The following is a 72,089-nucleotide window of genomic DNA, read 5'->3' on the forward strand; positions in this document are numbered from 1 at the left end:
GAAGACAAACCTCAAACAAACCGATATAACGAGGTTCGGAGATAAACTCCTACTCCTCGGCGTGTCCGTAAGGTGGACGAAGCCTATCAATCCGTCGGTGGATGAGTCCCCGGAGAACCGGCTAATAGATGCTCCTTGTGGGTGGAGAAACCTCGCCACAATACTTGTAACAACAAGAAAGAGTACAAGAAATACAAGTAGAAAGACAAGAACAATGTACAAATACTAACTCGCCTTCTCGTCGACTGCCTGTGAAGCAACAACTTCTCGGACAACAGCACTGGGGAGAGCTCAAACAAAGCTCAGATCGCAAGCAGCAGCAAGCTAGAAGAAGGAGAGGAAGAAGAGAGTCTCAGCCCTGTAGCCCTCGACCTCTTTATATTACCTGTGCCTGCGAAGAACCTGCAACGAAGACAGAAGACGCATAACCTAGCCGTTGTTACTCACAACGGCTAGTTCTGGACCGATCAGGCTCGGTCGAAGATCGGTCCGGGACCGATCAGGCCCAATCGATCGGTCCGGACCGATCCCACCTTCTTCTGAGAGGTGGTGATCTCTGATCGGTCGTGAGGCCGATCGGACTCGATCGGTCTCGGACCGATCGGTTCCTCCTGAAGGTTGGCTCAACTCCTCCGATCGGTCTCCGGATCATTCGGATGGCTTACGAACCCTTCATTTGTTATCGATCGGTCACTGACCGATCGGATACTCAGCATCGTGGATCGGTCACGACCGATCCGAGTTTAAACTCGACCCTAAACCCTAAATGGTCCTGAGAACGAGCTACCGAGCCCTCTCCGACTTCGTCCGGTCCAGAGAACGAGCTACCGAACCCTTTCTGACCACAGTTTGGAGAACGCGCTACCGAGCCCTCTCCGACTTTCCGTGCCAAGTCTCCAACTTGGTCTTCTCCGTGCCAAGTCTCCATACTTGGACTTTTCCCGTGCCAAGCTCCCTGCTTGGACTTTTCACCAGATGTCTGGTCAACCTTGACCCATCTGGATTTCCCTTGCCTGGCTTCACTCACCAGGACTTCCAAACTGCCTAGCTTCACTCACTAGGTCTTTTCCTTGCCTGGCTTCACTCACCAGGACTTCCCAACTGCCTGGCTTCACTCACCAGGACTTTTACCTGGCTTCACTCACCAGGGTTTTCCCTTTCACCTAGCTTCACTCACTAGGATTTTCACCTGGCTTCACTCACCAGGATTTCCCGATTGCCTGGCTTCACTCACCAGGACTTTCCAAACTGCCTGGTTTCACTCACCAGGACTTTCCGAACTGCCAGGCTTCACTCACCAGGACTTTCAACCTGCCTGGCTTCACTCACCAAGACTTTCCCGAATGCCTGGCTTCACTCACCAGGACTTCCACTTTCACCTAGCTTCACTCACTAGGATTTTCACCTGGCTTCACTCACCAGGATTTCCCGACTGCCTGGCTTCACTCACCAGGACTTCTCCGACTGCCTGGCTTCACTCACCAGGACTTTTCCCCGTGCCAAACTCCCTGTTTGGACTTTCCCCGTGCCAAGTCTCCATACTTGGACTTTCCGCGTGCCAAGCTCCCTGCTTGGACTTTTCCCGAATCAGGTCAACCTTGACCTAAGGTTGCACCAACAGTTAGAAGAGGAATACGGTAGAAGATCAAGAGGTCTTTCTAAAAGGTATAACTAGTAATTTTTCTTTCCGCATCATACTAGTTATTTTTGGAAATAATACCAAATACAAGAGGCATGCGATTCTAGTATTTCGAATATGTTTTTCAATGTTGTGTTCTTTTATTTTTTTTCCTTGTGATTTGATTGTTCTTTTCGGTTAACCTAAAGTAATTTTAGGAAATTAAATATTAGCTTTTCATAAAAGGTTTTGTCTAGTCGGTGGTGGTTGATCCCATATTCAAGAAGGTCATGTGCCTCGCCACGTCAGTACTGGGAACCAATTATGGAAATTAATATTTAATGGAATTAATAACTTAAGGTGATTTGGGTCGAACGTGTTAAGTTCCGCAGGAGACCCAAGTCAAAACCTAAAAGAACGAATAGATTAAGTTTTGGATCAAACGTGTTAAGTTCCGCAGGCGATCCAAAATTTAATTTAAAAGAACACATGGTAGCTAGGAAAAGGTTCAGACCTTTGTACAAAATTTTTGTACAGTGGAAGCTCTAATTTTTCCGAATAGCAACCAACATTATCCACATGTTAAAAGAAAGATTTTAATTTATAAAATTTCTTTTTTATTAACCAATCATGAAGGGAAAAATTATTGAAGAAATTTTTTATAAATTTCCGGAAGCAAATAAGGAAGTTTTAATTTGTGTTTAAAATTTTATTTGCTTGGAAATTTTATGGTATGACCGACCATTGTAAATTGAAAAGAAAAATTATTTTTAATTAAATAAATTTTCCTTTTCAATGGCAAAAGAATTAAGGAAGTTTTTATTAAATTTTCCTTATTTGCCAAGACCAAGGATTATAAAAGAGGGGGTAGAGAAAGTTTCATGGCGAATAACTCTATTCTATTTTCTCCCTCTTTTCTTCCTTGGTGTGGCCGACCATCCTCTCCTCCTCTCTTCTCTTTGATGGTCGAACCTCATCCTTCTTGTGGAGATTCATATGGTGGCCGGATCAAGTTTAGAGAAGAAGAAAAAGAAGGAGAGAAAGAAAGTTTTGTTTCTAGCATCCCTTGAAGCATGGTGGTGGTGGCCGAACCTCTTCATCCTAGGAGAAGTTTTGATGGTCGAAACTTGTAAGGAAGAAGAAGGTGTTTGGTGGTTCTCATCTCGGAAGATCGTTGCCCACACAACGTCCCAGGTTAGAAGAGAAATACGGTAGAAGATCAAGAGGTCTTTCTAAAAGGTATAACTAGTATTTTTCCTTTCCGCATCATACTAGTTATTTTTGGAAATAATACCAAATACAAGAGGCATGCGATTCTAGTATTTCGAATTTGTTTTCGATGTTGTGTTCTTTTGTTTTTTTTTTCTTGTGATTTGATTGTTTTTTTCGGTTGACCTAAAGTTATTTAAGGTAATTAAATATTAACTTTCCTTAAAAGGCTTTGTCTAGTCGGTGGTGGTTGTTCCCATATCCAAGAAGGTCATGTGCCTCGCCACGTTAGTATTGGAAGCCAATTTTGGAAATTAATATTTAATGAAATTAATAACCTATGTGATTTGGATCGAACGTGTTAAGTTCCGCAGGAGATCTGAGTCTAAACCTAAAAGAACAAATAGATTAAACTTTGGATCAAACGTGTTAAGTTCCGCAGGCGATCCAAGTTTAATTTAAAAGAACACATGGTAGCTAGGAAAAGGTTCAGACCTTTGTACAAAATTTTTGTACAGTGGAACCATTTGGTTTTCCGAGTAGCAACCAACAAGCAGCTCGTTAAGCTAAACAAACAAGCTTAAACACATATGTGTTCAGCTCGTTAACGTTCGTGAACAACGTTCGTGAACAATGTTCGTGAACAACGTTCATGAACAATGTTCGTGAACAATGTTCACGAACAATATTTATTAATAAAATTCTTTTCAATATGCTAAATAAACAATAAAATAAAATAAAATAAATAAATAAATTTAAATTATCAATCTTAATAACCAATCAAATAATTAAAAGTTTCAAACAATCAAACAAGCTTGAGTTGAGAGCTTGATAACATCTAAACGAACCAAGCTCAAGCCAAGCTCGAACCAAGCTCAAGCCAAGCTTGAATTGAGAGCTTGATAATATCTAAACGAACCAAGCTCAAGCCAAGCTTCAAACAAGCTCAAGCTCATAAAAAATAAACCAAGCCAAGCTTGAACACTCATTTCAAAAGCTTGGTTCATTTTAAGCTCGGCTCGGTTATCTTATCAAACAAGCTTGAATATCCCAAAACTCGGCTCGGCTCTGCTTATTTACAGCCCTACTTATGTTATTGGTTTAATTTAGAATGGTTAGAAATGAAAAAGAATTAATCGACCTTGATAATATAGCATTTAAATTGATTGAAATGATAGTATGCTAAAGAAATTTTATTCTAGATTGAATTATATGTGTTCTACTAGGTGCATTAAGATTTAATGGATCTAGTTGAAGTTATCCCAGTCAAAATGTGTTAATTAAATCAAAATTTAATATTAGATTCTTTGGATGGATCATTTTTGGAAAATTTTATCTAAGCACATGCTTTCTGTAATAATGTTTTTTGTGACTCACTATAACCTGAAAATTTACCCTATAAATTCTTTATTGATGAAAACAAAATTGAGTTTGAATCTCAAATAATATTTTTCAATATGCTTAATAATTCAAACCAATTTAATTAATTAATTTTAATTGAAATAATAATTAATTAATAACAAATAATTAATAGTTTTAATCAAAATGATAATCAACTTTAATTAAAATAAGTAATAATTAATCTAATAATTATATTAATTAAATTTGAATCTAATGTTTAATTTTAATTAATTAATTAAATTTAAATTTAAATCTGAATAATAATTAATTAAAATAATATTATTAATAATTTAATTTGAAATTAATAATTAATTAATCATAAATTAAAAATTAATAAGCTAATCAATTAATTAATCAATTCAATTAATATTTCAAATCTGGATACATCATTATTAATTCAAAAATAACTAATGTGAATTTAATTCTAATTCAATTAAGTTTAATAAATAATTAAAAAATTAAAAAATCAATTCAAAATTAATTAACTTTAATTAACCTAAAATTAATTCTAAATTAATTTAACGTTAATAAGTTGATCAATTATTAATTTAATTTGAAACAATTAATTCTTATTAATATTAAATTAATTAGAAATTAATTAATTATTAAGTTTAATTTAATCCAAATAATTAGCTTGATTTAAATAATTAAATTAAAAATCAATTTAAATTAATTCTTAATTAATTAATTAACTTTAACTATTAACCTTAATAAGTCTAAATTAATTAATCTTAAATTAAATTTAAATTAACTTAATCCAAAATAAATCAGAAACTAAAAAAATCAATAAACAATTTTAATCTCAACCCTAATTTAATATATACAAATAATAATTAAATTATTAATTTAACTTAATTTAGTCAATTTATCTTCACAAATCTAATTAACCTGAAATTCAAATTTAATTATCAACTTAACTAATTCAAAATTATTTAATTTAATATGAAATTAATTAATTAAAGATAACTTAATTCAAGTTAAAATTAACTTAATAATTTCATCTAACCTAATTTAACCCAAAATTAAGATAAACTCAATTAATAAATTTAATCTAAAATTATCTTTAACTTAATTAATCCAAAATTAAGTTTAATTTTAGCTTAACCTAATTAATTAAGTTTAACTTAAATTAATTCAAATTAATCCATAATTAATTAATAAAATTTTACTTAATTAAAATTTTATTTAATTGATTAAATTCAAATTAATCTAAAATTTTTAATTAAATAAATTATCTCATGTAACTATAGGATTATCCTTTTTAAAAATATAAAATAGGTGAGATGCTAGAAAAATTAAATTGAAAATGTTTTTAATGTCTTTTAAGATTTATACATGATTGTTGACCAACACCTAAACTTTTAGATCCTTTTGTCAGTATGAATTCCTAAACTCTTAGACACATATATATGTCTTCCTTGTGGGTAATAATAATGTCCTAAGGAGTCTCAAGTTAAAGAGGATATCCTGTTGAATGACATATTTTGAAAAAAAAAAATTAAAATAAAATATTTTTAGAAATTTATCTTCTTAAAAAGTTTGAAATTTTACTTTTAAATATTCTCTTTTCCAAACATAGTTTCAACATAACTTCTTTTCAAATGTTTTTTAAAAATATCCAAATCATGCTTTAAAAAATATTTTTACATGTTTTCAATAAGGAAACTTTTTTAAAAATATCTAGAAAGTTATTCAAATTTTTTTGAATTTTTTTTAAAAAAATTATTGTTTTAAATTATTCTTTGAAAATCACTTTGCTAGTCCTTTGAAAAATAAATTTTTAAATAGTGTTGAAAATGTTTTGTAAATATTGGTGAATATTCTTTAAAAAATATTTTTGAAAATATCTTCGGAAATATTTCTTTTGAAAATATGTTTAAAAGACTTTAAAAAATATTTAAAAATATTTTTTAATTCATAAAAATTATTTAGAAGCATGATTGATTTTAAAATATGAGTTTTGCAAAATATTTTAAATATCTATAAGCCTTGGTAATATTTTAAAAAAAAAATTTGAAAATATATTTGAAACTAGTTTTATAAACTTGTGAAAGTTCCTTGAAAATAATTTTGAAAAGATCTTTTCCAAAATGTATATGAAATTATTTAATCTTTTAAAAATATTTTCAAATATGTGGTCTCTCAAGTAGAGTAAAAGTGATATTTTTATTAAGGAAAGTTTTATTATTGTTGGTGCAACACTAAAGAAGTCCTTAGAATTTAAGGAGTTGAAAAGTAGTTAGAATTCTTATTGATATATGTTAAAGGGCAGAAGTAGGGTTTAAGTTAGAAATTATAATTCTTTCAAAACTTGAAAAGTTGAGTTAAGTAATTATCCTAACTTAAACATATTGTTAAATATTAAAAAAAAAAAAGAGATTCTTGGTGCGATCGACCTCCAGAATTTTGATATTTGTTTGACAATATGTTTAATGGAGTATAGTCATGTCAAAGTTGACCGACTAATTAGCAAAAGGAAAAGTCCAAGTGGTTATGGTTGTTGGGACCTTCAAACCTAACACATTGATTTAATGTGGTTCGGAGATAAAGCTCCTACTCCACAGCTGTCCGTAAGGTGGACAATCTCGATCCGTCGGTGGATGATTCCCCAGAGAACTTTCGACTAACTCGCATAACTCCTTGTGGGTGGAGAAATATCGCCACAATCTCGTACAAGCATGCTATATCACTTGGGCACCTGGAGACTCTAATTAGGGTTACCCATCACTAATTTCGTCAACCTTGGCCAAACACCTCGAGCTCTATTAAATAGAGCTCAGGAGGAAAACACCTACTGTTTTTCCCGCCACCAATCGACTGGTACAACCACAAGTAGATTAGTCCTAAATGAAATTTGACTGTTACAAGCCAACGGTCGGCTACCAGTCGACTGATGAAAATACCAGTCGACTTATACAGTAGTGCTACAGTAACGCTACAGTACTGCTGCAGTAACACTATATTAATGTTGCAGTGACGTTACAGTACTGTTACCCTAGCATATTCCTTCTGATTGGTCTTAGATGACTTTCCCTTGTCCTTGGTCACTCCTCCCTTACCAATGTCATGTGTCACCTTAGCACTGACCTCCTTTTGGTCTTGGAGGGACCCAATTTGACATTTTTTTTATCTTTGACTATCCAAATATATGTCAAGTCCTTTATGTCCAATAATGAACATCTCTATGACTTTCTCCATTTCCTCAAGTTACAGTAATGCTACAATAACGCTATAGTGAAACCCTAATCTTAGGATTTAATCCCCGAGTACATGCACTCAACACTCGTTGTCGCCCGACCAACCTAGACCTAGCCTTCTAGTCTCCTCCATCAGCCTTGCGTCCCTTGGATGACTCCCCATCCTTCATGTCTTGCCTTTTGGAGCTTCCATCGGCCTTGTCATTGTTGTCGTGTCTTCCTTTGCCAAGAGGTTACGCCTTCGGGACTTCATCCATTGCCAAGTCACACTTGGACTTGCGTTGCCAAGACTACATGCTTGGACTTACACCGCCAAGACTCATCCTTGGACTTTTCTCCTTTGCCAAGATCACACTTGGACTTTCCTTGTTGTACATGTATCCTACGCATTCACAATGCATATCAAATACAATAATAAACCTAACTTAAACCTTTGCCCAAACATCAAAACCTAGGGTCACTAGATTGTTCCAACAATCTCCTCCTTTTTGATGTTTAGCAACCTGTTTAAGTTAGGGAAACAATATAGCAATAATAATACAAATAAATATGCAATCTACACATGCATAAATCATGGAACATAATCTTAGGCTCCTCCTTCACCTAAGCTCTCCCGCAAAAGGCAAACTTCTCCCCCTTTGCAAATAAATGAGCAATCGTTCCCCCTTCACCTAAGCTCCTCCTTGAGTTAGGATTTTTTTGCAAAAGTATGTAGGTTTCCTATTTAAACCTAAACTTCTCCCCCTTTATCATACATCAAAAAGAGCTCCAACAATATCTCAATTATTGGACTTTTTGACCTTTAATGACCATAAACATCATGTATTAATCCCCCATAAGATTATATATATGTTCACCACTCTTTTGGTCATTTTCTAATGTTGGAAAAATATTTTCAGATTATATCAGTCAACTGCCATAAGTTTCAGTCGATTGACATCATCAAAACGAGCTTACAGAGACATTCTATACTCATGAACAGTGTACCAGTCGACTAATATAAATCTCAATCGACTGCCCTCGTCAAAATAAGGTCACAGAGACCTTTTGTGCTCAAAAACACTATTACCAATCGACTGGTAACTGTACCAGTCGACTGGTACACTATTTCAGTAAAAATCAACTTTTTCACCCAACTTCATAAATGCACCAGAAATTCCATAGATCTCCAAAAATTCTCAAATTTTAATGAGAGGTCTGTTTTACCAATGTCTAATTGGGAAAAATATATACAAAAATATATTTATCATGGATTCTAATATTGACACAAAATCCAAGACTATCTAAATAGCTCAATTGAATCTTGACCTAAAGTCTTAGTTTTGACTTCCTCTTAATATATTTGTCATAATAAACCACAATGCATCCCTAGCATTGGTTTTATATGCCACATATATCCAAAACTAATTTTCATGCAATATGAAATCTTTTTCGTATTTCATGAATGATACTCAACCCAATTATGTCAATTTCTTGGATTTGAGACTCAAGTCTGTCTCTAAACCATTTTGACACATTTGATGACCCATTTTGAGTCCCAAGCATGGTTCGCTTGAGATTCATTTACCATATATCTCAAAGACTCTTTGAACTCCCCCTAGAGCTCTTAGTCTTAGCCACCTCTCTAGGTGACTCATCCACTATGGCTAGGTCACTTCAGTGCACCTCGAGTGACACTTGTCCTACAAAACTCACCTTCTTAACTTTAGACACCTTGTTTTTGGTTAATTTCTTGTTGTCTTTAACCTTGGACACCTCATCCTTGCCGTAATTATATGTCACTCTAGCATATTCCTTCTTATTTGCCTTGGATGACTTTCCCTTGTCCTTGGTCACTCCTCCCTTATCAATGTCATGTGTCATCTTAGCACTTGACCTCCTTTTGGTCTTAGAGGGATCCAATTTGATATTTTTGGATCTTTGACCACCCAAATATATGTCAAGTCCTTTAGGTCCAATAATGAATCTCTCTAGGACTTTCTCCATTTCCTCAAGTTTTGCCTTCAAGGCTTGATTTTTCAATTCTAGGGTTCTAACCCTAGAATCAATATGTTCATCATGGACATTCCTAGATCTACCCTTCCTAGTCATGTGTCTCCCTTTCTTGGGATTAATGCCTAGGTTTTCAACCACCTTCTTCTCCTTAGGCAAGATAGGTTGTTTCCTTTTAGATCTATCATTTGAAAAGGATTTCCTATGGTTATTACCTACATTAACCATATTCCTATCATTATATCTAAAACCATAAATATGCATGGGCAAATAATTCATATTATTTCTAACATGAATGGAGGAATTTGAATTTGAACTTGAATTCAAGTTAGGATTTACCTCCCTTACCCTTGAAGCTCTCTTCTTCTCCCACTTCTTTAAGTGCGCCAATTTCTTGAGCTCTCCTATTCTTGGGCACTTTGTGTGGTAGTGACCCCACTCACCACATGTGAAGCATCAAATATGTTTCTTTTCCTTGACTCCATCCCTACAACTCACATTAGTTCTTAAACTTTACTAGGTTTTGGGATTACCTCCTTTACCTTCTTGAGTGAAGGACACCTACTTTTATAGTGACTCATCTTACCACACTCAAAGCATTTGATGTGATCCTTTGCACTCTTCTTGGTATTTGAGGTGGAGGATTGAGCCTCCAAGATCTCCTCTTCCTTGAATTGCTCTTCTTCCTCTTCACTTGAAGATGTAGATGATTCCACTTCTTCCTCCCTTGAAGATGTGGATGATACCTCCTCATCTTCCTTCTCCTCATCGGATGTTGAACACGTGTCAACATCCGATTGAACCTTCTCCTCATGGACCAATGAGCCCTTCTCCTTGGGCTCCTCCACTACTTGGAGTTTTGTAGGATCCTCATGAAGCGCAATTACTTTTTTCCAAAGGTCGCTTGTGTTCTTGTATTCACCTACATTCAATACCAAATTAAGAGGTAATAAATTAATCAAAATTCTAGTTACCTCCTTATCCGCCTCCGATTCCTCCCTTTGCTTCTCGGTCGAATACCGAAGCTGGAGACACTTTTCCTTCTTGTCCGTTGGAGTTTCAAACGGTTCCTCCAACACAATCCATTGGTTCTAATCCATTTGGAACCAAGTCTCCAACCGCTTCCTCCAATACTCGAAATCATCTCGATCGTATGGAGGTGGGATTTAGATATCCCATCCTAGAGGGCCTTCGGACTCCATCTTCCTCTAGCGCTTTGCTCCCTCGGCGATTAGTTCATAGAGGAGCGACCCATTCTGATACCAATTGTTGGGACCTTGATGCCCACTAGAGGGGGGGGGGGGGTGAATAGCGTCTCACCTAAAACGTCGCTTCCTACAATGGTTAGTACGCACAGCGGAATACAAAAATAAATACTAACAATAGAAAATAAACCTAACACGTTGATTTAACGTGGTTCGGAGATAAAGCTCCTACTCCATGATTGTACGTAAGATGGGCGATCTTGATTTTTCGGTGGATGATTCCCCGAAGAACTTCTGGCTAGCTCACGTAACTTCTTGTGGGTGGAGAAACCTGGCCACAACCTTGTACAAGCACACTAGATCACTTGGGCACTTGGAGACTCTAATTAGGGTTAACCACCACTAATTTCGTCAACCTCAGCCAAACACCCCGAGCTCTATTAAATAGAGCTTAGGAGGAAAACACCTATTGTTTTCCCCACCACCAGTTGACTGGTACAACCACCAGTCGACTAGTCCTAAGTGAAATTCGGCCGTTACAAGCCAACGGTCGACTACTAGTCGACTGATGAAAATACCAATCGACTGCTATAGTATTGCTACAATAACGCTACAGTAATGCTACAATAACACTGTAGTGAAACCCTAATCCTAGGATTTAACCCCCGAGTATATTCACTCAGCACTCGTCCTTGCCCGACCAACCTAGACCTAACCTTCTAGCCTCCTCCATCAGCCTTTCGTCCCTCGGATTCGGGTCTTCCTTTACCAAGAGGTTGCGCCTCCGGGACATCATCCATTGCCAAGTCACACTTGGACTTACGTTGTCAAGACTACATGCTTGGACTTACACCGCCAAGACTCATCCTTGGACTTTCCTCCTTTGCCAAGATCACACTTGGACTTTCCTTCTTGTACCTGTATCCTGCACACTCACAATGCATATCAAATATAATAATAAAGCTAACTTAAACATTTGCCCAAACATCAAAACCTAAGGTCACTAGATTGCTCCAACAATGGTGACCGGAGGCTTGGCAGTAATGAGAAGTGTACCGAGTGATTAGTCCTAACTGAAAGTTAGGTAAATGAAAGTTCTAACTGAAGGTTAGGTAGTGGTGAGAAGTTGACCAAGTAACTAGTCGTAACTGAAGGTTAGACAAATGAAAATTCATGGAGTAAACTTTAAGCAAGTGTGACCAAAAGGTTTTCAGTCAACCGTGCACGATCTACTATACCAGTGAATGTGGAATGCTACTAACACTAGTTTAATTTATTATTTTATATCTATCATGCTAACTCAGTGTTGCAGGAAAATCTTAGTCGATCAGGTTGATCAAACACTAAGCAAGACCAAAGAAAATCCAAATGGGTCTAAAAGACCATATGTTTAGCGAACAAGTTAAGGTTTAGGGTCAAGCGTTAAAGATTCATCCTAGAATTCTCTCTTCTTTTTTTAGAGTACAATTACAATAGTTAGTCCAAATACAATGAAAGAAGAAAAATTACCCGTACTATCGATGGGACTTGAAAGAGGACTCGAGACATGCTTAGCTCGAGCAAAGAGATTACACATAAACCTGCGACATCAATCCGAATAAATTCGGAAATCTATCCACATGTGGGAATCGAACCTGAGACCTTGATATACATATAGTGTCCAATTCACCGTTCACATCGCATTTCTGTGACTGAAATGACTCAAGGCGTCTTGATTCATCCAGAGCACCCCTAATGATTCCAAGCGACCTAAGTCGTCTCAGTCGCAAAAAAGACACGGACGATGAGTCAGACACTATATCATCTTTCTATATAGAGAGAGATATGCGAGTTGATATGCTCCAACCCCTATATTAGCGTCATCATCCATGATTGAGGGGTGGGGTGTCAAGATCACTTCCAATTGCTCTGACTTGTGAGGGTCACAAATGCATCGCTGATATAAGGGGAGAAGGATATCACCTCATATATAAACACACTCTGCTACTGATGTATTTCGTGATACCCTTTTATTCATTTTTAATTTTTATTTATTTTTTTAGCTTGTAGATATAATATTTAGGGATTCCTGAGTAACGATCTATGTCTAATACGTCAGTAAAAGAGACATGTAACTTAAAATTAAAAACCTCATAAAATTAAGATTTTTCTTGATTCTGGGGTTAACGAAATTTTTTGACCAAAAATATCTTCCGATATTTATACTTGGGATAAAATTACCTCTAAAATTTTTATAACGAAATTTTATTTTAAATTATTAAAACTAAATAAAAAAAATAAAAATGTGTTATTTTATTTAAAAAATATAGTAAAGTTAAATAACGTAAAGATTTTCAAAAAAATCTAAGTTGAATCAATAATAATAAATTATTTTTTATTTTTCATAATCTTAATTACATAATTATCTGATAATTACATAATCAAAATTATACATAATACAATATTTAATTTTTAGAATTCAGGATTGTATTACGGTATTAAGATAAAAGAATTATTTAAATCCAATAATTTTATATGTGCACATGGTGCTCGTTATGTAGCGTATCGTCTTCGAGGTATGGTGCCGCGGTAGGATATTCTGGTTGTCATCCAGTCACCCGCGGTTCGATCCACAGCTACGGCGTATTTGTAGGAATTTTTCTTCAAATGAGGAGTGCAATCAAAGGATGTTGATCGTCTAGGTTGGTTGTCGCGTGCGCAAAACCGATTAACCTAGTGGCCGGTGGAAAATTTTCGTAAAACCGAAATGGTCATCCAAAAATAGTCAATGAGATTAACTCGGATTATCATTTTGATTATGTAGTGTATCATTCACTTGTGTTGATTTAATTATGTTTTACCCAACTATTCAACCCTCGGATTAAATTGATGAATACTAAAAATATAACAATTGAATTTGAGTTGTGATTTTGCAAGTAATCAAAAATAAAAGATAAACACAGTGATCAAACATGTAACAAATATAACATAAATTTTCATTTGTAAAATTATGCATGAAAACCATATAATTAAGCAATCAACTGAAGAGTGAAGGAGATTAAAGGAAAGGTTGAATAATCAATTAATAAATCAATTGAATTGATTAAATCGGAATGGAACAAATGGATTTTTTTTTAGATAATTCAAACTAATTGAACTTTGCTATCAAAATCGTACCAGATAAAAAATTGATTAATTTAGTTAGTTATTGAATTAATCCGTTTTTTATCTCATCAATTGATATTATATATTAGTCAATTAATTCATGCATCAATTGATTGGTATAGTATCGATCATGGACAGTTGTGTCGGAAATCAAGATTTTATTTTATTTTAAAAAATACTAATATCAATCTACTAATTATAAATATATCAATCAATTGATGTCATTTAATTTATTCGATGATCCTATCTGAGAGCTTACGAGATAAAGCGTTGGGCAACGATGAGTGGTGAAAAATAATGACTCTGATGTCGACGAACAAGAGAGGATTTGAGAAAACCACAACAAACCTCACAAGAGCCTAAATGCAGAATGATAGCCCCAAAAAAATCAAAGCGGATCTATGAATAGTACCTCACAAAAATAAACTCCGACGAGATGCCTCAGTGGATCGGCCAAGGCTCCGCAATCCAATGAATGATATCCTCTCCCTGCGCACAATGAGACCAACCAACAAAGCGTTATTGACCTAAAACCGGGGTGGGAATCCCTGGATAGGTCCTCCGACGCTCAAGTTAGTCTCCGGTGAGAAGAAGAAAGAGAAACAGTGTGGAAGAAAATGACCATTACGGTTTGATTCTGATGCAATGTGTATGTTTGTGTATATGGTCAGTGGAAAAAATTTCCCTTTTTATTCCACCTCATCTAACCTCCACAATCATAAGGTGGACCCCGGTTTGTTAAAAGATGATGTAAGCCGAAACTGCAATAATAGTTTAAGGAATCTTTTTCTTACCCCAGATGTACCTTTTTTGTTGTTTAGCATACCTGTGGAGACTTCTAGAAGTTATTTGCCGCCAAATTAATTAAGCTGTTATATGATCACACATTCTTATGGTTCACCTGTTACATACACTTGGTTAGTCATATAAGCTCATTCTATATGTATGAGGAATATCTCCTGTTTGTACCAGTCTCGACCGGTATTCTAAACTCGATCGATTATTTATATCCGACCAGGACTTTACTATTATAAATATGCCAGAAACCATGCAAGGTTGAATACCTTTATGCTCGATCTACTTTTCATACTTAGCCGGTCTATTAAGCCCGACCGGTCATACCTTATCGATCGAGATTAACCAGTCAGGCGTATAAAAGCATTATTGCCCGGTAGACCTTCCTTCGATCGGTCATATACTAAGGGTCGTGCGAGACTAAATGCCTCTGTGTTCGGCTGGTCTATTGAGCTTGGCCGGTCATACCTTATCGACCGAGATTAATCAGTCGAGCGTATACAAACACTACTGCCCGGTAGACCTTCCCTTAGGCAGCCGCATACTAAGGGTTGTGCGAGACTAAATGTCTTTGTACTCGACCGGTCTATTGAGCTCGGCCGGTCATACCTTATCAACCGAGATTAACCAGTCGGGCGTATACAAACACTACTGCCCGGTAGACCTTCCCTCGGTCAGTCGCATACTAAAGGTCATGCGAGACTAAATGCCTCTGTACTCGACCGGTCTATTGAGCTCGTCGGACGTATATAAGCCTTCAGGACATCTCATTGCTAAGTGTTTCTACGTTCGATCTGTCTTTGTTTGTCGAACGTGATATGTCTTCATTTTGCATAAAGCTAAATACTTCTATACTCAATTGGCTATTCATACTTGGCCGGCCTTTTCTTGCTGATCTCATATGCTCGGCCGGTCCATTTCGTTCAACCATTCTTTGCCTGCTAAACGTGTAACAACATTCTTACCCAGTCAAACCCTTTTTCGGGCAACCTACTATATCCTCATCCTGCTCTTCTCCGCCTTCCTTATCCTCATTACCCCTTTTTCCTCTCCTACAAAGGGTCCACTCATCATAACTCATATCACTAGCCTCCCCTTCAAGTCTAGTTGAAGGAAGTATAGCCGACTGACTAGACCTAAGTCTATTTCTGACCTCTTGATACCTCCTGTGGCAACCCTGTGATAACTTTTACAATGATCTTGTGACATTTTTTACAGTGGTCCCGTGACTCCTTGTATAGTGATCCCGTGACTTCTCCTACAGTGATCTCGTGACTCCTTTTGGCAAGTTAAATAGAGTTGTGCTCTTGCTTCCTTCCCCATTCACATTTGCTCCTTGTGATCTTACTTTCCTCCCAAGACTTACTGAGAGTCATGGCTTCCGAACCCCCTCCTTGGGATCAATTGCTGCGCGAGAAGAAGAAATTTTTAAACGAGGTCGTGTAAGCCCTAGATTCACACCGTTCCCCTCAACAGGAACTAGAGGTGTGTCTGCTCTCAGCTCAATCACAGGCTCAGTCAGAGGTGGCTCTGAGGAATAAAGCTTACTTGGAGTTGCAGCAAAAGACTGAGGAGTTGGATAATCTAAGATTCCAGCATACCTCAGAGGTAGCCGCTCTGAAAAGAAAAGCCCCTGCGGATGGTTTACTAATATTCCAGCAGCAACGAGCTCTGGATCGGCAGAAAGCTAAGGTGGATCTTCTACAAGCCGAGTGGCCTCAGATTAGGTCGGAGAGGACCTTTCAGTCTCTTGTTTGTGAGGGGGAACCCCACAAACACCAGAGGACAGGGCCAACTTCTCCTCTTTGCCCAAGTTGTCATTCTATTTCCCGCTCCCATTTAGGTGCGGAAGCACAATCTGGCATCTATAAACGGAAGTGAGATTCCGTTGGACAACAGATCTCTCTCTCCCTACCACAGTATCGGGCAAAATATTCCCCTTCCCCCTACTTGATCCGGAATAGTTTGAGTGGGATTGATATACTTATGGAAGGCCAAGAATTATGTTTGTAAAATTACTGGCAATGATGTTTGGGTTTGATGTTTTGAGAAGGACATGTAATGTAATGTGTCTGGTCATACCCAGACTGAAGAAATGGATGATCCCTTGTATGTGATTAAATAAATCTTTGAGGTATGTCCTGTCTACAAGACCGGGTGAGATTATGAACTATTCGGATATCCTAAATCTTTTCCATATTATACTTGAATATTGATCCCTTTTATTTATTACGCCTATGAAACCAGATATCTTTTCAACATCTTCTGCTTATTGATTGGTCCTTCAACGGTGAGAGAACATTAGTAGTGTGGGATACTACGGCGCCAATATGAGCATGGTTTGCCCCGTTATGTCTATTATAAATGCTTGCTTATGGATTCCTGACACGTGTTTGCTAATTTCTCTTTCCTGACATCATAAGCTGCACGCTCTGGTGATAACGTCCTATCGCGTCTTTTCTTTGCGAGATCTACGGTTCCTCTCATGGGTGCTCTTTACATCCAACGGTGCTTCTTATCACTTAATATCACTACAACAAAAATATTAAAAGACAACGGTTAAAAATTGTTGTCGTAGGTCCTTTAAAATCGTTGTAATTGGCAGTGTTGTTAAAAGTAGGGGGCTACGACAACGGTTTTAAACCGTTGTCTTTGAGTGAAAGATAACAGTTTTGCAATAATTTTAAACCGTTGTCTTTGAATGAAAAGATAACGGTTTAAAATCGTTGTTATTTAGAGTATTTTTAATAACGTAACATTGTCAGTTACAATCATTTTTGGGGCTACGACAATGGTTTTTAACCGTTGTCTTTGAGGGTGATAGACAACAATAACGGTTTTAAACCGATGTCTTTTAAATTATTATCTTTTAATACAAATATATCATATTTCAATTTAAATATATAATAAAGAATCATAATCAAGAAAGAATATTCCCCACATCAATATCATTCAAAATGTTAGTTATACAAGAATTACAATCACAAAATAAGAAACATATCTCATATTCAAATAAAATTTATCCCAATACAAATAAACAAATAAACTCTATTTACAACTAATGAACAATAGCCAAAAGACTAGAAACTTTTAATGGTGGTTCTTGTTGGACCGTTGCGGCCGACTAGGAAGGGGTTGTTGGATAGTCCTGTAAACACAAAAGCAAACAACCCTTCTCGAACTCTTTAAGCTAACACTTGCATAATAAAAGCAAAGAAGTAAATCAAAAACATAAAGGAAGAGGCACGAGTATTTACTTGGTTACAACCGATGTGGTTGTTAATCCAAGGAAGATTAAGCACTAAAAACTCCTTCAGGCGGAGAAACCTCTTACAACGTTGAAGCGCAGAAACAGAAGCTTAACTACAACTCTAAACCATACAAGCGTTGGAAATGATTACTTGGAGTTCGTTAAAAAGCTTCTAGGCCAAGACTATATTTATAGTCTTGGTCGGGGCGCCCCGAAAGGTTCCGGGCGCCCTGGGGGGGGGGGGGGGGGATAAACTTCATCCCCCAGCGTTCAGAACGTGTTAGACGCGTTCTGGTCAAACATCCTGGTCCAGGCGCCCCAGGCTGGTCCGGGCGCCTTAGACTGTTCCGGGCGCCCCGGACCCCCAAGTCAACAGATGTTGACTTTTCTCCGTCGGGACCTTTGCTCCGGTTCGGTCCGCATCGGTCCGGGTCTTTTACTCCAGATCCGCTCAATTGGGTGATCTCTGCCATCCGGAAAAGGGCTCACCCGAACCCAACTTCCGGTCTTCTCGAGCAGGCTTTCCTCCGACTTCTCGTCCCTCGGAATCGCCGCGTATTTCCTTCTTGTCCACCAGTGTACTCATCCGCAGTCTTCGTCCCACGGTCGCACCCCGTGCTGACCTTCTCGCTAGCTGCGTCTCTTGCTCCCCGAGCAATCTTCCGCTTCGTCTTTCGTCCCTCGGAACCACCGCACGCTTCCTTATCGTCCACCGCGATACTCTTCCACAACACCTCGTCCCTCGGACGCACCGCGTGCCGTCCTTCTCGCTAGCTGCGTCTTTCGCTCGAGTACCAGTGCTCCTAAGCTCCTGCACACTTAGACACAAGGTTAAAACAACACAGGACCTAACTTAACTTATTGATCACACCAAAACAACCTTGGGGTTCCAACAATCTCCCCCTTTTTGATGTGATCAACCCAAGTTAAGCTAGGGTCAAAATAGATATGAAAATTAAACAATTTATATTGCAATAACGTGCAACAAGATAGAAAAATTAAATTTCAAAAATTTCCAATTTTCAATTTCTACCTCCTCCTAGACTTATACTTTTTTTTCTCCGCCTTTGATCACATAAAAAATTGGGGTTGCAAGAAAAATCTAAGGGTTGACACTTAGAAAAATTATAAAAATCTATTTCAATGATTTTCTGGAAAATATTTCCTAGTCAAGGAAAAATTTCTAAGTCAAAAATGACTTTTGAAAAATTTCTAAGTTTTCGCCAAAAAAAATCTTTCTAAGCCCAAAACTTTATGCAAGAAAATTTAAGAAAATTGATAACATTAAAAGAAATTGTCTATGCATTTATTTATTCATATATTTTATTCTAATGTTTTTATCAGAAAGTTTTAAATTTCCATTTTAATATATCATAACTTCTTAAATCACACTTTTCAGATTTAAAGCAACAAATATTAAACATGCAACAAATTGTATCATGTTAATTTCTATTAATAGTTTATCGAGATACTTTAATCGACAAACTCTTTTGACTTTATAGAATTTATTTCACAAAATTATTTCGATAACATAATTTGAAATTCAAAAGAATATTCGAAGAAAATTTTCTGCAATATTTCTAACTTGCAAAATTCTTTTATCAAAATATTTTGTAATTCGTAAGAATCTTTCGTCGAAACATTTTGCAATTCGAAAAATTCTTTTGATAATATTTCTAATTTGCTTAATTCTCTCGAAAAAATGTTTTGTAATTCACAAAAGTCTTTCGGCAAAATTTCTAACTTGCAAAATTCTTTTGTCAAAATATTTTTTAATTTGCAAAATTCTTTCAAAATGATTGGTAAACCGAAGCACTCTTTCGATAATTCAATTTTTAAATCGCAAAAATCTTCAGGCATCTTTTCTATTGAATTAACCAGTTGTTCAGAGGGTATAGGGCATACCTTACTTACCTCATTGGTCGTTTGTTCTCCCCCTGTTGAATTACTTTCTTCTGAAGATTCTCCCCCTTCATCGATGCTCATTGAAGAAGGGCTTTCTGTGTCCTTGGGATGAACTTCGATAGTTTCGCTAGTTTCTTCATTCTCGGACTATTCTGTCGGCGGCTTGGTGTCCATTGAGTTGTCAGCTTCCAAAGGTTCTTCGTAGAGCTTCAAGAACTTCTCCCAAAGTTCTTTTGCGCTTTTATATTTGCCAACTTTATTAGAATCTTCATTTGGTATTATGGTTAGAAGATGAAATTCTACCCGACCGTTTGCCATATAATTGTTACGTTGCTTCTCGTTCTAGAGGCATTTATCGAGTTTTTCTCCATTCGTTGTCTTTGGTGCTTCAAAATCATTTTTCATTATTAAGAGAATATCGGAATCAGAGTTTAGATATACCTCCATTTGTTTCTTCCATAAAACAAACTCCCCCTCGAATGTTGGTGGGTAGGCACTAGCTCCGGCCATCGTTTTGTTGCTTCAGACGGTGGTTAGTCCTTCTGAGGCGTACTTGGCTCTGATACCACTTGTTGGACCGTTGCGGCCGGCTAGGAGGGGGTTGTTGGATAGTCCTGTAAGCACAAAAGCAAACAACCTTTCTCGAACTCTTTAAGCTAACACTTGCATAATAAAAGCAAAGCAGTAAATCAAAAACAGAAAAGAAAGAGACACAGTTGTTTACTTGGTTACAACCGGGGAGGTTGTTATTATCAACACAAGTCCCATCACAATCTTTAACTTGTAGGATTTCATTGGACTCCTCTTTCTCACTTGCTTAATTTTTTATACCAACCTTTTCCAATATGAAGTTGGTGCTGAAGACTTGATAAGGTGCTTGGATGAGAATGAGAAGGGAGACGAGGAGGCAAGCCAAGCCAACCTTGAGGGAAAAGGTCACCCTGTACTTGGAACGTTGGTGGCACGCTAGGAAACTTTGTCAATAGAACCTGCAAAATATAAACATATATTAAAAGATAAAAATATTCAAAACAAGGTCATTATCCCCTCAACTAGTTAGGTTTTTTATTCTACTATGAAGCATTACAATACAAACATGTCTGAACTTTAAACTAACCCTCATTTAAGTAATTATATTTGATAAAAAAGAGAAAGGATAATAAATCATGTAATTAAATTTGAATATAAAGAACAAACTTTACATTAAGCTAACAGAAGTTTTATATTGATTCTAGTAATCTCTTGTCTAAATGAAATATTAATACATTGCATGTGATAGTAAGAATACATCAAGGCAACTATACATAGACTAAGAAATAAAGACCTGCAATAGAAGGGTTAGAATCTTCCCCAGGATGAGGATGTGTTACGTCAGCACCAAATATTATAGTTGGTCGGTCGCTAACAAGAGGAATGCACTTTGATAATGCATCTACAAGAACTGTGTCCCTTCCTCCAACCTATGAATCAAGCCTTAGTAACACAAAGTAGAACAAGAAAAATATATCCACCTTCCACGTACTCACCTTTCCATTGATCTAGTGGCCAACATTGGCAAGGTATTGTTTACTCATCCTGAAAACATGCTTTGTCAAACAACATTGTGAAACTAAACCAAGGCCAGTCTCACATATCTGTTTTTGATCACCTGTAATAACGATGGCATATAATAATAAAGCGAACAAGGAAAGGGAAAAAATTAAAGCTAAAAGGTTCAACCAATTGATATTTGTCAACAAGCAAAAATATCAAGTTGTGTCGAACAAGATCAAGTGCAAGAAAGACATCATACCATAAAGAGAACAATCATTATCAGGCAATATTACAATGAGCAAATCAAGCTCCTTTCCCTGAGGTTGGAGTATGGTCATTGCATCATGATAGCGTGTTGAAAGCGCTCTTTCAACATGATCAGGCTGAGCAGTTAGAGGATGAAGCACAGGATCTAGAGAAAATTCCTATAAAACATGTAGATAAAAATAATGATCTATGTGGTTCTTCTTCATATAAGGTAATTAAGAATTAAGTTGCATGTAGTAAATCATATGCTGTAGTAAGAATGTTGAAGTCATACCATTCCTGATATTTGGCACATCTGAGCAAGCTCATGACAAAATCCCCTAGCCAAATTATCTTGCACATTCTTTGCAAAATTGATACATATCCAGCTATTCACTCTCCCACAAAGAGCTGTAGTATCTTTGGCATTTGGTTTGCATACTACACAAAGAGCTAGTCTAAAGTATTGTAGATCACCCTGTTGCCTCATCTACAAGGACATACACATGTCAAGAAGTGGCAAATGCATACAATGAAAGCCAAGTTATGTATAATAGTTCTCTTATCAGTATCAGAAAATCTTCTTCTCCAGTCTCCTCTCTACTTCTTCAAGGGTTGTAAAGAAAAAATTTCCACCTTAATGGAATGCATCTATGCAAGTACATTAAGTCATCAATTTTTGCCAACAAGTTGAAGAGATCATAGAAGGTTTAATCCTCACTACTTACAAAATGTAGTGCATAGTCACATACATAAGATAATGCATACACAAGAGTCAAGAAATTGATATATGAACCATTTTTTCCCTTAATTCCCAGTGTTCCTACCATTCTCCACCGAAAAAATATTATTTTTACACCTTCATCAGTTTGTGAAAAACATATGATGTGCAAACTGTTGGTTAATCCTAGGAAAACGTACTGGTTCCACTGTATAAAATATTTTGTACAAGTGTCGAACCTTTCCTTAAATAACCTATTGTGTTCTTTAGAAGTTAAATAAGGAATCGCAGACGGAACTTAACATAATTGATTCCAAATTTAACTTATCTGTTCTTAATGGTTTAGATTTGAATCGTAAGCGGAACTTAACACTATTGATTCAAATCTACCTAAATTATTAATTCCATAAATATTAATTTCCAAAATTGGCTTCCAGGACTGCATGGCGAGGCACATGACCTTCTTGGATATGGGAGCAACCACCACCGCCTAGGCAAAGCCTTTTAAGGAAAACTAATATTTATTTCCTTAAATAACTTTAGGTTAACAAAAAAGAACAATCGAATCACAAGTTCGAAAAAGAAGAAAACACAAACTCGAAAAATAAATTCGATAAACTAGATCTAATTGCCTCTTGTATTTAGAATTCATACAAAGAAAAATAACTAGTATGATGCGGAAGAAAAATACTAGTTATACCTTCTCTTTGTAAGCTAATGACCTCGAAATCTTCTGCCGTATTCCTTACCTCGCCTTGGACGTTGTGTGGGCGACGATCATCCAAGCTGAACACCACCCAAAAGCTTCCTCCTTCTTCTTCTAAAATCCGGCCACCACCACCACCAAGGAGAAGAGAGCAAAGGGAGAGGAAGAAGGGAGAGGGTCGGCCACCAAGAGATCACCCAAGAAAAAGAATAAGAGTTGTGTCTCATGAAGCCCCCTCACCCCTTCTTTTATATTACTTGCCCAAGGCAAATAAGGAAAAACCTTTTACAAAAAATAAAATCATCCAAGAGTTTTTCCTTTTCCCTTTTTATTTTTCCTTTTCTTTCCTCTTGATTGAATCAATCATCAATCAATGGTTGAGATCAATCCTATTTGGTTTAGGATTGAATTTGGTTTAATCCTATTGGTCGGCCCTTGCTTGGGCACCAAGCAAGGTGTAGACCTGACCACTGTTCGGAACCGACGGTTCGACGGTTCGGAACCGCCGGTTCGACGGTTCCAGGCAGGTCGACCCTTAACCTTAACCGCCCAAGACGGTTACGGTTCACGGTTTAGAACCGCCGGTTCACGGTTCGGTTCACGGTTCGTCACGGTTCAAGATTAATATGTTAAAAAAATTAAAAATTAAACATTAAACATTAAAAATTAGAAATTAAAATTTATTAAACAAAGGGCTTGCACTTATTTAAGTTGCCTACGTATCCCTTTAGGGGAATCAAAGCCCACGTAGTTCTTTTATATTTTTTATCCTTTTATATTTTCATTCACTTCCATTTCCTGTCGTATTTGTTCCTTCAGTATTAAAATCTTCAACTTCGTCATCTGAAAGTTGCATTCCTTGGATTCTTTTCTCCGCTCTGGTCCAATCGTCCAGTAATGCTTGGGCTTCCAAGGAGTCGGGAGACAAAGTTGATCGTCGTTCATCTAATATGTTGCCGCCGGCACTGAACGTCTGCTCCACAGCAACAGTTGACACTGGACAAGCTAAAATTTCTTTTGCGATCACGGAGAGAACGGGAAAGCTTTGAGCCTTCTGTGACCACCACTTTAAGATATCGAAGTTTTCGCTATCTGCTTCATTAAAATCAAAAGAAGTCGTAAAATAATTCTCAAGTTCCTGTGTGGAACTTGAGGATCCCCGTGGACGTTTTGTCCGTTCTTTTAATAAGAGTTGTGCTTTTGTAAGTTTTAAATTACTACTAGTAGTTTGTTGAATTTCAGAAATATTAATTTGTGTTCCATATTTTGCATAATATTGATTATAAATATCATATAAATAAATTCTAACATTATATATAATATTAGCTGGATCAGGGGAAGAAGAATCTTTAATTGGAATTAAAGCATCATAATATAAAGTTAACATTTCTTGTAAAACTTCTAATTTAAATCTAGGATCTAAAGCAAATGCAATTAAATAAATTTCAGGAATTAAATAAAAATATTTTTCCCATTTAGTTTTCATAGCTAAGATGCAAGGAGATAAAGATTCATTATTAATATGTTCATTTAAAACTAATACTATATTAGAAAAATTTTCTAAAACTAATTGAGCAGTGGGATAATAAACACCGGAAAGTTGTTCGGTTGCATCATTAAATACTTTTAAAATTTCACAAATACTACTACAAATATTCCATTGTTGTGAAAATAAATATATATTAGTATTAGTGTTTTGTGCAAAAAATGAACATAATAATTCTTTATATTGAAATGAATCTTGTAATAATTGGTATGTTGAATTCCAAAGTGTTGGTACATCACGTGGAAATTTTTAGGTCTCATTCCATTAATTTTACAAAACCTACCCCATTGTTTCATTATAGATGGATGAGACCATAAATAAGAAATTGCAATTCTAATTGGTTTAATATAACTTTCTAAAATTTTTAAACCATCTTGAATACATAAATTTAAAACATGGCATACACAACGAATATGAAAAAATAAACCTCCAATAATAGGTTGACAAACAAATTTTAGATCATCTATACAAGCGGTATTAGAACTAGCATTATCTAATGATATTGAAAATATTTTATGAGTTAAACCATATTCTTCTAAAATTAAACATAATAATTATGCGATATTATGAGCATTATGTGATTCATCAAAAACTCTATAAGCTAATAATCTTTTTTGGAGGTTCCAAGAGTTATCGATCCAATGGCAAGTCACACCCATATACGAATGTGTTTGCCAATGATCACTCCAAATATCGGAACATAAAGAAACTTTATTATCTAATTTACTAAATTCATCAATTAAATTCTTTTTTCCTTGTTTTACTAATTTTTTAATTGTACGAGTAAGTGTAGTCCTAGGAACACGTTTAGCACATGGATTAAGAGATTCTTTACAAAAATCTTCAAATGTGCATTTAGATCCAAAACTAAAAGAAAGATGTTCTACGGAAACAAATTTAGCTAATGATTCTCTTAATTTATTATCCGAATATAAAAATAAACCGGAATCGGTACTACCGCTAGTTGAAGAAAATCTTGATAATTGTGTTTGAGAACGGTCGAGTCCATATTCCGTCGAGTGCTTCGTTTCTACATGTCGTTTCAACGACCCATAGCCGCCGCCGGCTTGGAATTTGTAGGAAGCATTGCAGTGCTTACATTTTGCACGCATTTCTCCCGACGGAAGAGTGACATTCTCAAAATGTTTAGTAAAAATAGAAGACTTTAGAGAAGGAAGTTCCCGAACCTTAGAAGTAATTGCATCGGTACTTCCTTGTGTTTCGGGTGTCGGATTCGGAAGATGCTCGATCTCATCATCGGTAGATTGAATGTTGGGGTCCTCCACCCGCGGATTCATTATTTGCTTTCCCTTCCGAGCTCGAGATGATGCACCTCCGCGGCCTCCTTCCATTGTAATTGAAAGCGCGTAGAGATTAGAGAATACGAAAATGAGATTAAGAGTAGAGAAGATGTGTGTGAAAAATGATGAAATGAGCTCTCTATTTATAGAGTTTTGATGGTAACGGACACTAAATCATAGCCATTGATCAAAAAACGGTCAAATGATCCTAACCGTTGAAAAAAAATATCTAAAAAACCCTCCCAACGGCTACGAACCGCCGGTTAACCGGCGGTTCCAACGGCTATGAACCGCCGGTTAACCGGCGGTTCAAGCCGTTAAAAAAAAAAAAAAAAGTTTGCGGATGAACCGCTGGTTCAACCCGCCGGTTAACCGGCGATTCACCGGTTTTTACATCTAATGAACCGGAACCAGCCCGGCAACTTGCCGGGCCGGTTTCGGTTCGGCCCGGCGAACCGGGTCAACGGGCAACCGGCCCATTGACCCGGTTACGGGCCCGGGCCGGGTCCGGGCCAGACCCGGCCCGGGGTCGGGTCTAGCAAGGTGGCCGACCACAATTAAAAGGAAAAATAATTTTTTAAAAAATTTTACAAGAAGAAATCCTCTTATAAAATTTACAAGCTCTCTTTCCTAAAGTATGAGTTAAAAAAGGAAAGTTTCTAAAAATTAAAATCATGTTTTAAAATTTAAAAACTCTCTTATAAAATTTCCTTTTTTAACATGGTGATAGAAATTTAAAATTTTAAAACTTCTTTTCCTTTTTTTTAAACCATAAGGATGGTTAAAAAAGGAAAGTTTTAAAATCTTTTAAACTCTCTATTTAAACATGTGGCCTAATTCAAATAAGGAAAGTTTTAAAAATTAAAATCTCTCTTTTAAAACTTATAGTTTTTTACAAAAAGAAGATTTTAAAAATTCAAAACAACCCTCCCTTTTTGAATTATTATGGCCGACCCCTACAAGCTTGGTCACCAAGCTATAGGGCCGGCCCCTTCAAGAGGATATGGCCGGCCATTGCTTGGTCACAAGCAATGGTCTGACCCCCTTCTTGGACACCAAGAAGAGTCTTACATTTGGATGGACTTGAGGCTATAATGAGGCTACGACAGGGACCTAGAGGAGAAATTGGTTTTGGCCTTCCGATGAGCTTGAGTATCTCGTGTTCGCCCCGAACACACAACTCAAGTTCATCAATAATAACTCATTCCACTAGAGAGTTATTACCGCACTACCGCACCAATCCCAAATTACATTATGGGCTCCTTCTTATCATGAGTGTGTTAGTCTCCCTGTGTTTAAGATTACGAATGTCCACTAATTAAGTAAGTTACTGACAACTCACTTAATTAATATCTAGCTCCAAGAGTAGTACCACTCAACTTTATTGTCATGTTGGACTAGGTCCACCTGCAGGGTTTAACATGGCAATCCTTATGAGCTCCTCTTGGGGACATTCTCAACCTAGATAACTTGGACACAGATTCCTTCTATAATCAACAACACACACTATAAGTAATATCATTTCCCAACTTATCGGGCATATTGATTTATCGAGCTAAACCTCATCCTTTGATAAATCAAAGAAATAAATATTAAATATATGTGCTTGTTATTATATTAGGTTAAGAGCATACACTTCCATAATAACTAAGCTTTAGTTCTTTTACTAAGTCTGTACAAAAAGAACATACCTAAATGATCCTACTCAATACACTTAAAGTGTATTAGTGTAATTTATTAGTCAAGATAAACTAATACTTAATTACACTACGACTATACTGATAGTTTGTTTCTTTTTATCTTAGTCACGAGCAACTGTTTATAATTTATAGAGAACCGACAACATGATCTTCTGAGTGTGACACCATACTCCATGTTGTCTACTATATAAATTAATTGAACAATTATATTTAATAAATAAATGTAGATATTGACCAATGTGATTCTTTTACTTTAACAAATAAATGTTTACAAAAGCTAGGCTTTTAGTATACACTCTAACAATCTCCCACTTATACTAAAAGTCTAAGCTGTCATATCTGTTGCCTTATATCTGATTCCCATCCCCTACACATGTTGATCAAAAGCTTTCGCCGAAAGGGCCTTTGTGAAAGGATCTTCCAGGTTATCTTCTGATGCAATCTTGGCGACGACAACTTCTCCTCGCTTGACGATGTCTCGTATCAGGTGGTACTTGCGCTCTATATGTTTACTTGCTTTATGGGCTCGTGGTTCCTTCGAGTTTGCAACTGCACCGCTATTATCTTAATAGATTGTGATGATCTTGGGCAAACCAGGAATCACATCTAAGTCCTTTAGAAAATTCTTGAGTCATACGGCTTCTTTTGCTGCCTCAGAGGCTGCAACATATTTAGCTTCCATGGTTGAGTCCGAGACACATTTCTACTTAACACTCCTCCATGCAATGGCTCCACCTCTTAGAGTAAACACATAGCCTGATGTTGACTTATTATTGTCCCTATCTGATTGGAAGTCCGAATCCGTGTAACCCACAGGGAGCAAATCGTCTGCTTGATAAACTATCATATAATCTTTAGTCCTTCTCAGGTACTTTAATATATGCTTTACCGCAGTCCAATGCCTTTGTCCAAGGTTACTCTGATATCTGCTAACCATGCCCACGACAAAACAGATATCAGGTCTCGTAGACAGCATTGCATACATAAGGCTTCCTACAGCCGAAGCATAAGGAACTACCTTCATATCCTCAATCTCCTTTGATGTCTTTGGGGACATCTCTTTAGATAAGGCTACTCCATGCCTAAAAGGTAAGAAACCTTTCTTGGAGTTTTGCATGCTAAAACGAGCAAGGATTGTATCTATATATAAAGCTTGGGATAAACACAACATTCTTTTCTTACAATCCCTTATAACTTTAATCCCAAGAGTGTGTGCACATCCTCCTAAGTGCTTCATATTAAATTGTTTGGACAACCATACCCTTACGTCGATAATACCTTGACATTGTTGTCAATTAACAAAATATCATCTACATATAGTACAAAAAATACCACCACATTTCCGTTACACTTCTTATATACACAAGACTCATTTAGACACTGAATAAATCCATATGATTGGATTACTTCGTTAAACCGGATGTTCCAAGATCTTGAAGCTTGCTTCAATCCGTAAATGGACCGATTAAGCTTGCACACTAGATGCTCTTTGCCTTTTTCAATGAACCCTTCTGGTTGCTTCATATGGATGTTTTCTTCAAGATTTCCATTAAGGAAAGCTGTCTTGACATCCATTTGCCAAATCTCATAATCCATATGAGCAGCAATGGATAAGAGTATCCGGATAGACTTAAGCATGGCTACCGACGAAAAAGTCTCCTCATAGTCAATTCCCTCTTTCTGAGTATACCCTTTCGCAACAAGTCTTGCTTTGAAGGTTTATACCTTCCCATCTGTCCCTCTTTTCCTTTTGTAGATCCACTTGCATCCAACGGCTTTTACACCATCAGGTGGTTCTACAAGCTCCCAGACCTTATTAGAGTACATAGACTCTATTTTAGAATTCATTGCCTTTTGCCAAGATACTGCATCTATATCTTGGAGTGCTTCATCATATGTCCGGGGATCAGGTTCATGTTTACCCGAGATCAAGTCCGAAGACTCTTCCAAAAACATGAATCTCTCAGGTTGCCTTACAACCCTCCCACTACGACGAGGCAGTGTCTCTGGCTGTGTATCATGTGTGACACGTGTTGCAGTTTCTTGTGGTACTTCATCTTGTACTGTTGGTACTAAAGTAGACGTGTCCTCTCTAATTTCTTCTAGAACTATTTCACTCATGGGCTTATGGTTCATTACATAATCTTCTTCTAAAAATCGAGCATTGGTGCTAACAATGATCTTCTGATTTTTAGGATTATAAAACAAACCACCTTTCGTTCCCTTTGGATATCCCACAAACAGATTAACTTCTGTACGTGATTCCAACTTGTCAGTATCTCCCTTCAGCACATGTGCTGTACTACCCCATATCCGGATATGATTCAGACTAGGCTTACGCCCATTCCATAATTCCATGGGAGTAGAAGGAACTGTTTTAGAAGGTATCATATTCAGAATGTACACTGCTATTTCTAAAGCATATCCCCAAAACGAATTTGGTAATTCTGAATAACTCATCATTGATCTAACCATTTCCATAAGAGTCTTATTCCTTCGTTCTGCCACACTATTCTGCTGGGGTGTACCAGGTGTAGACAATTGGGATTGAATCCCGACTTCTGATAAGTAATTCCTAAACTCTCCAAAGAGGTATTCGCCACCACGGTCAGACCGTAGTGTCTTGATACTTTTACCAAGACGTTTCTCCACATCAGCCCTATATTCTTTGAACTTGTCAAAGCATTCAGACTTGCGACGCATCAGGTAAATGTATCTGTATCTTGAATAATCGTCTATAAAGGAGACGAAGTATTCATAACCTCCTCTTGCCTGGATAGACATAGGACCACACAAATCAGAATGAACCAGTTCTAACGCATCTTTGGCTCTATACCCCTTGGCCTTAAAAGGTCACTTGGTCATTTTACCTTCCAAGCAGGATTCACATGTTGGAAAGTTTTCCCACTCTAATGAACCGAAGAGTCTATCGGCTACAAGCCTTTGAATCCTACTTAGGTTAATATGTCCAAGCCTTAGATGTCAAAGATATGTTTGGTTCATTTCCGAAGGTTCTTTTCTCTTATTAGAGTTAGAAGATGTGTTATTAATTTCCATATTTTGCTTTGTGGGAGAAATTGGATTTAAAGTGTATAAATTGCCAACTAATGCACCAAAACAGAGAATCACCTTATTTCTCTTTATAACGACATTGTTACTAAAAGAGACTGAATATCCATCCAAATACATTTTAGAAACTGAAATTAAATTCTTTCTAAAATTGGGTACATAAAGATAATTTCTTAAAATCAAATTTCTATTCCTATCAAAAGATGAGTAGACGTCTCCCACTGCAACAGCCGCCATCTTAGTAGCATTGCCCATGTAGACAGTTATCTCTCCATCAAATAGTCGCCGGGTTTCCTGGAACCCCTGCAAAGAATTGCAGACATGATCAGTGGCTCCCGTATCTACACACCAGGTGCTGGTAGATAACACCACTAAACATGTTTCAACTACTAGAGTATGAGATATACCTTTATTGTTCTGGTTCCTACGAGGACAGTCTGCTTTCCAATGTCCAGACTGCTTGCAGATGAAGCACTTGCCCTTCGGCTTCTTCATTCCAGCTTTCTGTCCTGTACTCTAAGGTTTATTCACCTTCTTTGCTGAAAAGACATGTTTCTTCTTCTTCTTGCCTTTCGACTTAGAAGTAGAACCATTTTCTGCATAGTGAATCTGAGAATTGTGACGAAATATTCCTTCTGCTGCCTGTAGTTCTGTCAGAAGTTCTGCCAACGTATACTCTCTTTTGTTCATGTTATAGTTCAGGCGGAACTGCTCAAAACTCCTGAGTAGCGTTTGGAGAATTATATCGACCTAGGTTTCCCCATCGATTTCTCCTCCAAGGACTTGTATTTCATTCAGATAAGCCATCATTTTGATGATATGATCCCTTACGGGTGTCCCCTCAGACATGGTGGTTGTCATTAGCTTCCTCATTGCTTCTTGCCTAGCAGTCCGACTCTGGTGCCCAAAGAGTTCTTTGAGATTGTTCATTATATCATAAGCTGTTGGTAAATCTTGATGCTGATGTTACAATACATTTGACATAGATGCCAAAATATAACACCTCGCCATCTCATTAGCTTTTACCCATTTCTTATGATACTCAATCTCCTCTGGGGTAGAGTCACCGTCAGGTGCATCAGGGCAAGCCTCAGTCAGTATAAACTTATAGCTCTCAGCAGTAAGAACTATGTCCAGGTTTCTTTTCCAATCAATATAGTTGGGACCAGTAAGTTTGTTCTTTTTCAGTATAATGGCTAGTGGGTTGAAAGTCATCCTAAGAATCACAAAAGTAAACTTTGGTCAAGACTCTAAATTTGGAATAATATTGATTCCTCAAACAATACTATTTTAAATTAACCAACATCTCAAATCACCGTGAATATTGCATGCCACGTTAGTGTGGACGTATACAAATTCATCATTTGTAAGAGGAGGGTGTGACCCATTAATTTTATTATCTTGTCATCCTAACTTTATGACAAATAAAATTAATAGTTGATTTCACTTTGGTCACACAAGACAATAGCAGTGACTCCGTTGGGGAGGATACTATTGAATGCGTCTAAGTGTATACCATTACTTGATACTAAGTCCATTAAATAGGATTGTGCCCCTTCAGTTGGAGAAGATCACACGCTCCTAAATAATTTCCTTTAACCATCCATAAAAGGAAGTTTGATCTAGTGATCCGCAACAAACCCATCCGTTGTGGAGGGAGGCACTCAGAGCCAACACGCAAGCTTGTTGCATCAATTACAAATCAGTAATGGAGACCATGGGATTTATTAAAATCTCTCTCCCACTTAGTTATTTAGAAATGAGGATTTTAACCTATGATAGCATTCATCACATGCATATAAACATCACAGTAAATAAAAGCAATAAATTTGGAAATTAATTTTCCAACTATTATGACATTTTCCATCACTGTCTTCAGTATGCTCCAACCCTAGCTACTGCCATCTTTAGCCACCGCTATCGGGTCGAGTTGTCGCATCCTTCTTGCTTCTTATTCCGCTGCGCCTCTGGTGCTCCAAAAGTACCTCGCCTCGCAAGAATACGATCTGCGACAAAAATAGAATTTTACATATATCGATCCTATATTCCACGAGGGAACGTACATGTATTCTAGATCAAAAATAAAAATCTAAAAATAATACAGCTCCTGCTGTATTTTATACATACAATCATGCACACAAATAATGCCCTTGACATGTCCAAGGGTCCAATCACACACAATATCAATAAGTCATAATAGTTGGAGCCTGCAACCAAAGAGTTAGCACATCCTACTATTTTCCTGCCTAAATTATGTATGACATGTGCATAACCTATTTGAATTCTAAAAATACACAGAGGCAAACCCTAGCTCTGATACCAATTGTTGGTTAATCCTAGGAAAACGTACCGGTTCCACTGTACAAAAATTTTTGTACAAGTGTCGAACCTTTCCTTAAATAACCTATTGTGTTCTTTAGAAGTTAAATAAGGAATCGCAGACGGAACTTAACATCATTGATTCCAAATTTAACTTATCTGTTCTTAATGGTTTAGATTTGAATCGCAAGCGTAACTTAACACTATTGATAAATCTACCTAAATTATTAATTCCATAAATATTAATTTCCAAAATTGGCTTCCAGGACTGCATGGCGAGGCACATGACCTTCTTGGATATGGGAGCAACCACCACCGCCTAGGCAAAGCCTTTTAAGGAAAGCTAATATTTATTTCCTTAAATACTTTAGGTTAACCAAAAAGAACAATCGAATCACAAGTTCGAAAAAGAAGAAAACACAAACTCGAAAAATAAATTCGATAAACTAGATTTAATTGCCTCTTGTATTTAGAATTCATACAAAGAAAAATAACTAGTATGATACGGAAGAAAAATACTAGTTATACCTTCTCTTTGTAAGCTAATGACCTTGAGATCTTCTGCCGTATTCCTCGCCTCGCCTTGGACGTCGTGTGGGCGACGATCCTCCAAGATGAACACCACCCAAAAGCTTCCTCCTTCTTCTTCTAAAATCCGGCCACCACCACCACCAAGGAGAAGAGAGCAAAGGGAGAGGAAGAAGGGAGAGGGCCGGCCACCAAGAGATCACCCAAGCAAAAGAATAAGAGTTGTGTCTCATGAAGCCCCCTCACCCCTTCTTTTATATTACTTGCCCAAGGCAAATAAGGAAAAACCTTTTACAAAAAATAAAATCATCCAAGAGTTTTTCCTTTTTCCTTTTTATTTTTCCTTTTCTTTCCTCTTGATTGAATCAATCATCAATCAATGGTTGAGATCAATCCTATTTGGTTTAGGATTGAATTTGGTTTAATCCTATTGGTCGGCCCTTGCTTGGGCACCAAGCAAGGTGGCCGGCCACAATTAAAAGGAAAAATATTTTTTTTAAAAATTTTACAAGAAGAAATCCTCTTATAAAATTTACAAGCTCTCTTTCCTAAAGTATGAGTTAAAAAAGGAAAGTTTCTAAAAATTAAAACCATGTTTTAAAATTTAAAAACTCTCTTATAAAATTTTCTTTTTTAACATGGTGATAGAAATTTAAAATTTTAAAACTTCTTTTCTTTTTTTTTAAACCATAAGAATGGTTAAAAAAGGAAAGTTTTAAAATCTTTTAAACTCTCTATTTAAACATGTGGCCTAATTCATGTAAGATACCGTAAAATTAAATAATAAATATTATTGGACGAAAAATCTTATTGGATTTTTCAGAAATTTTTAGAAATTTTTAGGGAATTAAACGGAGTCCGTATGATCCATTTTGAGGAGATGAATTCGGGGTACAGAGGAAGCTTATTTAGAATGCCCATTTAAGTGGGAGTTGATTAAGGAGTGGACTTTGGGTTTAATTAAGCAAACCCTAAGTACTTAATTGTTTTTTTTTCTTTCGCTTTTCTTTCTTTCCTATTCCCTCGTGCGATACCTCATTCTCACACGAGCCATCTTCACTCGACCCGCACCCTCTCCTCCTCTTTCTCGCGATTCCTCGACGCCGATCACCACGGGCTCACCGCCGGCAGCAGCAGTCCTTCCCTCATCCTTCCCTCTGTGTGCTCTACCGACGCCCTCTCCTTTCCTCTTTCTTGTGTCTCTTCTCTGGATTGCCGACGGAGAGCTTGCTCCACCGGCGATCTCGACTTCGTCACATCATAGGAGGGCAAATGTTGTCGGATCTCAACGGAATCAGCCATTGTCGGCTGAGCGGTCGTTTCCTTGGTGGTTCTTGCGCACGATCGACATCTTCTCGGCGCCTAGGGCAACGCGGGTGGCTCTCGGTCAAGAGGGGGAAACCAACCCTAGCTTGGATCTTTCTTCTCCTCGCTCACGAGCTGGGCCTCTGATCACCGGAATACCTAGTCCCAGTTATCCCCTGGCTTGACGAGGAGGATTTGCTACAAGAAGGTATGGTTGCTCTACATCAGCCGGATTGAAGTGCCGACACCATTTGGGAACACCCGATCAAGGTAGGTTTTTGGTTTAGAATCATAAAGTTTCAAAGACCTTGCTTAATTGGGTTTTTTTATGATGATATTCCTATCCTGGATTAGAGGAACTAGAGGATCAGTGTGCTGTGGATTTGCCCTGTGCTGGTCATTGCAAATTCCACTTCTTGAAGCTATGCCCTAGCTTCTGGGTGCTGAGTTCTTCTTCCTCTTCATTGATCTGGATTGAGGGCTTCATTGGTAGCTGTCAGCAAGGTTCTTGTGAGGGTTGTTGAGCTACTGGATGCGTTGCCTCCCTCAAGGTAAGTGTCTACCACTAGTTTTCTTATTAGAATGCTACTCTATTAGGTTTTCTAAGGGATTGTAGACTTGATTCTTGATGTTAGTATATGACATGTAGATTAAACGATGGTGTAAAATGAATTAATTGATTTGAATTTGGGATTTGGTTGTGATAAGTTGATTTGTGATTGGTTAATATAGATTGTTATGTGATCATTCTTTGGATTAGTGGATTGATTATTGGTTGGGTTATTAGATGTGGTGGTTTGATTAGTTGTTGATGAGGATGTTTGGTGGTTGTGGACTTATGATGGAGATTTGATTTTTATGATAGGTTATTGTGGTTTGATATCATTATGTGGAGATTGCCATTGGATTGATTAATAGATTGTGGATTATGATTGGATCTAAAAGGAGATGAATTAAGAATTATTTGGAGGAATAATCAGAGATTATACTTGAGTGGAGATTCCTAATTAGGCAGGGATTTTATTTAGCTATTTTAATTCTTGGGAGTTTAGCTAAATAAAATATATATATATTGATCGCAGGACTTGGATTCGGGACGAGCGTCTCGACACGGGATTACTTGGCACGATCTACATTATAAGGCGGGTATTTCTTCCTTTGCCTCTATGTATTTTCTTTGAGCTTAGTGCATGGTTGTTATTTGCCGGATTATGTTACTTTACCTAATATCGGGTTCATTTGCTGTTTTTCCTGCTTGATACTTTTGCTTGAGCTTAGAGATGACCTAGTTATATCATATACAGTCTCAACTCTTGATTTCTACTCTGCTGTGATTACGCGTGTAGAGTATGTATTGTAGGGATTGTCGAGTGATTGGTTTTACCATGCTGATTTTGCATATAATGTGGATTGTACGTAGCTTGGTATGTGTTTTAGGAGTCATCTTGTTGACCGTACATTTGCATGTTGTATGTACACACGTGTTGGGTTATGTACTTTTGGATGAGTTGTGTTGATTGTATGTTTGTGGTTTATACACGTATCTGGTGTGTTTATTATTGGAGGATACATGTTGATTGTATTTATGTACATGTGTCTTGTGGGATTATTGGAGATGTTTAGTTGATTATACATGTGTAGTTGTGTACATGTGTTTGGGGGTATATGTGGAGGTATCATGACGATTATATTCTTGTTGTGCTGTGCTTATGTGGTTTAGAGGTTGCATGGATGATGACGGTGTTTGTATCATGATTATATATATATCATGTTCATCATTCATGGCATACTGACGACTATCGTCTCCCTTATAGTTGAGAGGGTTGTCAGTCTTTTATAGCCGTCCATTCGGCCACTGATGGAGAGTGGTAGTTTGGAGTGGAGCTAGTCCTGTCGCGCTTACTCAGTCGTTCAGTGTTCTGTCAGCCTCGACCACTCTGGAGTAGTGAGTCTTGAGGGTACAGTAGTCAGAGGGCTAGAGATGTGAGTGGTCAGGGACCCTTAGTTATGTAGTTATATAACTACTTAGCTGACCGTCCGCTTCGGCCGCCTATAGCGGTGCATGTTCTGGAGGCTAGTACGTTTGTCACGGACCCAAGCCTCTCGGCCATACAGGGGTCGTGGTGTCTAGAGAGGTGGCAGGGGTGACCATGGAGCATGCATACACATTTGCATATGATGCGCGGTGCATCGGTGGATGTATATTTGCATACATGCCTAGTAGTTACTAGTTGCATGTGTTTGTGGAATGTTACATTTGTTTGCGATATGATTGTTGCATATGGTTGTCATGCTGCATACATGTCATTTATTTTACATGTATTTGCAGTCGTATTTATATTGCACAGGTGTCACGAGTAGGTCTGTTGCAGATATGGTGAGTTTACTGACCATTGTACCAGGTGTTGATTCCAGATTGGGTATGTATCTATCATTATGTCGGTTGTGGTTTGTACAATGTGTATGTCAGGTTAGTAGGTCTGATATGTTCAGATGCATTGATTATGATAGTAGGATCATGTTCTTTGATTCCCTACTGAGACTGTATACCTTTGATCTCTATGTTTATTTATACTCCATGCACTATCTTTTCTATTACCCGCTGAGTTACCTATACTCACCACCGCATGTACATCTTTATGTTTTCAGGTAGATGGTTGGAGTGTCGCTCGGAGTATCCTGTCTGCCGGGTCCTACGTCACATCTGACGATCGTTTCGGGTTTTGTATATCTTCTATTTGTGTTCGATATATGTTGTATTTGGTGTGTTGTTGTATTTGTTGTTGTGGTTGTTGTATAAAGCTTAGCTGGCTACCAGTGTCTTGATGTGTTGTATTGGGCTTTCCGTTTTCGTTTTTCCGCTATGTTGGTTTTTAGTACAGCCGTGTGGGCTGTTTTATATATAACTGCGTGGTTGTGATTGTTTCATTCCAGCCGTGTGGGCTGTTATTATAACTGCGTGGTTGTGTATATAAATATTCCAGCCGCATGCGGCTGATGTATATTTTGTTTGTAGTGATGCTTCATATTGTCACCGGTACAGGGGAGATGCTGCCGGATTTTTGTCTAGCAGGGACTCCTTTTGGGGCGTGACAATTCAAATAAGAAAAGTTTTAAAAATTAAAATCTCTCTTTTAAAACTTATAGTTTTCTACAAAGAGAAGATTTTAAAAATTCAAAACAACCCTCCCTTTTTGAATTATTATGGCCGGCCCCTACAAGCTTGGTCACCAAGCTATAGGGTCGGCCCCTTCAAGAGGATGTGGCCGACCATTGCTTGGTCACAAGCAATGGTCCGGCCCCCTTCTTGGACACCAAGAAGAGTCTTACATTTGGATGGACTTGAGGTTATAATGAGGCTACGACAGGGACCTAGAGGAGAAATTAGTTTTGACCTTCCGATGAGCTTGAGTATCCCGTGTTCGCCCCGAACACACAACTCAAGTTCATCGATAATAACTCATTCCACTATAGAGTTATTATCGCACTACCGCACCAATCCCAAATTACATTATGGGCTCCTTCTTATCATGAGTGTGTTAGTCTCCCTGTGTTTAAGATTATGAATGTCCACTAATTAAGTAAGTTACTGACAACTCACTTAATTAATATCTAGCTCCAAGAGTAGTACCACTCAACTTTATTGTCATTTTGGACTAGGTCCACCTGCAGGGTTTAACATGGCAATCCTTATAATCTCCTCTTGGGGACATTCTCAACCTAGATAATTAGGACACATATTCCTTCTATAATCAACAACACACACTATAAGTAATATCATTTCCCAATTTATCGGGCATATTGATTTATCGAGCTAAATCTCACCCTTTGATAAATCAAAAAAAATAAATATTAAATATATGTGCGTGTTATTATATTAGGATTAAGAGCACACACTTCCATAATAACTAAGGTTTAGTTCTTTTACTAAGTCAGTACAAAAAGAAAATACCTAAATGATCCTACTCAATACACTTAAAGTGTATTAGTGTAATTTATTAGTCAAGATAAACTAATACTTAATTACACTACGACTATACTGATAGTTTGTTCCTTTCTATCTTAGTCACGAGCAACTGTTTATAATTTATAGAGAACCGACAACATGATCTTCTGAGTGTGACACCACACTCCATGTTATCTACTATATAAATTAATTGAACAATTATATTTAATAAATAAATACAGATATTGACCAATGTGATTCTTTTACTTTAACAAATAAATGTTTACAAAAGCTAGGCTTTTAGTATACACTCTAACACAAATCAATAGTCAAACAAGAGCAGAATGAAAGACAAAGAAAGCAATCTAAATAATTATGCTAACGGATTAAATACTTAGGAGAATGTAGAGTCTCGTGTAATAATTATTCCTTTTAAGTTAGAAGAGTTAACAATTTGAGTGGAAAGTAAAAGTGTAGAGGAAGATCAAAGAAAATATTTAATCAATTATCCAATGCAATAAAAAGTTAACTAATTTGAATATTACTAGTGTTATAGCCAATAGAATTCATTTAGCCAATACTGATAGCAAGGACAAACACGTTAGATAGTGATGGTAAGGATGATTAAAAACATTGTCAGCTCCACATACATGCAGCAATGCGAGTTATGAACAATAATGCATAACCGTGACAGGCTCCAACAATGTCAGATTATTTTGTATAAACTAAAAAATTGTGCCTGAAAAATAATCTGAAATAAAAAAAGGGGAAAATAAAAACCAACATAACTCACCCGATATTTTCTGCACCCGGAAGGTTCTGAAAAGCAAGTCCAGCAACTTTGTCACCCATAATTGCTCACACAATTGGATTTTCCCTAAACCTTTCACTATGTGAAAATCAGTAATAGACTTCGGATATTATCCAAAGTAATAGATAGTTAATTACCGAAGTAGACGCACGTGAAGTAAAAGGGTAAATTTTTTACTTCACCACACGTTACCGAAGTCTATCACCAGTTCAAAACCGGTTCAAAATCGAACCGTTTTCGAAATAAAAAACCTTTATTACTTCATCAAGACCAGTAAAAATACCGAAGTAATTGAGGATATATTACTTCATAGGTTACGTTGTTTGACGAAGTAAAATATGTATACGACTTCAGATTTTTTAAATTTTAGTGCAGTAAATATTTTATTTTACTTCCATATAATTTTACTTAGTCGAAGTACTTATTATTGTATTACTTCATCATAGTATAGAAGTAATAGAGCATATTTTACTACAGCAAATAAATTCAAATGTAGCGAAGTAATTTATACGAACTACTTCCCAAATTTGTTCAGTAGTGAAGTAAATAGTTTCTTTAACTACTCCACTATTTAAATTTATTGTAGTCTTTTGTATTGTATTACTCCATCATTTATTAATAAATTGAAGTAATTGACAATATTTTACTACAATACAATTTTAATTGACCAAAAGAGTATATGATAATATGTTACTCCAACACAATATTTTTCACAATCAAAATTGAACAAATAGATCATTAATATGTATCAAATACAATCTAAAAGTGTATTCATAAAAGACATATTTAACCATAACCAAAAAAATTTTGTATCCATAAATCTCTAAATACAATCCAAAATTTATATCACATCCTACACTTAAGCACCTATATAGAAGTAGACGAATTTGCTCCATTCACTTCTGATTTCATCATACTGAGATTGATTGTAATACTGTTTATTTTTTGATGTTACAAACTGAAACATAAACAGAAGTTTGAGAGTCAATGTAAAATGATTCAATATTTCATAAAGAATATATTTTATAAAGAATAAATTCACCTTCATCTCCAGTTGGGGATATTCATCCAAGACTATCTCTTTCATGTACCGCATTACACAATATCCACATTCAACACCACCTTTTTATTTTAGATTACCCTAATCAAATTGAAAATGTTATCAATAAGTCATAATCCAAATAACAAGAATTATTAATTGATGTCTAAATACATAGTCACAATACATGCCGTCAATTTTTTAAAACCAGGTCCTTTTGAAATTCCCCTTGATGCATTGTATAACTTGACCCCACTACATTGTAAAAAATAGAAAGTTATTTTATCAACCTCTAATGAATTTAATGTATATATTCACAATCAACATAATCTACTACCTACTTGATCACAATAGTTTGTCAAGCATGATCTCGGTTCATATTACTCAAAGAGTCCAATAAATATATCATATTCTTATCTTCATTAATTATAGTCAGGATCCAATGGTATCTACACAAATAAAAAAAAACATTGACTAGTATGTAGTAGGAATTGATTAATAATTAAAATCTTACCTAGTGTTGTATAGAATGAAGCAGATACTATCTCTGTTTGATGCTCTCAACTGCTCAGCAATATGTTGTGACAATTTACTGCCTTCTTCGCCCACACCACATATTGGTATGTGACCAGGATCCACAAATGAGACATACTCAGCTCTATTTTCTTTCTTCAAGTATTTGTAAAGGTAACTGCAAGATAATTTCAAGATAATGATAAAGTAATGGCAAATCTAAATATACCACATGTAAAATTGATGAAAAAACATGTGAATAAATATTTCAAACAAAGTATAACATTTGAACAAATATTGTATTTAAGACATAACATACCCCATGTAAACCAAAATTTGCCTAGCACCTATCTAACTTCATATTATAGCTACTGCATGGATTTGTAATATGGGTTTCTTATATGGATAACTTGTAGCTATGTTAATTGTAATAGAAGCAATCAAAACTCCTGCAAAGATTGAGATTTTAAGCTTCGTCTATATAATTTGGATATTACAGAACAACATGTAAATTCTACAGGAATGATTGCAATGTCATCTTATGAAGGTTCTTTGGAAGACGTGCAGCTACTACATTGCATCATCTACTCAGTCATATATCTATCTTAATTTCCTTCACTTTATAAAATATAGTACTAAAATATGTTGGTGTGTGATGCTTACGAGTTTGCTAAGTATACTAGAAGTGGCTATCCTACATCTGGAAGCTGAAGCCATACGGCTATTTATATTGTTCATACTAATGTTTAGGTTCTTGCATCAAAGCACTGAATATTTGGATTAGCACAAAGCAGTGCATTGAATCGAACCTACCTCACGATGCCCGTGATTTAAAGCCTAAGATAAGCTCAAAACTCAATGGAAACACATCGCATAGTAAATCTTCAATTCTTCACCCTAGATATCGAGAATCAAATGTAGCCAACAAGGTAACCAAAACATGGTAATCAAGGAGACTCATCCAACAGTTCATCCTCAAAAATTTTAACTTTCGAGTAGAAAAGGAATTACTTAGTAGAAATCAAACTAAAATCAGTTTCACTTCACTCCCCTTTAGATTCCCAGACTTAAAATTGAATAAGAATTAGCAAAAAATTGTACCGTTTTTGGTCCTATTCCCTTGAACTTGGATAGCCCAGCTTTGATCTCGTCCACAGATAAGCTTCACAAGTATTCCAAACAAATTTTGCCTCTTTTCTTCTTCAATGCCCTCAGATTGTTCTTTATGCTTGCTGCCTTGGTCACAGCCAATCCTCCACACATTATACAAAGAGTAGAACTCGAGTCAACCAAAAAACAAATAACCAAATTCGTTTCTCGTAAGGAAAGGAAAGGTATAACTAAGTTGACATCAGTAAGAAAAAAAACTTTATAGTTCTACCAACTTGATGATGAAACAACTCTAAAGACTCTAATTTGAGATCAAGCTAATCAATAAAAAAATTATCTCTGCAGTCTCAACTTCTCAGAAAACAAAAGAAAAAGAACAATCATCATGAAGTAACATCTCACAGGAAGAGTAGAAGTAACCAACTTGGTTTCAGGGAAGGAGGAAAAAAAAAAGTAGATAAACAAGGAGAAAGGCAGCCCTTGAATCGAATGCCTCCAAGTTTAGATCTAATCTCAAACAAGAGCTATTATCCCCAAAATAAACGGAAACAAAAAAGACAAAAATTTTAATTCAAAGCTCACCTGAAATCCTCTCCGTGGGGCGATTGGGTTGGTGCTCCTCTCCAAGAATCCCCTGGAAGAGAGAGCAAAGGATCAGCAGTGGCAGAACTCGAAAGCCACCGGCCATAACGGTAGGGGATCGGTGGTCGGCTAGAAGAAGGGTTGGATAATTAGGTCACCCCCAAATTACTTTCTTCTCTACAAGGTGTTAGTGCGTAGCGGAATATACTAAACCAAAATAATAAGAACAAGAAAGAAAGCACAAACGCGAACACAAATCCTTTACGTGGTTCGGTGATTGCTTGCTCCTACTCCACGGCGTGTCCTTGAGGTGGACGAACCCTTGATCCTTCGGTGGATCAATCCCCGACAATCTCCGACTAGAGCTTACTCCTTTTCGGTGGAGTACAACCTCTCACAAGGCTCTCTTCCTCTTACAAGATGAACTTAGGTTTAGGAGGAAGAGAGTATAGCTTGGAAGCTTTGGGCAAAGACTAGGAGTTATTCAACAATCATGAGTAGTCTCCTTCAAGCCCCAAAGCTTCCCTTAAATAAGAGCAGAGAGTTGATCATCATATCAACTCATCTTGGCACTAGTTGACTGGCAAAACCATCAGTCGACTGGTGCTAGCGTTGGAGGTAGCCAACGACTACTTTGCAGCACCAACGGTCATTTACCAGTCGACTGCATGTTTTATCAATCGACAGGTCGCTGCCGACTGAGCAAACAGAATGCTTCTGTTCACTGTCAGTCGACTGCGTAGTCGACTGGTGTAGTCGATTGCTAAAACATGCAGTTGACTGGTGCAGTCGACTGCTAAAAGCTGCAACCGACTGGACTGCACCTTGTTACACACTCACACTCTTCCTCTCCGGAGTCACCCTTGAAGTCCTCTTCCTCGTCCTTCGTCCCTCAGATGCACCCGAGCCCGCGGCTCCTCTCCATATCATCCTTCACGTTGCCTTGAAGTCCGCTTCCCTCGGCTCCACTCCGTTGCTCCTCGTCCGGCGGTCCCTCGGATGTCTTCCACACCATCCTTCACCGACTCAAGGATCCGAGCCCTAGGATGAGCTTCCCAAGCTTAGTTGCACCAAGATCCTCAAGTGTGTTTCACCAAGTCCTGCAAGACTCAAACACATATATCAAACACATATGAAAACCTAACTTAAACTCTTTGACACACACATCAAAATCATGATCGTACCGATCAAACTTGAGTCGATTGCACCAACAATCTCCCCCTTTTTGATGTGTGGCAATGTGTTTAAGTTAGGCATTAATAACAACATGAAAATTAAAAGTAATATGTAAACATGAAGCATAATTCCCAAGCTCCCCCTTAACATATGCTCTTCAACCTTAATTTTCAAGTTTTGCACACAATTAGGTTTCTAACTTAAACCTTCCCATTTCTCCCCCTTTGACACCATCAAAAATTGTACCAAATATGCACACATACCAAGGTATCAATGTGGACTTAAAATTAACCAAAATCAACTCTTGAAGGTGCTGAAAGAGAGCCACCATTCGACTGCTATCTATCGCAGTCGACTGGCACAAACCCAAATCGATTTTCAGCATTCTGAGGTCAACTTCAGAAATACATAAAAAATTCCAGAAAATTTAAAAAATTATGAAATTTTGAACACATATTTCTTATAATGTTCTTTAACATGGAAAAATATGTTTTCATGAAAATTCATCATATTTTTGAAGTTTTGATAAAAACTCAAACACTTTGAAAAACACTCAAGTTTGTATCAAATTAAACCCTAGTTTTGAATTCATATATTTTAAAATAACTATCCACTGTAAATAAAACATTGAATTATTTTCAAAACATTTGAAATGTCCAATTATGATCTATGGGAAAGATGTTCATTAATTAAATATTTACTTTCCCCATAGTTGACCTATGATCACTAAAAATTGATACATTTCATAACTCATCAAAATGTCATAAGCATAAGTGAATTATTTGCATCATCCTATCATCTCACATTTATGGTTAGAAAATAATGAAAATCATTGTGAGATAAAGGTAACCTCTACTTAGCCCTTTTTATCATGAATTTCTATCAAGGCTAAGTGTTCCCTCTTAAGGTCTCAAATCAATCATTTTTTTTCAAGGATTTGAATAATTATTTCTATGATTGACCCAAAATCCTCTAACCCTTGAGGATTGATTTTGGCACCCAATAGAAATTCTTTCTAATTGGGTTAACCAAATATTCCTTGGGGATCCATTTTCTATCTATGGTCTTGGTTTTTGATTGCCCCCTAGCAAGTAGACAATGGTAGGTCTTTTCATTGTTGGGTTCATTGTATCCTAACCCATTTTTATTAATGCTTGCCCTTTGGCTCCTAATGATCATGTTTTGGGTTTTAGAGCCAATTTCAAATTTTCCAAGGGCATTGGTAAGGTATTCTACCTTTTCCCTTAATTTTCTATTTTCCTCTTCTAAACATGAATCATTTGAAGAATTAGAAGAAGCATGCATATTGTTGTCCTTAGAGCACATGGATTCTAATTTTTCCTCAAGCATGCTAATATCATGTTTCAAAGACTGGTTTTTCCTTTTAGCCTTGAACAAATCATCATTTGTACTTGAAATAATTTTAATTAAAATATGGGGAGGAAGGTTATGTACCTCACTTACCGAGAAGTCCGAATCCGAAGTTTGACCTCCCCCTTCACTTGAGCTCCCCTCTTCATCTTCACTTGAGCTCCTTCCTTCTTCTTGTTCGGATGAGGTGGAGGCTACATCATCAATTCTCATTAGAGTAAAATTGACTACATGGTGCTCTTCTTCCTCCGATGATGATGCATCATCCAATGTAACCTTTAGATTTTTGACTTTCTTCCCCTTTTCTTTTGTCTTTTTCTCTTCCTTATTCTTTCCTTCCTTCTTTTTCAAGAGAGGACAATCATCTCTTATGTGTCCTTCTCCTTGGCAATTGTAGCAAATGATCATCCTTGTTCTACTTTTGCTTCTTGAGCTTTTCCTAGCATGAGATTTGTTAGTTGAAAATTTTTTAAATGCTCTTCTCATTGTTCTTACCATATACGCCTCTTGGTCGCTATCTATTGAAGCGCTTGATTCTTCAGAATCGGAAGATGATGGAGATGGAGCTTTCTTCTTCTTCCCCTTTCCCTTGTTTGCCACAAGGGCTACTCCTTTTGATCTTTCTCCATCTAGCCCTTCAACTCGTGTCTCATGAAGCTCCATAGTTGAGAAGAATTCATCTAGCGAGCTCTTCTCTAGATCCTTTGAAATGTGGAATGAATCTACAATGGAGCTCCATGTTGAGGTTCTTGGGAAAGCATTGATGGCTTTCATTATGATGTCTCGGTTTGTAAGTGTCTCTGTTGGTTGCTACTCGGAAAACCTAACGGTTCCACTGTACAAAAATTTTGTACAAAGGTTTGAACATTTTCCTAGCTACCATGTGTTCTTTTAAATTAAACTTGGATCGCCTGCGGAACTTAACACGTTTGATCCTAAGTTTAATTTATTTGTTCTTTTAGGTTTAGACTTGGATCTCCTTCAGAACTTAACACGTTCGATCTAAATCACCTAGGTCACGAAGACAATTAAATGTCTATTTCCAAAATCGGCTTCCAGTACTGCATGACGAGGCACTTGGCCTTCTTGGATATGGGAGCAACCACCACCGACTAGACAAAGTCTTTTAAGGAAATTGAATATTTAACCTTCCCATAGTAACCCTAGGTTAACCACTAAGAACAATCAAATCACAAGGAAAAGAAAAACCAAAAGAACACAACTTCGAAAACTAATTCGAAAAACTAGAATCGCATGCCTCTTGTATTTGGTATTTTTTACAAAGAAAAAAAACTAACATGATGCGGAAAATAATTATTAGTTATATCTTTCTTTGTGAATAATGACCTCTTGATCTTCTACCGTATTCCTCTTCTAATCTCAAACGTTGTGTGGGCAACGATCTTCCGAGACGAGAACCACCTAGCACCTTCTTCTTTTCCTTCAAGTTTCGGCCAAGCACAAAACCTCCTAAGGATGAAGAACTTTTTCCACCAACCAAGTTCCAAGGGATGCAAACTTTCTCTCCTTCTTCTCCAAGCTAGAATTTGGCCACTAATTAAAACTCCAAGAGCATGAAGAGGTTCGGCCACAAAGAGAAGAAGAAGAGAAGAAGGAAGGGCCGGCCACACCACCAGGAAAAGAGGGAGAAAAAGAATAGAGGTTATTGTATCCCTTTTTTGAAGGCACCTCTACCCTCTCTTTTATAATCCTTGGCCTTGACAAATAAGGAAATTTAAATAAAAACTTCCTTAATTCCTTTGCCATGAAAAAGAAAAATTAATTAATTAAAAATCAATTTTCTTTTTCCAACTTATTTGGCCCGCCACTTTCTCCCCAAAACAAGGAAAGTTTTAATTAAAACAAGAATTAAAATTTCCTAATTTGTTTCCGGAAATTTATAAAAATTTCTCCAATAATTTTTATCCCTTCATGATTGGTTAATAAAAAAGAAATTTTATAAATTAAAATCTTTCTTTTAAACATAAGGATAATTTTCAAAAAGGAAAGTTATCTCTAAAAATTAAAATATCCTTTCAATCTACAAATAAGGAAAGATATTAAATCTTTTCTTAATCTTTTGTAAAAATTAATAAAAGAGAATTTTTAATTTTTAAACTTTCTTTTAAATCATGAACATGATTAAAAGGAAAGTTTTTACCAAAATTAAAATCAACCTTTTAATCTACAAATAAAGAAAGAGATTTAGCTCTTCTCTTAATCTTTTGTAGAATCTTATAAAAGGAAAGATTTAAATTTTTAAACTCTCTTTTAAATCATGTTATCCACATAAGAAAAATTTTTAAAATTAAAATTCTTTTTTATTTTAATAGGGTTAGCCACCTAAGATTGAGTTCAAGCTAGGGTCGGCCACATGAATTTACCCATGAACCAAGCCATGGCCGACCCTAGCTTGGTCTCCAAGCTAGCTTGGTCGGCCCCTATAGGATGGGTAAGAAGGTGGGTATAGGTGAGTATAGTACTCTATAATTAAGAGGCTACGATAGGGACCGAGAGGAGGAATTAGTTTTGGTCTCCCGATAAAATTAAGCATCCTGTGTTCGCCCTGAACACATAACTTAATTTTATCAATAATAATTCATTCCACTAGAGAACTATTATTGAACTACCGCACCAATCCCAAATTACATTTTTGGGCTCCTTCTTATTATGAGTGTATTAATCTCCCTGTGTTTAAAATAATGAATGTCCACTAATTAAATAAATTACTAACAACTCACTTAATTAATATCTTAGTCCAAGAGTAGTACCACTCAACCTTATTATCATGTCGGACTAAGTCCACCTGCAGGGTTTAACATGACAATCCTTATGAGCTCCTCTTGGAGACATTCTCAACCTAGATCACTAGGACACAGTTTCCTTCTATAATCAACAACACACACTATAAGTGATATCATTTCCCAACTTATCGGGCTTATTGATTTATCGAACTAAATCTCACCCATTGATAAATTAAATAAATAAATATCAAATATATATGCTTGTTATTATATTAGGATTAAGAGCACACAGTTCCATAATAACTGAGGTCATTGTTCCTTTATAAAGTCAGTATAAAAAGAAACGACCTCTAATGGTCCTACTCAATACACTCTAAGTGTACTAGTGTAATTATATAGCTAAGATAAACTAATACCTAATTACACTACGACCTTCCAATGGATTGTTCCTTTCCATCTTGGTCGTGAGCTACTGTTTATAATTTATAAGGTACTGATAACATGATCCTCTGTGTGTGACACCACACACCATGTTATCTACAATATAAATTAATTGAACAACTACATTTATCATAAATATAGACATTTGACCAATGTGATTCTTATTTCTAGATAAATATTTATACCAAAAATTAGACTTTTAGTATATATCCTAACAGTCTCACCTACACTTGTTAGTCCATTTAAAATTTTCTTAATTCTAGAATGTAAAATTGATACCTTTTCCCCTTTTTCAAGCTTGATATTGGTGAGTTGAGTTTGAAGGAGGTCTCTTCTTGCCAATTTCGCTTCCGATGTCCCTTCATGAAGCTCCACTATCTTTTCCCATAACTCCTTGGCGCTTGAATAGGTTCCAACTCTTGTTACTTCTTGTTGGGGAAGGACATTTAGTAGATGATGTATGACTTTAGAATTCGCTAAATGTTCTTCCCTTTGCTTCTTGCTCCACTTTATTTTCTCAAGTATCTTATTGTCTTGATCCCTAGGCACTTCAAAATCATTTTCTATGATTAACATAATGTCAAAATCGGTTTCAAAAAATACCTCCATTCTCTTCTTCCACCAAGAGAAGTCCCCTTCGAATTTGGGTGGATGAATGTTTGAGCCAACCATTTTAATGAAGTGCTCTTCTCAGCGATTAGTCCGTTGAAGTGCGTCCTCGCTCTGATACCACTTGAGGGGATCGGTGGTCGGCTAGAAGGGGGGTTGGATAGCTAAGTCACCCCCAAATTACTTTCTTGTCTACAAGGTGTTAGTGCATAGCGGAATATACTAAACAAAAATAATAAGAACAAGAAAGAAAGCACAAACGCGAACACAAATCCTTTACGTGGTTCGGAGATTGCTTGCTCCAACTCCACGGCGTGTCCTTGAGGTGGACGAACCCTTGATCCTGTTGGTGCGGGAAGCATCCGACGATCGAACCTTAGTTTTGATAATGGCAAAGGGATTCAAAGTTAAGTTTAATTGTTATCTAATCTGTATCACTGAGTGTTTCAGGAAAGTCCTAGCTGCGGTTAGGCAAGGTGAAAACCCTAGGGGGTGGTAACCCTAGGTCCTAGGGGATGGTGACCCTAGATGGAGAAAAGTCCTAGCTGCGGTTAGGCAAAAGGAAAACCCCAGGGGGCGGTAACCCTAGGTCATAGGGGGTGGTAACCCTATACGGGAAGTCTTGGCGCGTCGACGCTTCGGACAAAAATCCTAGGGGGTGGTAACCTTAGGTTAAAATCCTGGTGTCGCGAATCGGGTAGAAGTCTGGAAGGGTCGAGGACCGGACATCCAGCATGAAGACCGAAAGTATCGGACGCTGAGTAAAAGTCCAGTCAATCTGGAGGACCAGACTGGCATCAGGTAAATCTCCTGAGTAGAGTAGGTGAGGACGCGTTCCCCGTAGAGGGAACAGTAGGCGTCGGGTCGACCTAGGGTTTTCGGTAGGAAACCCGAAATCAGACTCGGACAGTCCGATGAGTGTTAAATTTAATTATATATATTATCTCTTGTGTTCTAACTCTGTTTTGCAGGAAACTAATCTTTTTGTGCATGGTTAGGACTGACCAGGATCGGTCGACTGAACATTGGGATCGGTCGACTGAACCTCCAAGCTACCAGATCAGATCTCTGGAAGTTGGACTGGGCTCGACCAGGGATCGGTCGACCGGACCTCGGGATCGGTCGACCGAACCGGGGATAGGTATCGACTGGATCAAGCCGAAGTGTGCAGGTCAGAGGAGACTGATCGGTCGACCGGACCCTGGGATCGGTCGACCGAACACATGGATAGAGTTTGACCAGATCGAAGCGGAGCGACAAATCGACGGATCAGATGCTGTGGAGATCATCTGATCGGTCGACCGAACATGAGGATCTGTCGACCGATCTGCTTCGGGTCAAACCTGATCCCGAGACTTGGGGATCTAGATCAGACCTTGCAGAGCTATAAAAAGAGGCCTCGAGGTGCAGCTCAAATCATCAATTTCCGAACAGAAGTTCTGTGCTCTTGTGTGGTCCGTACGCTTCAACAACGTTCTGCAGTTACAATGAACTGAGACTCCAAAGCTCTTCCGTTTTCTTGTTCGTTGGTAAAGCTATCTTATTTGTACTTAACTGTAATTGCTTCTAGCTTGTAATAATTCCGGATTTATAGTTGTTGCCCATCGAAAGCGGTCAAGGACCGCGGGCCTTCGAGTAGGAGTCGAGATAGGCTCCGAACGAAGTAAAACACTTGCGTCTTTTGTGTTTGCATTTACTTTCCGCTGCGTTTCTACTCTTAGTTTTTAAATCGCTAAAATAGACACGAGCGCTATTCACCCCCCCCTCTAGCGCTTTCGATCCATCAATTGGTATCAGAGCGGGGTCGTTTTGAATCAGTGCAACCACCATTCAAAACAATTTTTTCGTGGTATTTTCAGATTTTTCGGAGTCAATTAGAATTTGGCTTTATAGCCATATTCTAATTCTTTTCTCGAATCGGTTTTCTGCTTGAGGTTGATGCAACACCACTCGAGTTCGTATTCTATTTTTTTATTTATACCACACTACTAAGCCAGGACCAAGTCCTGAAATTTTCTTGTTGTTTATTTTTTATAGTTGATCTAAAATGACCCTTCAAGAATGCTACAGTACAGCCCACCCCCTGCTATTCACCGGAGATGACTTCGGGTACTGGAAGGGTCGAATGGAGGCATATCTCCAGACTCATTTTGAAGTCTGGATGATCGTCAAAACCAGACTTCAACTACCAACTGATAGCGCCGGTAAACCACTACCATACGAGGACTGGGACGCATCTCTGATTAAAAAGGTGGAAGCTAATGCCAAGGCGACCTGCACCCTCCAGTGTGGCCTATCAAAAGAAGAACTCAACCACGTCGGCCCCTTCAACAGTGCCAAGGAGTTGTGGGAAAAGCTCATTGAACTTCACAAAGGAACGTCCGACACCAAAGTAAGTAAAAGAGACTTAATCTTCAATAAATTATTTAATATCAAACTACAGGAAGGTGAGACAGCTGCCCAACTCCATGCCTGGATTCAAGATCTGCTCAACGGTCTTCATGTAATTGGACAGAAGGTAGATAACCGGGACATAATAAGGTACACACTCAGCGCTTTTCCAAGGAACACCTTGTGGGCATCCATGGTTGATGCTTACAAGGTCTCTAAGGAACTCTCTTCAATCAAATTAGATGAACTTTTTTCAGAATTAGAATTGCATGAACAGACTAATGCACGCTCGGTCGAGAAAGGTGTTGCTTTGGTTGCAGGTACCAGCAGAACACGTGAATCAATGTCAAGGCGCAAAACTAAGCCCAAGTCCAAAGATGAATCAGACGCAAAGGATGAAGAAGAAGTTATTTCCGAACTGGTAAAGCTCATGCGGAAAATATGCAAGTCAAAAAGGGCAACTCAAACGGACCCGAAGGACAAATCTGGAGTCACCTGCTACGGATGTAACCAGAAGGGGCACTACAAGCCGGATTGTCCAAACAAAAAGCAACGTAAAAAGAAAGCATTAAAAGCAACCTGGTCCGAGTCCTCAGATGAATCCGAGTCTGACGAAGAAGAACCGACAAGCTTCCTCGCGTTGCCAGTACAAGTAGATATTGACGAAACCGAGTCTGAATTCGAGTCCAAAATCGAGAGCGAGTCGGAAACTAAGTCCGAGCGAAGCCACGGATCCACATCCATTTCTGAAGGACCGAACCCCACTGTAAGTGCTTTAATGTCTAGTATTAACTTAGATGACTCAGAAAATTTAATTCCGTACTTGCTTAAAAAGTTGGCTAAATCCAACATCCGGGTTAAGTCGCTCCAAAAGGAGGTAACAACCCTTAAGGGAGCAACTGACTCGAGTTCTTTAACTGAGTCAGTTCAAATTGGAAGTTCAACTCAAGTCCAACAACTTGAGGAAGAAAATTCCAATTTAAAAACTCAAATTAAAGAACTCAAGGACACGTTGGAACGGTTCACCTTGGGTTCCAAGAATCTGGATCTGATTCTTGGAAAATAGCGAGCCGTTTACAACAAATCCGGACTTGGATTTAAGACCAAAACAAAGTTTAAATCATACTTGTCGTTAGTAAATAGAAATAATAGAAACATAATTCAAGCATAGGTCCCTAAGTCAAACTTGGTTAATCAAGTTGGACCTGGTCACTATTGGGTCCCCAAGGGTCAAATCCATTTCCTTGATAGACCATATCGAGGCTATGATCCAGGGGGAGCAAACAGAATAACTATCTCAATAAATAGATAAAATGCTTGTTTATTTATTTTCCTTGCAAATATACATGCTTAGACTAGGATAGCCTAAGGATCTAGGTGTAATTTACACTTGCTAGTTAAAGCTAGGAGTTTCAAAAAGGAAATTGAATATATATTTCTTTGAGCGATTCTGTCTAGGAAGGGGTGGATGATCCCATACCCAAGAAGGCTAGGGCCTCGCCCTGACCTAGGAATCAATCTTTGAAATACTTATTTAATTGACTAATTGGAAAACCTAATTTTAACTCAAATGTAAATTAATCCTTAGAAATAATTTAAATCAAAGATAATCATCTCACAAAAATACTTAAGATTACCTGATTGATAACTTAGAATCAGGTGAGATGGATCAAGGTTGAACTTAGTCTCTAATCAATGTAATCTAATCAAATTAATCAACTTAACAAAATTTAATCTATTTAAACAATTTTAAATCCATTAAAAAAACATTTTACTGAAAATTAATTACAAAACTCATTTCAAAATCTTTGAAAAATTATTTCAAAATCATTTTAAAATCCATTGAAAAATTATTTCAAAATTATTATAAAATCTTTGAAAAATTATTTGAAAATAATTTTAAAACCCTTTCAAAAATTATTTCAAAATTATTTTAAAATCTTTGAAAAATTATTTGAAAATCATTTTAAAACCCTTTGAAAAATTATTTCAAAATTATTTTAAAATCTTTGAAAAATTATTTCAAACTCATTGAAAATTTATTCAAAATTATTTTAAAATCTTTGAAAAATTATTCAAAATTATTTTAAAATCCTTTGAAAAATTATTTGAAAATCAATTTCAAAATCTTTGAAAAATTATTTCAAAATCATTTTAAAATCCTGTGAAAAATTATTAGAAAATCATTTCAAAATCTTTGAAAAATTATTCAAAATTAATTTAAAATCCTTTCAAAATCAATTTCAAAATCTTTGAAAAATTATTTTAAAATCCTTTAAAAAATTATTTAAAAATTATTTTAAAATCTTTGAAAAATTATTTGAAAATCATTTCTAAATCTTTGAAAAATTATTCAAAATTATTTTAAAATCCTTTGAAAAATTATTTTAAAATCAATTTCAAAATCTTTGAAAAATTATTTAAAAATTATTTTAAAATCCTTTGAAAAATTATTCAAAATTATTTTAAAACCCTTTGAAAAATTATTTGAAAATCAATTTCAAAATATTTGAAAACTTATTTCAAAATTATTTTAAAATCCTTTGAAAAATTATTTGAAAATCATTTCAAAATCTTTTAAAAATTATTCAAAATTATTTTAAAATCCTTTGAAAATCAATTTCAAAATCTTTGAAAAATTATTCAAATTTATTTTAAAATCCTTTGAAAAATTATTTGAAAATCATTTCAAAATCTTTGAAAAATATTCAAAATTATTTTAAAATCCTTTGAAAATCAATTTCAAAATTATTTTAAAATCCTTTGAAAAATTATTTAAAAATTATTTTAAAATCTTTGAAAAATCCTTAGAAAAACAATTTCAAAATCTATGAAAAATTATTTCAAAATTATTTTAAAATCCTTTGAAAAATTATTTAAAAATTATTTTAAAATCTTTGAAAAATTATTTGAAAATCATTTCAAAATCTTTGAAAAATTATTCAAAATTATTTTAAAATCCTTTGAAAAATAATTTGAAAATCAATTTCAAAATCTTTGAAAAATTATTTCAAAATCATTTTAAAATACTTTGAAAAATTATTTGAAAATCATTTCAAAATCTTTGAAAAATAATTCAAAATTATTTTAAAATCCTTTCAAAATCTTTGAAAAATTATTTCAAAATTATTATAAAATCCTTTGAAAAATTATTTAAAAATTATTTTAAAATCTTTGAAAAATTATTTCAAAATCTTTGAAAACTTATCTCAAAATCATTTTAAAATCCTTTGAATCAAAATTATTTTAAAATCCTTTGAAAATCAATTTCAAAATCTTTGAATTTTTTTTAAAAATTATTGTAAAATCCTTTGAAAAAGTATTTCAAAATCAATTTCAAAATCTTTAAAAAATTATTTTAAAATTATTTTTAAATTCTTTGAAAAATTATTTCAAAATTATTTTAAAATCCTTTGAAAAATTATTTCAAAATCAATTTCGAAATCATTGGTTAATTATTTTAAAATTATTTTAAAATCCTTTGAAAAATTATTTTAAAATCCTTTGAAAAATTATTTCAAAATTATTTGAAAAATCCTTTGAAAATTAATTTCAAAATTATTTGAAAAATCCTTTGAAAATTAATTCCAAAATTATTTGTAAAATCCATTGAAAATTAATTTTACTTTAAAAAAACCATTGGAAATTAATTTCAAAATTACTTTAATAATCCTTTGAAAATTAATTATTTGAAAAATACTTTGTAAATTATTTCAAAATAATTTAAATCAATTTTTATACTTAGAATTTAGAAGAAATTTTTTTAAAAATTTTAAAAGAAACACTTAAACTTTAATGAAAAGCTAATTGTTGCTTCAGTACTCATTTTTTTTATTCCCTCTTTATTTTGATATATGGTAAAAGGGGAGAGTATAAGGAAATTCAAAGGATAAAAATTCAAAACTTAAAGAAATCAGTTTAAGGGGGAGCTTCCATTAAGGGGGAGCTTCCATTAAGGGGGAGCTTCAATGTGCTTAGATTTTATTTACCTTTATTGCATTTTTTTTTCACTTAACTTTGAATTTCGGTTGCCATAATCAATAAGGGGGAGATTATTGGTGCGGGAAGCATCCGATGATCGAACCTTAGTTTTGATAATGGCAAAGGGATTCAAAGTTAAGTTTAATTGTTATCTAATGTGTATCACTGAGTATTTCAGGAAAGTCCTAGCTGCGGTTAGGCAAGGTGAAAACCCTAGGGGGTGGTAACCCTAGATGGAGAAAAGTCCTAGCTGTGGTTAGGCAAAAGGAAAACCCTAGGGGGTGGTAACCCTAGGTCATAGGGGGTGGTAACCCTATGCGGGAAGTCTTGGCGGGTCGGCGCTTCGGGCAAAAATCCTAGGGGGTGGTAACCCTAGGTTAAAACCCTGGTGTCGCGAATCGGGTAGAAGTCTGGAAGGGTCGAGGACCGGACATCCAGCATGAAGACCGGAAGTATCGGACGCTGAGCAAAAGTCCAGTCGGTCTGGAGGACCAGACTAGCATCAGGTAAATCTCCTGAGTAGAGTAGGTGAGGACGCGTTCCCCGTAGAGGGAACAGTAGGCGTCGGGTCGACCTAGGGTTTTCGGTAGGAAACCCGAAGTCAGACCCGGACAGTCCGATGACAGTCAAATTTAATTATATATATTATCTCTTGTGTTCTAACTCTGTTTTGCAAGAAACTAATCTTTTTGTGCAGGGTTAGGACTGACCAGGATCGGTCGACCGAACATTGGGATCGGTCGACCGAACCTCCAAGCTACCAGATCAGATCTCCAGAAGTTGGACTGGGCTCGACCAGGGATCGGTCGAACGCACCTCAGGATCGGTCGACCGAACCGGGGATAGGTATCGACTGGATCAAGCCGAAGTGTGCAGGTCAGAGGAGACTGATCAGTCGACCGGACCCTGGGATCGGTCGACCGAACACAGGGATAGAGTTTGACCAGATCGAAGCGGAGCGACAAATCGACGGATCAGATGCTGTGGAGATCATCTGATCGGTCGACCGAACATGAGGATCTGTCGACCGATCTGCTTCGGGTCAAACCTGATCCCGAGACTTGGGGATCTAGATCAGACCTTGCAGAGCTATAAAAAGAGGCCTCGAGGTGCAGCTCAAATCATCAATTTCCGAACAGAAGTTCTGTGCTCTTGTGTGGTCCACACGCTTCAACAACGCTCTGCAGTTACAATGAACTGAGACTCCAAAGCTCTTCCGTTTTCTTGTTCGTTGGTAAAGCTTTCTTATTTGTACTTGACTGTAATTGCTTCTAGCTTGTAATAATTCCGGATTTATAGTTGTTGCCCACCGAAAGCGGTCAAGGACCGCGGGCCTTCGAGTAGGAGTCGAGATAGGCTCTAAATGAAGTAAAACACTTGCATCTTTTGTGTTTGCATTTACTTTCCGCTGCGTTTCTACTCTTAGTTTTAAAATCGCTAAAATAGCCATGAGCGCTATTCACCCCCCCCCCCCTCTAGCGCTTTCGATCCATTAGATCCTTCGATGGATCAATCCCCGGCAATCTTCGGCTAGAGCTTACTCCTTCTCAGTGGAGTACAACCTCTCACAAGGCTCTCTTCCTCTTACAAGATGAACTTAGGTTTAGGAGGAAGAGAGTATGGCTTGGAAGCTTTGGGCAAAGACTAGGAGTTATTCAACAAGCATGAGTAGTCTCCTTCAAGCCCCAAAGCTTCCCTTAAATAAGAGAAGAGAGTTGATCATCATATCAACTCATCTCGACACCAGTCGATTGGCAAAACCATTAGTCGACTGGTGCTAGCGTTGGAGGTAGCCAACGACTACTTTGCAGCACCAACGGTCATTTACCAGTCGACTGCATGTTTTATCAGTCGACTGGTCACTGCCGACTGAGCGAACAGAATGCTTCTGTTCGCTGCCAGTTGACTGCGTAGTCGACTGGTGCAGTCGACTGCTAAAAGTTGCAACCGACTAGACTGCACCTTGTTACACACTCACACTCTTCCTCTCCAGAGTCACCCTTGAAGTCCTCTTCCTCGGCCTTCGTCCCTCAGATGCACCCGAGCCCGCGGCTCCTCTCCGTGCCATCCTTCACGTTGCCTTGAAGTTCGCTTCCCTCGGCTCCACTCCGTTGCTCCTCGTCCGGTGGTCCCTCGGATGTCTTCCACACCATCCTTCACTAACTCAAGGATCCGAGCCCTAGGATGAGCTTCCCAAGCTTAGTTACACCAAGCTCCTCATATGTGTTTCACCAAGTCCTGCAAGACTCAAACACACATATCAAACACATATGAAAACCTAACTTAAACTCTTTGGCACACACATCAAAACCATGATCGTACCGATCAAACTTGAGTCGATTGCACCAACAATAATCCCCTCAAATATGCTTTTGCAGAGAGAAGGGCAACAAGATCGAAGAAAGGAGCAACCTTTACACGATGAGAAGGGAAGATTCCTCTTGGCAGAGGGTGGGAAAGGGCAGGGGACGGTTGGTGCCCAGAGGCTTGGAATTGGGGACCTGGAAGTTGCGCTGCAACTAAAGAGGAGGTAATTAAATGAAAAGAAATCGGTGGAGTTGGTTGTAAATGGACTTTTGCTTCAAGAGAGAGATAAAAAAAAACTTATACCTTGACCTTGCGATGGATGTGGTTTGTTTGGTCGGATGCAACCATTCGATTCCAACAGGAAGAAGAATGCGAGCCATGGGAGGTGCTTGCTTCGTCGTGGAGGAAGATCCAGCGGTCGACAGGATGGCATGAAGAGATTGTATGAGGAGAGGGAAATAAAAATGACTTAGGTTTGGGAGCGCGAAGGGGAAAACAAGGCGGCAAAAAAATTTACGGAGAGAGGGAAAGCAAAACTGCGAGGGGGAAATGACGAAACGAATAAAGTCAAAGACAACGGTTTTATCAAAACCATTGTCGTAGCCCCCTAAAAAAGCGCTTAAAGACAACAATTTTAGATAACCGTTGTAAAATGCATTGTTGATTTAAAAAAAATTGCTCAACGACAACAGTTTTCACAAAACTGTTGTCTTTTGTATTTTATGGAATCTCAAAGAAAACGGTTTTATCTAAAATCGGTGTCTTTTACCAAATTTACAACAGTTTCATCTAAAATCATTGTCTTTGTGGTGTTGTTGTTTAACATTTTTGTTGTAGTGTATTTTCAGTAAACCCTAAACCCTTTACCTCTTTGTCTTCTTCCTCACGCTCTTTGCTGATATTACTGTTTGGGTTCTTCGTATTCCTCGCTGACCTCCTTCCCTCCCCTGTCTCTCCATGTTGTTCCCTCTTCTTCAAACCTTAGTAAGTTGCTTTTCTTGTATTCTTGTATCGTTCTATGGCTGAAGAGTCTTTCTCCAATTGGTATGCTTAACTCCCCTCTATTTTTCGCAAATCTGATAGGTCTGCTCTTCGTTCTTTATACAATATCCCCAAGACTTATCGCATTACCATTCCTGACTCTGATGCTCGCCCTCATCTTCCCCCTAAGAATCATATTACATTTTTCAAAGACCAACTAGTGGTGGGCTTGCGTTTCCCTATTCCCCCTTTTTTGGTAGAAATTAGCCAGTATTTCGACATTCCCCTACAGCAATTCACCCCCAATACTTTTCGTTATCTTTGTGGTCTATACATGCTTTTCCGTATTCACGATATCCCTCCAACTCCTCAAAATTTCTTCATATTTTCCTACCCAAAGAAATCAGATCCCGGTGTCTTTCTATTTCAACCAAGACCTAAGATGACCTTTTTTGAGGAGATGCCTTCTTCCATTAAAGGATGGAAATCCCGCTTCTTCTTTGTGGAATTTCCGGAGCCTGTCCCTTGGTCTTCTTCCTGGAAATCTTTTCTACCCGCTCTTCCTGACTTAAAAGAATTGCATAGACACCCTTCTTTTGCTACCTACTCCAAGAAGCTATCAGGTTGTCACTTATTCATTCACAAATGGATTTGTGATGACCTACTCTATCTCTTCGGGTTGAGTCCTGTCAAGATAGAGCTTCATGGCTCTCTCGGTAAGTCTTTATTCATCCGTCCCAATCCTTTTTTACTAACTAAGATATTTTTTATTTTGTGTAGTGGATGCTCTGTATAAAGCCACGATCGATGATCAGTTGTGCCTGGCGGAGGAATTAGTTACAGCTAAGGAGCAAGAGCTCCTAACCGCATTGGGCCAGCCTCTTCCGACAGAAATTCCTGCTGACCAGAGGTGTTGGTTGCTACTCGGAAAACCTATAGGTTCCATTGTACAAAAATTTTGTACAAAGGTCTGAACCTTTTCCTAGCTACCATGTGTTCTTTTAAATTAAATTTTGGATCGCCTGCGGAACTTAACACGTTTGATCCAAAACTTAATCTATTTGTTCTTTTAGGTCTTGACTTGGATCTCCTGCGGAACTTTACACGTTCGACCCAAGTCTCCTTAAGTTATTAATTTCATTAAATATTAATTTCCATAATTGGTTCCCAGTACTGACGTGGCGAGGCACATGGCCTTCTTGGATATGGGAGCAACCACCACCGACTAGACAAAACCTTTTATAGAAAGCTAATATTTAATTTCCTAAAATAACTTTAGGTTAACCAAAGAGAACAATCAAATCACAAGGAAAAGAAAAAACAAAAGAACACAGCATCGAAAAAACATATTCGAAATTCTAGAACGTAAGCCTCTTGTATTTGGTATTATTTCCATAAATAACTAGCATGATGCGGAAATAAAAATTACTAGTTATACCTTGTAGAAAAAACCTCTTGATCTTCTACCGTATTCCTCTTCTAACCTCGGACGTTGTGTGGGCAACGATCTACCGAGATGAGAAATCACCAACCACCTTCTTCTCCTCCAAGCAAGGTTCGGCCACAAAGGAAAACTTCACTAAGGAGAAAAATCAAAATACTAACCAAGCTCCAAGAGATGCTAGCTTTCTCTCCTTCTTCTTCTTCTTCTCCAAGTAGTATCCGGCCACCACAAGAGCTCCAAGGGGAAGAGAGAGGTTCGGCCACCACAAGAGGAAGAGAGGGAGAGGATGGTCGGCCACACCAAGGAACAAAAGAGGGAGAGAAATAATAGATGTTGTATCTCATGAAGGCACCCTCACCCCTTCTTTTATATTCCTTGGCCTAGGCAAATTAGGAAATTTAATTGCAATAAAATTTCCTCAATTTCCTTGACATGATTTAATTGAGAAAAATAAAATAAAATTTCCCAATTAAATCTACATTGGCCGGCCACATCATTGGAGAACAAATTGGACAAGTTTCAATCAACAATTAAAACTTCCTAATTTGTTTCCGGAAATTTTAAAATTAAAATTTCTCTTTAAAAATCTCTACATGGTTAATAAAAGAAATTTCTATAATTTTAATTTTACAACATGTGAATAATTTTTAAAGAGAAAATAAAATATCTCACCAATCTACAAATAAGGAAAGAGATCTAATCTCTTTCTTTAATCTTTTGTAAATTTTACAAGAGAGATAATTTAATTTAAATTCTCTTTAATAAATTATTTCTTCCACATAATAAAAATTAAAATTAAAATTCTTTTTAATTTATTTTGGCCGGCCCTACTAGCTTGGGTTCAAGCTAGGGCCGGCCACCCAATCTTATACCTAGGCCGGCCCTAGCTTGTTCCCAAGCTAGCTTGGCCGACCCCTATTGGGTGGGTATAGAAGGTGAGTATAGGTGGGTATAGAACTCTATAAATAAGAGGCTACGATAGGGACCGAGTGGAGGAATTGGTTTTGGTCTCCCGATAAAATTAAGCATCCCGTGTTCGCCCCGAACACACAACTTAATTTTATCAATAATAATTCATTCCACTAGAGAACTATTATTGAACTACCGCACCAATTCCAAATTACATTTTGGGCTCCTTCTTATTATGAGTGTGTTAGTCTCCCTGTGTTTAAGATATCGAATGTCCACTAATTAAGTGAGTTACTGACAACTCATTTAATTAATATCTTAGTCCAAGAGTAGTACCACTCAACCTTATCGTCATGTTGGACTAAGTCCACCTGCAGGGTTTAACATGACAATCCTTATGAGCTCCTCTTGAGGACATTATCAACCTAGTATCTCTAGGACACAGTTTCCTTCTATAATCAACAACACACACTATAAGTGATATCATTTCCCAACTTATCGGGCTTATTGATTTATCAAACTAAATCTCACCCATTGATAAATTAAAGAAATAAATATCAAATATATGTGCTTGTTATTATATTAGGATTAAGAGCACACACTTCCATAATAACCGAGGTCTTTGTTTCTTTATAAAGTTAGTATAAAAGAAACGACCTCAAATGGTCCTACTCAATACACTCTGAGTGTACTAGTGTAATTATACTGTCAAGATAAACTGATACCTAATTACACTACGACCTTCTAATGGTTTGTTCCTTTCCATTTTGATCGTGAACTACTGTTTATAATTTATAAGGTACTGATAATATCATCTTCTGTATGTGACACCACATACTATATTATCTACAATATAAATTAATTGAACAACTACAACTAAATGTAGAAAATTTGACCAAATGTGATTCTTTATTCATAATGAATGTTTACAAAGATTAGGCTTTCAGTATACACTCCAACAATCTCCCACTTATACTAATGACTAAGCTGCCATATCTTCTACCATACATCTGATTCCCATTCCCTCCACATGCCGATCGAAAGCTTTCGCCGGAAGGGCCTTAGTGAAAGAATCTGCCAGGTTATCCGCTGATGCAATCTTGGCGATGACAACTTCTCCTCGCTTCACGATATCTCGTATCAGGTGGTACTTGCGCTCTATATGTTTACTTGCCTTATGAGCTCGTGGTTCCTTCGAGTTTGCAACTGCACCGCTATTGTCACAATAAATTGTGATGATTTTGGGCAAACCAGGAATCATATCTAAGTCCATTAGAAAGTTCCTGAGCCATACTGCTTCTTTAGTTGCCTCAGAGGCTGCTACATACTCAGCTTCCATGGTTGAGTCCGAAACGCATTTCTGCTTAACACTCCTCCATGAAATGGCTCCACCTCCTAAAGTAAACACATAGCCTGATGTAGACTTACTGTTATCCCTATCTGATTGGAAATCTGAATCCGTGTAACCCACAGGGAGCAGATCGTCTGCTTGGTAAACTAGCATATAATCTCTAGTCCTTCTCAGGTACTTTAATATATGCTTTACCGCAGTCCAATGTCCTTGTCCAGGGTTACTCTGATATCTGCTGACCATGCCCACGGCAAAACAGATATCAGGTCTCGTACATAGCATTGCATACATTAGGCTTCCTACAGCCGAAGCATAAGGAACTGCTTTCATGTCCTCTATCTCTTTCGACGTCTTTGGAGACATCTCTTTAGATAGAGCTACTCCATGTCTAAAAGGTAAGAAACCTTTCTTGGAATCCTGCATGCTAAAACGAGCAAGGATTGTATCTATATATGAAGCTTGGGATAGACACAACATTCTTTTCTTACGATCCCTTATAACTTTGATCCCAAGAATGTGTGCACAATCTCCTAAGTCCTTCATATCAAATTGTTTGGACAACCATACCCTTACGTCTGATAATACCTTGACATTGTTGCCAATTAGCAAAATATCATCTACGTATAGTACAAGAAATACCACCACGTTTCCGTTACACTTCTTACATACACAAGACTCATCCGGACTTTGAATAAATTCATATGACTGGATTACTTCATTAAACCGGATGTTCCAAGATCTTGAAGCTTGCTTCAGTCCATAAATGGACCGATTGAGCTTACATACTAGATGCTCTTTGCCTTTTTCAATGAACCCTTCTGGTTGCTTCATATGGATGTTTTCTTCAAGACTTCCATTAAGGAAAGCTGTCTTGACATCCATTTGCCAAATCTTATAATCCATATGAGCATCAATGGATAAGAGTATCCGGATAGACTTAAGCATGGCTACCGGTGAAAATGTTTCCTCATAATCGATTCCCTCTTTCTGAGTATACCCTTTCGCAACAAGCCTAGCTTTGAAAGTTTCTACCTTCCCGTCTGTCCCTCTTTTCCTTTTGTAGATCCACTTACATCCAACGGCTTTTACACCATCAAGTGGTTCTACAAGCTCCCAGACCTTATTAGAGTACATAGACTCTATTTCAGAATTCATCGCCTTTTGCCAAGATGCTGCATCTATATCTTGGAGTGCTTCGTCATATGACCGGGGATCAGGTTCATGTTTACCCGGGATCAAATCCGAAGACTCTCCCAAAAACATGAATCTCTCAGGCTGCCTCACAACCCTCCCACTACGACGAAGCACTGTCTGTGGTTGTGTATCATGTGTGACACGTGTTGCAGTCTCTTGTGGTACTTCATCTTGTACTGTTGGTACTAAAGTAGACGTGTCCTCTCTTAGTTCTTCTAAAACAACTTTACTACTGGGCTTGTGATCCATTATATAGTCTTCTTCTAAAAACTGGGCATTGGTGCTAACAATGACCTTCTGGTCTTTAGGACTATAAAATAAATCACCTTTCGTTCCTTTGGGATATCCTACAAACACGCGAACTTCTGTACGGGATTCTAACTTATCAGCATATGGTTTCAGCACATGTGCTGGACTACCCCAAATCCGAATATGTCTTAGACTGGGTTTTCGCCCATTCCACAATTCTATGGGAGTAGAAGAAACTGATTTAGAAGGTACTAAGTTCAAAACGTATACTGCTTTTTCAGAGCATATCCCCAAAACGAATTTGGTAATTTCAATAACTCATCATCGATATAACCATCTCCATAAGAGTCCTATTCCTTCGCTATACACCATTCTGTTGGGGTGTTCCGGTGCAGACAATTGGGATTGAATCCCCTCGATAAGTAATTCCTAAACTCTCCTAAGAGGTATTCGCCACCACGATCATCAGTAGTGTCTTGATACTTTTACCTAGTCGTTTTTCCACATCAGCCTTGTATTCTTTGAACTTATCAAAGCACTCAGACTTGTGGCGCATTAGGTAAATGTATCCATATCTTGAATAATCGTCTATGAAAGAGACAAAATATTCAAAACCTCCTCTTGCCTGGACAGACATAGGACCACACAAATCAGAGTGAACCAACTCTAACACTTCTTTGGCTCTATACCCCTTGGCCTTGAACGACCTCTTGGTCATTTTACCTTCCAAGCAGGATTCACAAGTTGGAAAATTTTCCAACTCTAATGAACCCAAAAGTCCATCGGCTATAAGCCTCTGAATCCTACTTAAGTTAATATGACCAAGCCTTAGATGCCAAAGATATGCTTGGTTCATTTCCGAAGGTTCTTTTCTCTTATTAGAATTAGAAGATGAGTTATAAATTTCCATGTTTTGCTTTGTGGAAGAAATTGGATTTAAAGTATACAAATTGCCAACTAATGCACCAGAACAGATAATCACTTTATTTCTTTTAATAACTACATCGTTACTGAAAGAAACTGAATATCCATCTAAAAACAGTTTAGAAACTGAAATTAAATTCTTTCTAAAACTGGGTACATAAAGACAATTTCTTAAAACCAAATTCCTATTTCTACTAAAAGATAAGTAGACGTCTCCCACTGCAACAGCTGCCACCTTAGTAACATTGCCCATGTAGACGGTAATTTCTCCTTCAGATAGTCGTCGGGTTTCCTGGAACCCCTGCAAGGAATTGCAGACATGATCAGTGGCTCCCGTATCTACACACCAGGTGCTGGTAGATAACACCGCTAAACATGTTTCAACAACTAGAGCATGAGATATACCTTTGTTTTAGTTCCTACGAGGATAGTCCGCCTTCCAATGCCCTGACTGCTTGCAGATGAAGCACTTGCCCTTCGGCTTCTTCACTCCAGCTTTAAATCCCGTACTCTGAGATTTATTCACTTTCTTTGCTGAGCCAGCTTGTTTCTTCTTCTTCTTTCCTCTCGGTTTAGAAGTAGAACTATTTTCAGCATAGTGAATTTGAGAATTGTGACGAAATAATCCTTCTGCTGCTTGAAGTTCTGTCAGTAGTTCCCCTAATGAATAAATCCTCTTATTCATATTATAGTTCAGGCGGAACTGCTCAAAACTTCTAGGTAGCGTTTGGAGGATCATATCGATCTGGGTTTCCCCATCAATTTCTCCTCCAAGGATTTGTATCTCGTTCAGATAAGCCATCATCTTTAGGATATGATCCCTTACAGGAGTACCCTCTTGCATGGTGGCTGTCATTATCTTTCTCATGGCTTCTTGCCTAGAAGCCCTATCCTGATGACCAAAGAGTTCCTTGAGATTGTTCATAATATCATAAGCTGTTGGTAAATCCTGATGCTGATGTTGCAATACATTTGACATTGAAGCCAAAATGTAACACCGCGCCATCTCATCTGCTTTTACCCATTTCCTATGATATTCAATCTCCTCTTGGGTAGATTCACCAGTAGGTGCATCAGGGCACTGCTCAGTCAGTACAAATTTATAGCTTTCAGCAGTAAGAACAATGTCCAAGTTCCTTTTCCAATCTATGTAATTAGGTCCAGTAAGTCTATTCTGTTGAAGTATGATGGACAGTGGGTTGAAAGTCATCCTAAGAATCACAAATAACTTTTGGTCAGAACTCTAAATTTAGAATAATATTGATTCCTCAAACAATACTATTTTAAATTAACCAACACCTTAAAACACCGTGAATTTTGTATGCCACGTTAGTGTGGACGTATACAAATTCAACATTTGTAAAAGGAGGGTTTTATCCCATTAATTTTATTATCTTGTCAACCTAACTTTTTGACAAATAAAATTAATAGTTGGTATCTTTTGGTCACACAAATAATAGCAGTGACTCCGATGGGGAGGATACTATTAGATGTGTCTAAGTGTATACCATTACTTGACACTAAGTCCATTAATAAGATTATGCCCCTTCCGTTGGGGAAGATCACACGCTCTTAATTAACTTCCTATAGTCATCCAAAATGGAAGTCTGTTTTAGTGATCCGCAAACAAGCTCATCCGTTATGGAGGATGGCACTCGAGCCAACGCAAGCTTGTTTGCATCACTTACAAACCAATAATGGAGACCATGGGATTTATTTAAAATCCCTCTCCCATAGTTATTTATAAATGAGGAATTTTAACTATGCTAGCCTACTAAAACTTGTAAACTAACATGCACACGACATTATATAAAAGCAATAAATAGAAAATTTAATTTTCAACTATTATGGCTTTTATCTCTAATTGTCCTCCGTGTGTTGTCATCCCAAGCTGCTGCCATACCAGGTCTAGCTGTCGCATCCATCTTGCTCCTAGTTCCGCTGCGCCTCTGGTCCTTAGAAGGTTCCACGCTTTACAAGATTCGATCCGCGACATAAATAGAATTTTACATTTTGATCCTATATTCCATAAAAGGAATGTACATGTATCTAGATCAAAAAATAAAATTCTAATAAAACTAAATACAGCTCCTGCTGTATTTTAATACAATCATCCACACACAAATAAATGCCCTTGACATGTCCAAGGGTCCAATCACACACATAATAACTAAAAGCCATAATAGTTGGATCCTGCATCCACAAAGTTAGCACATCCTACTATTATCCTGCCTAAATTATGTATGACATGTGCATAATTAAACTAAATACCAAATACACAGAGGCAAAACCCTAGCTCTGATACCAATTGTTGGTTGCTACTCGGAAAACCTATAGGTTCCATTGTACAAAAATTTTGTACAAAGGTCTGAACCTTTTCCTAGCTACCATGTGTTCTTTTAAATTAAATTTTGGATCGCCTGCGGAACTTAACACGTTTGATCCAAAACTTAATCTATTTGTTCTTTTAGGTCTTGACTTGGATCTCCTGCGGAACTTTACACGTTCGACCCAAGTCTCCTTAAGTTATTAATTTCATTAAATATTAATTTCCATAATTGGTTCCCAGTACTAACGTGGCGAGGCACATGGCCTTCTTGGATATGGGAGCAACCACCACCGACTAGACAAAACCTTTTATAGAAAGCTAATATTTAATTTCCTAAAATAACTTTAGGTTAACCAAAGAGAACAATCAAATCACAAGGAAAAGAAAAAACAAAAGAACACAGCATCGAAAAAACATATTCGAAATTCTAGAACGTAAGCCTCTTGTATTTGGTATTATTTCCATAAATAACTAGCATGATGCGGAAATAAAAATTACTAGTTATACCTTGTAAAAAAACCTCTTGATCTTCTACCGTATTCCTCTTCTAACCTCGGACGTTGTGTGGGCAACGATCTACCGAGATGAGAAACCACCAACCACCTTCTTCTCCTCCAAGCAAGGTTCGGCCACAAAGGAAAACTTCACTAAGGAGAAAAATCAAAATACTAACCAAGCTCCAAGAGATGCTAGCTTTCTCTCCTTCTTCTTCTTCTTCTCCAAGTAGTATCCGGCCACCACAAGAGCTCCAAGGGGAAGAGAGAGGTTCGGCCACCACAAAAGGAAGAGAGGGAGAGGATGGCCGGCCACACCAAGGAACAAAAGAGGGAGAGAAATAATAGATGTTGTATCTCATGAAGGCACCCTCACCCCTTCTTTTATATTCCTTGGCCTAGGCAAATTAGGAAATTTAATTGCAATAAAATTTCCTCAATTTCCTTGACATGATTTAATTGAGAAAAATAAAATAAAATTTCCCAATTAAATCTACATTGGCCGGCCACATCATTGGAGAACAAATTGGACAAGTTTCAATCAACAATTAAAACTTCCTAATTTGTTTCCGGAAATTTTAAAATTAAAATTTCTCTTTAAAAATCTCTTCATGGTTAATAAAAGAAATTTCTATAATTTTAATTTTACAACATGTGAATAATTTTTAAAGAGAAAATAAAATATCTCACCAATCTACAAATAAGGAAAGAGATCTAATCTCTTTCTTTAATCTTTTGTAAATTTTACAAGAGAGATAATTTAATTTAAATTCTCTTTAATAAATTATTTCTTCCACATAATAAAAATTAAAATTAAAATTCTTTTTAATTTATTTTGGCCGGCCCTACTAGCTTGGGTTCAAGCTAGGGTCGACCACCCAATCTTATACCTAGGCCGGCCCTAGCTTGTTCCCAAGCTAGCTTGGCCGGCCCCTATTGGGTGGGTATAGAAGGTGGGTATAGGTGGGTATAGAACTCTATAAATAAGAGGCTACGATAGGGACCGAGAGGAGGAATTAGTTTTGGTCTCCCGATAAAATTAAGCATCCCGTGTTCGCCCCGAACACACAACTTAATTTTATCAATAATAATTCATTCCACTAGAGAACTATTATTGAACTACCGCACCAATCCCAAATTACATTTTGGGCTCCTTCTTATTATGAGTGTGTTAGTCTCCCTGTGTTTAAGATATCGAATGTCCACTAATTAAGTGAGTTACTGACAACTCATTTAATTAATATCTTAGTCCAAGAGTAGTACCACTCAACCTTATCGTCATGTCAGACTAAGTCCACCTGTAGGGTTTAACATGACAATCCTTATAAGCTTCTCTTGAGGACATTATCAACCTAGTATCTCTAGGACACAGTTTCCTTCTATAATCAACAACACACACTATAAGTGATATCATTTCCCAACTTATCGGGCTTATTGATTTATCGAACTAAATCTCACCCATTGATAAATTAAAGAAATAAATATCAAATATATGTGCTTGTTATTATATTAGGATTAAGAGCACACACTTCCATAATAACCGAGGTCTTTGTTTCTTTATAAAGTCAGTATAAAAGAAACGACCTCAAATGGTCCTACTCAATACACTCTGAGTATACTAGTGTAATTATACAGTCAAGATAAACTGATACCTAATTACACTACGACCTTCTAATGGTTTGTTCCTTTCCATTTTGGTCGTGAGCTACTGTTTATAATTTATAAGGTACTGATAATATCATCTTCTGTATGTGACACCACATACTATATTATCTACAATATAAATTAATTGAACAACTACAACTAAATGTAGAAAATTTGACCAAATGTGATTCTTTATTCATAATGAATGTTTACAAAGCTTAGGCTTTCAGTATACACTCCAACAAGAGGGTGCTTCTGGCTCTCAAAATATAGCTCTAGAAGGAGCCTCTACTAATCTTCCTCCCGTTGATGAGCCTACTTCTTCGTCGACTTTGGAGCAATCCCACAAATTAGCCCCTACCAAGAAGAGGCGTAAACTGACTCTTGCGCCCTCCCCCAAAAAGAAATCCCTATCTTTTTCTGAAGACCCTACCTCCATAGATGTGATCCCTTCTTCTCCTGACCTTCCCCTTTCGGCTCTCTACCCTACCTTGGTTCCTTCTTCATCTACTACTATGCATGCTTAGGGTGATAGTTCCTCACCCGTTTTTGTAATGAGTTTTCCCGAGCAGATGGCTTTGCCTCCACATGGAGAAGGGACTCAAGATGCCCCCTTTCTTATTTTCTGTCCCCCTTCCATCCAAACTACTTTATCTTCAACTTCCTCCTTTATCGCCACTCTTCCCATACTGTTGGGAGGGTCTTTTACTACCGCTTGGGAGGAGGTGCACCAAATAATTGAAGGAACTAATCGCTCTGAGATGTCTGATAGATTCTCTTTGGAGGAGACTAAGTTGATATCCCTTGTATTTGTACCCATATTTTCATAAACATCTCTTTAATGTCTATCATTTTCATAGCGTTGGATAAACAACATGAGTATAGCTCGTTTGTTATACACTTTAATTCAAGAGAATGAGGCATTGAAGAAGCAAGTGTTAGAGCTCTCCTCTGCCCAAATCACTAAGAAGGTGGACAGTTTATCTGCCCAATTGAAAGAGACTATCCAACTACTCAAGACAGAGACTGAGCAATCCCAACAATACAAAGCTAACACAGAAAGTCTCCAATCTCAACTACAATCAGCCAATGCTCGTGGTGTTAAACTATCCTCCAAGTTAGAAGAACAAACGTCTGAAGTTGCTCGACTGTCTTCTCAATTACAGTCACTGAAGGATGCACATGCTACTGAATTAACTAATCAGTTATCTACTCTGAACCTTACCGAGACAGCTCTAAAGGCTACCCAAGAGGAACTAGCAGACTATAAGTCTAATGAAGACACCTACTTTGAAGAGCGCAAAAAGGCCTACCTCAAATCTCCCGATTTCGTTGTTCCAATCTCGAACTTTTTCATAAATTCCATCATGTTCGTAATAAAGGAAGGGGTAGAGCAGCTAAAGGAGTTGAAGTTATTGGTTGCAGATCCTCCCCCCATCTTTCTCGACACGAGGAGGATAATAAAGAATCACCCTCCCAACTTCTTCCCCCAATTATTGTAATTGGGGCAAGATTATAACTTCCCCCTTCTTCTGAATTCTTTTTTAGAATGTTTTTGTATAAACTCCCCCCTGATATTACTTGTGCTTCGTAAGTGTTTCTTTGCTGATGAGCTGCCTTTGCATAGGTCAACTAATTGACTGATTATGTTTAGGTGTATGTGGCTTAGGTTTCCGATCGATCCCTACTGGTCGATCGATCTTGTTCTTAACTCCTCTTCTGGCCAGACCATTTAACTTATACATATATCTTTCCCTTCCGTTAAGCTGTTTTACCAACCATACGTCATTATTTATTTATAATTATTCGTTTAGTTCAATACAACCCACTGGCCTTATTTATATGTGTTCTTTCTTCTTATACAAATTGTCGTTTTGACTTATGAAAACCCGGACATGCACCTTTTACCCCTCGCTCGACTCTTAGTGACAGGGCGAGCTTATTAGCCCGACCTGTTTTGCCCACGATACTTATTCACTTTACATTCTATGTGCTTGATTAATCTTAAAATAATGGCTAGAGCTTGTTCAGATCAAACCATAAAATAAAGGAATATCTAAAGATTGATCGTCACACCCCTCAAGATCTTGCAACTTCTCCTATTCAAACTTGTACCCCAGGAATGTTGCCATCACGATTATCCAGGTAAGTATACCCCTTCTTGCATACCCAATATTTTACTTAGATAGATAATGGCTTGCTGTCAGTTTATCCTTTTCTTGTCTTACTGTTTACCCTTCTCGATAATAGCGTCGAGGGTTTTAGAGACGAACCAAAGGGGTTCATCCCTTTTTCTTCTTCCTTTGCTGCATTTGTTCATTCTCTGTTCCATTCGCGATTCTGCTTCTTGCTTGGATTCCTTGCCCTTGATGGCCTTTCCTTCCTCTACTGAATGGTTCGCCCATTGCTCTTCTGGCATTAGTGAAGCGGAAACTTATGAACTCTGACTAAATTATGATTTTCCCTCCTACCGAGTGGTTCCTGCTTCGGAGGATCGCCCCCATCTTCCCCCTCCTGGTAGTGTTGCCATCTTCTGGGAACAAGTTTTGTCGAGCTTTCGGTTCCCACTTCATCCTTTCTTCATTGCTATGAGTCAGTATTTCAACATACCTCTACATCAATTTATCCCTCAATCTTTTTCCATATTGTCTGGTTTCATCGCAGTCTCACAATTGCTTGACTTTCCTCCATCTCCCCATTTGTTTCACCACTTCTTTACACCTCGCCTAGTAGAAGATAGCCTTTTTAAGTTTCAAAGTTACCCCAAAGCCAGTTTGTTTAGTGGCATTACGGCACAGGAAGAATGGAGGTAGAAGTTCTTCTTTTTACGCTTTCCCTCTCCTCTATATCCAACAAATT

Source organism: Zingiber officinale, chromosome 9A (assembly GCF_018446385.1).
Source record: "Zingiber officinale cultivar Zhangliang chromosome 9A, Zo_v1.1, whole genome shotgun sequence".
Lineage (NCBI taxonomy): Eukaryota > Viridiplantae > Streptophyta > Magnoliopsida > Zingiberales > Zingiberaceae > Zingiber > Zingiber officinale.